The following is a 72,089-nucleotide window of genomic DNA, read 5'->3' on the forward strand; positions in this document are numbered from 1 at the left end:
GGCTGCGGGATCAGTGGCACGCGGGCCCGCGTGGACTTCCCCGCCCCTCACGTGATGTATCTCTGTCGGGGATGGAAGACGTTTGCCCATATCCACCGCTTGACGGAGGGGCTCACTCTCCATTTTAAGCTGATGGAGGGTGGCCTTCTCTCCGTCAAGGTCTTTGGGTACTTTGGGACCCGTGCAAGGTGCTGCGTGGAGAGCTCTTCTGATAGTGAAGACTCCTCCTCGGGCGAGAGTGACGAGGAGGACAACGGCAGCGACAACGAGGGTAGTAGGCGGCAGGATGACGGGTTCGATTTGGTGTCGGGTGCCGCTCCGTGCGGCACCGGCGACCCCATCATCCGCGTCGCCGGCTCCCTGAACTTCTCGGGGTCGTCTCCTTGGGCGGCTGGTGTTGGGAGACTGCGTAAGAGGATGAGGGCGGGCGGCAAGGCCGTCAAGTCGGAGTACGCGGGCACCGATGCCTTCGACGCATGCTGACGTCCTGCCGCCTCGTCTTTGAGCTCTGCTTTCGGCGCCGCCATCACCATCCAGCCTTTGGACGGCCACCAAGATGTTCTCTTGGTGTCTTCTGCCACCCGTAGCTCGCCTAGGCGCTGCTTTTGTCTCTTTCGCCTCCTTGACCTGCCTCCTGAGGAGAGGGACAAGAAAGGGATTAGAAGCACCTTATCTCTTTTTAGTTTGTAAGCCTTCGGGCCTTTGTTGAATTTAAAACTTGTAATCCCATCATTCATGTTTTTCATTCCCTATGGACTGTACCTGAGTGGAATGTTTTTAATGAAAAAGGGATGCTTGCCGGGTCAGTTGTTTGCGGGTGGAACCCACGACAAGGAGTAAATCCTTGATATCTTCAAGATAAACATTTCCTTACCCGGCAACAGGCCTTGCCGTCTCCCCACTTCGCTTGACCTTCCTCACGCCTTTGGCGGAGGCAGGGATGAGGCGGGTTCAGGCTCCTTGTTTCATCCTTTCGCTGCCGCGACTACGACCAAACTTGGCCCCAGGAACGAGCCCTAGGGCCTAGAGTTATGGGAGCACTGTAGCTTAGGGGAAAACGAGGTTTCACATACCTCAGTACATAATGGAATGCATGATAAGGGATGAAGAACTTATCTGAAGCTGCAGCCCCCGGCAACCATGGTTCGCCGTGGGTGAATCTTTGCTCTTGCAGCCCCCCGGCAATACTGGCTTGCCGGGGGCTAGATGCTGGTCTGTTCATCTTCTTTTCCTCCCCAAGTGGTTCGGCATGGATATCCGTGTGTCCTATGAACCAAAGAAGACAAAAGAAAGACAAGGAGACGCACACTCGACCTCTAAGCTAGGGGTTAGTCGCCGCTAAGCACTATCAACCCTAACCAAGGACGAGACTCGACCTAGCATGCATGCTATACCTCAGGGCGCCAGCGCTTCATTTACTTATACTCAGGGTCTGCGCCTGGCTTTGTACAAAGGGTTACATGCATCATCGGCAATGCTCGTACAAAAGGTGGCTTGCCGGGGGGCCCGGCAAGCCGCGCCTTACGGGTAAAACTTGCGAAGATGCTCAATGTTCCAGGAGTTACTCACCGGAATGGCATCTTCGGTCTCCAGGCGGACTGCGCCGGGCCTGGTGACTCGTATTACCCGATAAGGGCCTTCCCATTTCGGCGTCAACTTGTTGGAATTTTTGGCTGATTGAACATGTCGAATAACAAGGTCGCCTTCCTCAATGCTTCGGGCATGAACCTTGCGGCTATGGTAGCGGCGCAAGGCTTGCTGGTAGCGCGGTGCTCTCACAGCCACCCGAAGACGATCTTCCTCAAGGAGCGTTGCGTCATCTTGGCGCAGTTGCTCTTGCTCAAGCTCATCATAAGCGAGTACTCGAGGTGACCCGTATATGAGTTCAGTAGGGAGAACTGCTTCTGCCCCGTATACCAGGGCAAAGGGTGTCTGGCCGGTGGCTCGATTTGGTGTCGTTCTGATTGACCAAAGAACCGCCGACAATTCATCAATCCAGCGCCTTCCACTCTTGTGCAGCCTGTCAAAGGTCTTTGTCCTTAAGCCTCGCAGTACTTCAGCGTTTGCCCTCTCAGCTTGACCATTGCTTCGTGGGTGAGCAACGGAAGCGAAACAGACTTTGCTACCGAGGTCTTGGGTATATTGAATGAAGGTGCGGCTTGTGAACTGTGTACCATTGTCGGTGATGGACCTGTTGGGTACACCAAAATGGCACACTAGTCCCTTGAAGAATTTGACGGCTGACTGAGCTGTGACCTTCCTCACTGCTTCCACCTCTGGCCACTTTGTGAACTTGTCAATTGCGACGTACAAGTACTCAAAGCCCCGGACAGCGCGGGGGAAAGGGCCCAGTATGTCGAGCCCCAGACTGAGAAGGGCCAGGAGAGAGGAATGGTTTGAAGGGCTTGAGCTGGCTGATGAAGCTTCTTTGAATGGAACTGACACGCTTCACACCTGGTGACTAGTGTCGTCGCATCCTGGAGGGCGGTGGGCCAGAAGAAGCCTTGCCAAAACGCTTTGCCGGCAAGGGCCCTTGACCCGATGTGGGATCCACATATGCCTCCAGGTATCTCCGCCAACAGCCCCAGTCCTTCCTCTCGAGGGATACACTTCAATTTCACGCCGTTCGGCCTCTTTCTGTACAGGACGTCATCGATGAACTGGTACATAGTAGAGCAACGGGCTACTTTTTCCGCTTCTTCCTGCTCCTCGGGAAGTTCCCCTGTTTGGAGGAATCGGACGGTATGTTGTGCCCATGCTAGAGCCTGGGGCTCGACGGCGAGGACTAAAGGCGTTTCCTCCGCTACAGGAGCGGCTGTCTCGACGGCAAGAGCTTGATGCTCCGCCGGAGCTAGCCGTCCCGTGGCGGGCTCAGTATCTCCGGCAACATCCTTGCCGGCGGCTCCGGGGAGCCTGGCGAGAAAGTACTTGTCGGGCCCTGATTTCCTCCTCTTGTTTTGCTCTGTTGATGGATCAACGGATGGCTGAGTTAGCTGAAGCACAAAGGTACCTGGTTCCACAGGTAGCTTGAGGGCAGCGCGTTTTGACAGGTAATCAGCGATATCATACTCTGCTCGGGGAACGTATTCTGCCTGTATACCGTCAAAACGCTCTTCCAGCTTTCTCACTTCATCGACGTAGGCCTTCATCAACGGGCTCTGGTAATTCTTGTTGACTTGCTTGACGACAAGTTGCGAGTCGCCTCTGACGACGAGTTTCTTGATTCCGAGGTCCGCCGCGATCCTAAGACCGGCAAGCAGCCCTTCGTACTCAGCCATATTGTTTATTGACACCTCCCTGGGAAGTGCATCTGGATCACGTACTTGAGGTGCTCTCCGGTGGGCGCGACAAGCAGTACGCCAGCCCCGGCACCCTGTAAGGAGAAAGCTCCATCAAAGTACATGATCCAGTCATAACTTGCCTCCTTGCCGGGGAGAGCAGTCTCTTGGGCTTCTTCGTCAGGCGTCGCGGTCCATTCTCCAACGAACTCCGCCAGGACTCGGCTTTGAATCGTCGAGGTACTCTCAAACTTGAGGCCAAAGCTGGACAGTTCCAGTGCCCACTCTACGATCCTTCCCGTTGCGTCTAGATTGTGCAATATCCGTTGCAGAGGGAGGCGAGTGACGACAGTGATTTTGTGCGCCTGGAAGTAGTGACGCAGCTTCCTCGAGGCCATAAGAAGGCCGAAGAGCAGTTTCTGCACACCGGAGTACCTTGATCTAGCCCCCTGCAGAAGGGAGCTAACAAAGTAGACCGGGTGCTGCATCATCTTCTTCCTTGGCGGCACTCCAACCGGCTGCGTCATCTCGGCATCGGTGGCATCGGGCTCCGTTGCTGCTATTACCTCATCATCAATTTTTCTCTGTGCCACTAGTGCGGCGCTGACCACCTGGTTCGTTGCAGCCAGGTACAGCAGGAACGGTTCCTGTGGCCTAGGCGCAACTAGTATTGGCGCGGAGGAGAGGTACCTCTTCAAATCTTGCAATGCTGCTTCGGCTTCTGGTGTCCACTCCATCGGGCCCGCCTTTTTCAAAATCTTGAAAAAGGGAAGGGCGCGCTCGGCGGACTTGGAGATGACCCTGCTCATGGCGGCAACGCAACCGGCAAGCCGACGCACATCCTTGACTCGCTTGGGCGCTTCAATCCTCTCTATAGCTTTGATCTTGTCCAACCCCCTACCTGGCGCGCCAAAGATGTCGGTGGGAACGACACCTATGGGATCATAAGAATCCCTACTACGGTTAGCGGGGCGCGGGCTCGTGAGAAGAGCAGATCAAGTAGGTAGCACACGGTTCATTTATCGAGGTTCGGGACGCAAGGATGCGTAAAACCCTACTCCTTCTTTGGTGGATTGTATATTTGTGTTCTTGAGCTAGCTATGGGCGTGAGGAGCTCCAAAACGCCGAATCCTTCTCCTGGTCGCCTCGGGCCTCCTTTTATAGGAAAAGGGGTTGCCACAGTGGCACACAGGAGGTGGAAAGGGAACAGCGATGCGAGGTTATCCCTCGCATTACATGACAAGGCGCATTTAATGCGTCTTACTTAGGTGTCCTTGCTTTATCGCGGACGGGGGAGAGATCTGCCTCGTCTGTCGCTGCTCCTTCTTGTGTCGACACGCACCCTGGCCAGCGACGCCTGCGATGCCACGTAGGTAGGCAGGCAGCTGAGGTGGCGCAGTGGTGGGTCTTGACGAAGATTTGCATGCCGCCACGCAGGTGCCTGCCCAGCTGGTTGGGTCGGCAGCTGCATGCGAACGGCGGTGGAGGTTTAGTTGGCGTGGGCCTGATGGTGTCCCTGCGGGTGTCCTCGGCAAGGGTCTTGCCGAGGCGCCTGCTGTCATCCCCGGCAAGGCGCTTACCGGGGGCCTTGTGGTCTTCCTCGGCTAGGATCCCGCCAAGGGTTGTCGTTTCCTTAGTGTGTATCCGGTCTTGAATGTCTTCACAAAGATCTGCATGTCGCCACAGGCATGTCTCCCGAATCCTTGCCCTTTGGGGGCAGTGGACTCAAGGGTGATTTGCTCCGTAGGCGCGGGACGAGTCGCCGCGGCAAGGGTCTTGCCGGGGCTGCTAGAACTGTCCCCCGGCAAGGATCTTGCCGGGGGAGTCCGCTTCGTCCCCTTTGCTCTTCGTGGTCTTGGCCTTGGCGTCGTTCTAGTTCTCTTGAGCTTCGGTCTTACCCTGGCTCACCTCCCTTGCCTTGCTTGGTGTGGTGGTGCCCGCGGCTCAGACTGCCCGTGCACAGTTATAGGGGTACAAAAAGTGTACCCCTCTTTTTGTACACCGACACGGACTGCTACTTGGCATAATTTCAATGTAAATCTTCTTAATTGTGGTATGAATATTCAGATTCGAAAGATTCAAGAAAAAAGTTCATATTGATATAAAAATAATAATACTTCAAGCATACTAATAAAGCAATTATGTCTTCTCAAAATATAATGGCCAAAGAAAGCTATCCCTACAAAATCATATAGTCTGGCTATGCTCTATCTTCACCACACAAAGTATTTAAATCATGCACAACCCCGATGACAAGCCAAGCAATTGTTTCATACTTTTGGCATTTTCAAAACTTTTTCGATCTTCACGCAATACATGAGCGTGAGCCATGGATATAGCACTATAGGTGGAATAGAATGGTGGTTGTGGAGAAGACTAAAAGGGAGAAGATAGTCTCACATCAACTAGGCGTATCAACGGGCTATGGAGATGCCCATCAATAGATATCAATGTGAGTGAGTAGGGATTGCCATGCAACGGATGCACTATAGCTATAAGTATATGAAAGCTCAAAAGAAACTAAGTGGGTGTGCATCCAACTCGCTTGCTCACGAAGACCTAGGGCATTTTGACGAAGCCCATAATTGGAATATACAAGACAAGTTCTATAATGAAAAATTCCCACTAGTATATGAAAGTGACATAATGAGAGACTCTCTATCATGAAGATCATGGTGCTACTTTGAAGCACAAGTGTGGTAAAAGGATAGTAACATTGTCTCTTCTCTCTTTTTCTCTCATTTTTTTATTTGGGCCTTTCTCTTTTTTTTATGGCCTCTTTTTTTTATATTTTTTTCGTCCGGAGTCTCATCCCGACTTGTGGGGGAATCATAGTATCCATCATCCTTTCTCACTTGGGACAATGCTCTAAAAATGATGATCATCACACTTTTACTTTTCTTACAACTCAACAATTACAACTCGATACTTAGAACAAAATATGACTCTATATGAATGCATCCGGCGGTGTATCGGGATGTGCAATGAATCAAGAGTGACATGTATGAAAGAATTCTGAACGGTGGCTTTGCCACAAATACGATGTCAACTACATGATCATGCTAGCAATATGACAATGATGGAGCGTGTAATAATGAACGGAACGGTAGAAAGTTGCATGGCAATATATCTCGGAATGGCTATGGAAATGACATGATAGGTAGGTATGGTGGCTGTTTTGAGGAAGGTATTTAGTGGGTGTATGATACCGGCAAAAATTGCGCGGTATTAGAGAGGCTAGCAATGGTGGAAGGAAGGAAAGTGCGTATAATCCATGGACTCAACATTAGTCGTAAAGAACTCATATACTTATTGCAAAAATCTAGATGTTATCAAAGCAAAGTATTATGCGCATGCTCCTAGGGGGATAGATTGGTAGGAAAAGACCATCGCTCGTCCCCGACCGCCACTCATAAGGAAGACAATCAATAAATAAATCATGCTCCGACTTCATCACATAACGGTTCACCATACATGCATGCTATGGGAATCACAAACTTTAACACAAGCATTTCTCAAATTCACAACTACTCAACTAGCATGACTCTAATATCACCATCCTCATATCTCAAAACAATTATCAAGCATCAATTTCTTCTTAGTATTCAACACACTCATACGAAAGTTTTATTATTAATCTTGCATACCAAGCATATTAGGATTTTAAGAAAATTACCATGCTATTAAGACTCTCAAAATAATCTAAGTGAATCATGAGAGATCAATAGTTTCTATAAAATAAATCCACCACCGTGCTCTAAAAGATATAAGTGAAGCACTAGAGCAAAACTATAACGCTCAAAAGATATAAGTGAAGTACATAGAGTATTCTATCAAATTCCAAATATGTATGGCTCTCTCAAAAGGTGTGTACAGAAAGGATGATTGTGGTAAACTAATAAGAAAAGACTCAAATCATAAAATACACTCCAAGCAAAACACATATCATGTGGTGAATAAAAATATAGCTCCAAGTAAAGTTACCGATAGAAGTAGACGAAAGAGGGGATGCCTTCAGGGGCATCCCCAAGCTTTGGCTTTTAGGTGTCCTTAGATTATATTGGGGGTGCCATGGGCATCCCCAAGCTTAGGCTCTTGCCACTCTTTGTTCCATAATCCATCAAATCTTTACCCAAAACTTGAAAACTTCACAACACAAAACTTAAAGTAGAAAACTCGTAAGCTCCATTAGCGAAAGAAAACAAAAGACCACTTCAAGGTACTGTAATGAACTCATTCTTTATTTATATGGGTGTTAAAACTACTGTATTCCAACTTCTCTATGTATTATAAACTATTTTACTAGCCATAGATTCATCGAAATAAGCAAACAACACACAAAAAACAGAATCTATCAAAAACAGAACAGTCTGCAGTAATCTGTAAATAGAGCAAGATCTGGAACCCCAAAATTCTAAAATAAATTTCTGGACGTGAGGAAATATATATTAAACATATGCAAAAAGAATTAACTAAATAGAACGTTCCAAATAAAAATTACAGCAGTTCTCGTGAGCGCTAAAGTTTCTGTTTTTTACAGCAAGTTCAACAAGACTTTCCCCAAGTCTTCCCAACGGTTCTACTTGGCACAAACACTAATTAAACACAAAAAACACAACCAAAACAGAGGATAAATAATTTATTTATTAATAAACAGGAGCAAAACGCAAGGAATAAAAATAAAATTGGGTTGCCTCCCAACAAGCGCTATCGTTTAACGCCCCTAGCTAGGCATAACAAGCAAGAATAGATCTAGATATTGCCATCTTTGGTAGGCAATCCATAAGTGGCTCTCATGATAGATTCATATGGTAATTTTATTTTATTTCTATGGAAGTGTTCCATGCCCTTTTTAATGTAAATTGAAATCTAATATTCCCTTCCTTCATATCAATAATTGCACCAACCGTTCTAAGGAAAGGTCTACCGAGAATAATAGGGCAAGAAGGATTGCAATCTATATCAAGAACGATAAAATCTACGGGCACATAATTCATATTAGCAACAATAAGAACATCATTAATTCTTCCCATAGGTTTCTTAATAGTGGAATCCTCAAGATGCAAGTTTAGAGAGCAATCATCAAAATCACGGAAATCTAGTAAATCACACAAAGTTTTGGGAATAGTAGAGACACTAGCACCCAAATCACACAAAGCATAAAACTCATAATTTTTTATTTTAATTTTAATAGTTTGTTCCCACTCATCATAAAGTTTTCTAGGGATAAAAACTTCCAATTCATGTTTTTCTTCATAAGATTGCATCAAGGCATCAACGATATGTTTAGTAAACGCTTTATTTTGACTATAAGCGTGAGGAGATTTTAGCGCGGATTGCAACAAGGAAATACAATCAATCAAAGAGCAATTTTCATAGTTAAATTCCTTGAAATCCATAATAGTGGGTTTAGCCACATCTAGGGTTTTAATTTCTTCAATCCCACTTTTATCAAATTTAGCATCAAGATCAACAAATTCCGAATTCTTAGAACGCCTTCTAGGTAAAGGTGGATCATATTCAGTCCCATCATTATCAAGATTCATATTGCAAAACAAATATTTAATATGGGACACATCAATAACTTTTAGATCTTCATCATTATTTTCATAGGAACTAGAAGAACACGCTTTTATAAAGGCATCTTTCTTAGCACGCATCCTAGCAGTTCTTTCTTTGCACTCGTCAATGGAAATTCTCACGGCTTTGAGAGACTCATTGATATCATGCTTAGGTGGAATAGATCTAAGCTTCAAAGAATCAACATCAAGAGCAATTCTATCACCGTTCCTAGCCAAATCATCAATCTTAAGCAATTTTTCTTCAATCATAGCATTGAAATTCTTTTGCAGAGAAATAAATTCTTTAAAATTAGATTCAGAATCAGAGGGCATCTTATTATAATTTCCATAAGAATTGTTGTAGAAATTACCATAATTATTAAAGGGATTACTAGGATAAGACCTAGGATTGAAATTTCCTCTATACGCGTTGTTACCAAAATTGTTCCTACCAACAAAATTCACATCCATAGGTTCATTATTATTCTCAATCAAAGTAGACAAGGGCACATCATTAGGATTAGAAGAAACACTCTTATTAGCAAATAATTTCATAAGTTCATCCATCTTTCCACTCAAAACATTAATTTCTTCTATCACATGCACCTTTTTAGTAGATCTTTCAGTATAACATTGAGAATAATTAACCATAATATTATCTAGGAGTTTAGTAGCTTCTCCTAAAGTGATTTCCATAAAAGTGCCTCCCGCGGCCGAATCTAAAATATTTCTAGAAGAAAAATTCAATCCGGCATAAAAAATTTGTATAATCATCCACAAATTCAAACCATGAGTAGGTCAATTACGTATCATTAATTTCATTCTCTCCCAAGCTAGTGCAACATGTTCATGATCAAGTTGTTTAAAATTCATAATATCGTTTCTAAGAGAGATGATCTTAGCGGGAGGAAAATACTGAGAGATAAAAGAGTCTTTGCACTTGTTCCATGAATCGATACTATTTTAAGGCAAAGACGAAAACCAAGCTTTAGCACGATCTCTAAGTGAAAAAGGAAAGAGCTTCAGTTTAACAATATAATTGTCGACATCTTTTTTCTTTTGCATGTCACACAAATCAACGAAGCTATTAAGATGTGTGGCGGCATCTTGACTAGGAAGGCCGGAGAACGGATCTTTCATGACAAGATTCAACAAAGCAGTATTAATTTCACAAGATTCAGCATCGGTAAGAGGAGCAATTGGAGTGCTAAGGAAATCATTATTATTGGTATTGGTGAAGTCACACAATTTAGTATTATCTTGAGTCATCGCGACAAACAAGCAATCCAACACACGAGCAAACAAAAAGCAAACAGCAAAGGAGGCAAATAGAGAGGGAGGATAGAGAGAGAGGGCGAATAAAACGGCAAGGGTGAAGTGGGGGAGAGGAAAACGAGAGGCAAATGGCAAATAAAGTAATGCGGGAGATAGGGATTGTGATGGGTACTTGGTATGTTGACTTTTGCGTAGACTCCCCGGCAACGGCGCCAGAAATTCTTCTTGCTACCTCTTGAGCACTGCGTTGGATTTCCCCGAAGAGGAAGGGATGATGCAGCAAAGTAGCATAAGTATTTCCCTCAGTTTTTGAGAACCAAGGTATCAATCCAGTAGGAGGCTACGCTCGAGTCCCTCGTACTTACACAAAAACAATAGCTCAACGCAACCAGCGCGCTTAGGGGTTGTCAATCCCTTCACGGTCACTTACGAAAGTGAGATATAATAGAGATGATAAATATTATTTTTTGGTATTTTTGGTATAGAGATGCAAAGTAAATAAAGTAAAAGCAAAGCAATAATAAAGTGATGGAGATTGATATGATGAGAAAGAGACCCGGGGGCCATAGGTTTCACTAGTGGCTTCTCTCAAGAGCATAAGTATTCTACGGTGGGTGAACAAATTACTGTTGAGCAATTGAAAGAATTGAGCATAGTTATGAGAATATCTAGGTATGATCATGTATATAGGCATCACGTCCGAGACAAGTAGACCGAAACGATTCTGCATCTACTACTATTACTCCACTCATCGACCGCTATCCAGCATGCATCTAGAGTATTAAGTTAAAAAAAGAGTAACGCCTTAAGCAAGATGACATGATGTAGAGGGATAGTTTCATGCAATATGATAAAACCCCCATCTTTTTATCCTTGATGGCAACGATACAATACGTGCCTTGTTGCCCCTTCTGTCACTGGGAAAGGACACCGCAAGATTCAACCCAAAGCTAAGCACTTCTCCCATGGCAAGAACAACCAATCTAGTAGGCCAAACCAAACTGATAATTCGAAGAGACTTGCAAAGATAACCAATCATACATAAAAGAATTCAGAGAAGATTCAAATATTATTCATAGATAGACTTGATCACAAACCCACAATTCATCGGTCTCAACAAACACACCACAAAAAGAAGATTACATTGAATAGATCTCCACAAGAGAGGGGGAGAACATTGTATTGAGATCGAAAAAGAGAGAAGAAGCCATCTAGCTACTAGCTATGGACCCGTAGGTCTAAAATAAACTACTCACACTTCATCGGAGGGGCTTGGATGATGATGTAGAAGCCCTCCATGATCGATGCCTCCTCCGACGGAGCTCCGGAACAGGCCCCAAGATGGTATCTCGTGGATACAGAAAGTTGCGGCAGTGGAATTAGGTTTTTGGCTCTGTCCCTGATCATTTGGGGGTACGTGGATATATATAGGAGGAAGGAGTACGTCGGTGGAGCTTCGAGGGGCCCATGAGGCAGGGGGCGTGCCCTAGGGGGGCGCCCCCTACCCTCGTGACCACCTCCTGGCTTTCTTGACGGAGGGTCCAAGTCTCCTGGATCTTATCTGATGAGAAAATCATGTTTCCGAAGGTTTCATTCCGTTTGGAATCTGTTTGATATTCCTTTTCTTTGAAACCCTAAAACAGGCAAAAAACAACAATTCTGGGCTGGGCCTCCGGTTAATAGGTTAGTCCCAAAAAAAATATAAAAGTGGATAATAAAGCCCAATAATGTCTAAAACAGTATATAATATAGCATGGAGCAATCAAAAATTATAGATACGTTGGAGACGTATCAATCGGCCGCCCTCTGGTACTGTTCGCAGCTTCGATAGCCATCCGCGTGGCCCCGAAAAGCTAAGTCATGTAAATTTTTGGCTAATTTCATTTATATGAGTCTATCCTCCTCGAAAGATCTCTTTCGTTGTATGGGAAACCTGCATGCAATGGGACCCTTATGCTATTGGCAATGCCCTTGTCTCTGTCTCGAGTCCGCTCGACAGTATACGCGGCGGCGCTGAGAACGGTAAGGTGGCCAACCCGCTACTAGCCCCACCCTTGTCCTGTTTCGAGTCTGCTCGATAGTTCAAGCGAACGCACTGGGAGCAGCAAGGTGGTTTGCCTGGCAGGGTGCTAAGGAACCGTCCTCAAAGCACTACGGCATGGGTTTACGCGCTGGCAGCCTTATCTCACCAAGCGTAGGGTACAAACATATATACAAAGAAAGATCTAACGGGAAGATAGCATGCATGATATTGAAGTACTGCAGAGTTATATTACATCAAATAATCGTTGCGGTTCTAACTTAGCATAAAACTGTCTTGGTCTTGAACATGCAGCGGCAAAGAGAAATGGGGTGCCTAGTCCAGGCGCTGGCCCTTGATAACCCACAAGTATAGGGGATCAATTGTAGCCTCTTTCGATAAGTAAGAGTGTCGAACCCAACAAGGAGATAAAGGTAGAACAAATATTCCCTCAAGTTCTATCGACCACCGATACAACTCTACGCACGCTTAACGTTCGCTTTACCTAGAACAAGTATGAAACTAGAAGTACTTTATAGGTGTTGTTGGATAGGTTTGCAAGATAATAAAGATCGCGTAAATAAAAAGTAGGGGCTGCTTAGGTAAAGACACAACTAAGTTAGTTTTACTAGAGAGCTTGTTGTCACTAGAAAGTTATTTGTCCCTAGGCAATCGATAACTAGACCGCTAATCATTATTGCAATTTTATTTGACGGAGAGGCAAAAGCTAACATACTTTCTCTTCTTGGATCATATGCACTTATGATTGTAACTCTAGCAAGAGCCTGCAACTACTAAAGATCATTAAGGTAAAACCCAACCATAGCATTAAAGTATCAAGTCCTCTTTACTCCCAAATGCAAACAACCTACTTACTCGGGTATGTGCTTCTGTCACTCACACCACCCACCATAAGCAAATCATGAACATATTGCAAACCCTAGAGCGGGGATCCCTCACACTTGCGCGACACGGAGAGCACCATAGGACATCACCAATAATAAAACATGCAACTCAAACCAATCACGATTATCAATTAACCCATAGGACAAAACGGATCTACTCAAACATCATAGGATAACAACAATTTCAATTGTGATTCTGAAGATATTATGGTCCTACTTCTATATGAACTCTTCTCCCCATGGATCTAGCCAATGATCCACGACATGGAGGGGCTCCTACACTGGGATTTCAACCCTCGCCTTGCAGTGGTCGATCAGGTACGTTGTCGGTTTGGAGAGATGGTGCACTTATCTCCTTCGTGCAAGACCAAGGAATTTTTCTTGGTTGTCTCCTTTTCTTCAGCTTCCTTCCCCCTCAATGAGGAATCTATGGGTGTGGCCCTTCAGTGCTGCATCGGAGGTCATCATTTGGGTTTTAAAGTCTCTAAGATTTTTGAGAGGTCCTATCCCTTTTCGGTGGCCGGGAATAAGGTTGGACATTTTATTCATGGCCTCAAGGACCGTGTTTGGCCCGATTTTATCCGTCATTTTCATCTGTTCAATGGCCATTTCAATGGTTTCAAGCATTTAGATTCTCGTTGGCATGCTAATGAAAGACTAGAATCTATTGCTACTCGGAGTCCCATGGCTGTGCGCATTGCTCCTTCTGCTTTCACACAACCCTCAGGAATTGATCTTACAACCTCCAATGAGTTGTGCAAGTTTGGACTTGTGCCGTTAGCTTCAATGGATTTCACTGATAAGAATAGTCATGAAGCTTCATGTTCTAACGAGGCACCACAAGCTCACGAGCATGACGTTCGTTCCATGGTGCTTTCGGAATCTGCAGACACAAGCATTCAATGCCCAAAAGAATCTTCGGGGCCTTTACTCAAGATTGGCTCTTTCCATTTTCCTTGCAATATCATTTACCTGAAATTGCCGCAAAGTTTCCTTACTTCGGCATTTAAATATGCTCCTCCAAATACTTCTTGGCCACCTTTGCTCTCCAAGCACATATCGCGGATTTATCGCGAGTGGGATATAACTCCATGGACGTAAATGATTTAGTGCATGCTTGGGGCGTTCTCTGTGCAAAATGTTTACAATGGGGCCATGACAAATTTAACTGTCACGCCCGGATTATTTGCATGCACTGCTCCGCCCCAGGGCACAAAGGGATTAATTGTCCTTCTCGACCTCGGGCTTCTTTAAATGGCAGGGCTTTTATGGGTTTAGATACTGATATTTTCAGTCAAATCATCTCACTCTGGGCAGCAAATCAATTATCGAACTGAGGGGCAAACTTGCCCGTTTACGGTACCCAGGAGCCAACCGCCCTCCACCGTGCGATGCACTGCATGCAGACACTATGGACACCTGACGCAATCTTGCTGGCAGCGTCGATGGGCCCAGCACTGGCAATGGAGACCAAAAACCCCCTTGTCCACCCTTGACGCCCCGTATTCTCTCCCTTTGCCTGCCCCAATTCCCAATGCAACAGAGTGCTCAACAACAACTGTCGTTGTCGCCACCACCACCACCCCAGAGCTCTAGCACCACCACCACCCCAGCAAACCACCACCGCTGTCGTTGTCGCCACCTCCGCCCCCCCCACCCCCCTGGCCAACTACCCTGTCAACCCCCTTCCCTTCCTTCCGCCTGGCTGGTCCATTGAGCCAGGACCAGCAGATCGCAAGGTTAGGGCGGACATGGCTATCAATCCCATCCCGCCCCTCAACAACAACTTCCTCGCCATTGCCGAAGCCAGCCGATTTGTGCTCCTGCATCTTCGGGAAGATCTCCGCAACACGATTGAAGGCATGCTGCATGAGGCAGGACTGCACACCACCGAGACCTCTGACCATCCGCTGGGAGTGGGTATGTTTGCCTTTGCCAATTCTTTCATACGCGACACTGCCGTGAACACTACTTTCTAGCTTGATGATGAGGATCTAGTGATTTCTTTTGTGCGTCACAATGCTTCTCTCAATATGCGCAACACCACCTATGGCCCTGAACTTTGGCTCATGTACATCGGCTTTCCGGATGATTATCAGACAGAATCCTATCTTCAGCGTTCGGTTGATGATTATGGCAGGCTAGTAACTTGGAATAGCCCTAATACGGATCGCTCTGTTGTGCTTATTAAGGTCCGCGTCATTCATATGCGTCTCATACCTAAGATTATTGTTATCCGTCAGTTAGGTGGAGATAGAACTTGTTGGACCGCTGTTGTTTTCATTCTTCGTGGTACAGATTGGAACGCCCATGATCCCGAGGTTCCAACAACTGCTGAAGAACCGCCCCCGGCCAATGGTGTCCCGCATCCCATGTTTGGAGAGGCCCTCACGGTGGAGCAGCTCTATCAGCAACAGCTCCAGAACTGGCTGCTTCACAATGGGATCGGTAATGATCAGGCGCCTCACTTGGCTCCACAGCAAGATGGTCCACAAGAGGCCCAATGGGACCCATGGCCGCAACCTCCTGTTCCTCAAATGCCAGCAGCTCTGGTTAACTTCCAATCATGGCTTGCTGCTCAGGGTCTCCATGTGCAGGATGGAATTCTTCCTGAAGACAATGTAACTGACAGTCTGAATTCAGTCTGGTATGAAACTGCCTCTTCTGCAAGCGCTCAGGGCTCTTCTCTTGGTCCCAACAGTCAAGTCAACACTTTGTTTGTGGCCCCTCCTGTGATTCAAAATGTCATCAACATGGATGTTGCAATCTCTGCTGCAACTATGAATGTCAGTATCTCTGTTGAGGGAAATGAGCTGGCTACAGTGCTCACTTCAGACTTGATCCCGAGGAATGTCTTCACTGCCTATCTATCCAGGTCCATCTTGTCTATGGTTGCTGCTTTTGGACCCTGGAGCTCTGGCTATGGATTGCCTCCATTGGAATTTCATACAGCTCCTACTCGCTCTATCTTTCAGGTGGCAGATCAGTCGACCACTCACCTGTTGTGTTTCTCTCCGCGTATCCTGCGTTCCACGCCAACCTCAGTGCAAATCAGTGAATTGTCTCCAGAAGAAGAGCTTCCTACCGATCTGCCCTCTGAACATCATGGCGTTCTCCCAACTGTTCCTGTAGACAGAACTAACATGAGCCTGGTGTCCTCAAATGATACTGTCGCTCTTGCTGCAGATCACACTTCTCTGAACTTTCTGTCGTCCGATATTGCTCCTTCGGATGCTCTGCCCAGCTTCGCGACATCTGCTGTCTCCAGGGATGGGCCTCCTATGGTCTCCCATGACCCAGTGGAGAATGTTTCTGACTTGGGCCTTGCCCAAGTCCTGTCTGACGCACCGGGACCTTCTGCAGCCCGTCCTCGCCGCTCGAAGCTCAAGGCTCCTGTGGTCACTACTGAAGTTAGACGCATCACAAGATCGACGCGCTTTGATGGCTTCAGAGTGCTACAAATTTCTGATGTGCGCCCTACTGTCTCCAAAGTGAAGCCCAGGGTGATACCTTCTGCTGCTTCGAGCTCCAGCACGGTGCTCATGGATCAGGCTCCTCCACCAACACCTATCCGCACCATGCAGGACATTGGCATCATCCACTGCGCTGTCCCGCCCCAGGAGCTCACTGATGCTGCTCTGCTCGCCACTGAAGATCTGGCTACCATCCACAATAGCCCAACGGAAGACTCCTCTTTGTCTTCAGCTTAAATTTGCGGTTACTTATGCCACTTTTGCGTAGCTGGAACGTGCTATGTTGGAATGTGCGCGGGTTAAATTCGGAGAAAAAATTATTAGCGCTGTCAAACGCGATTTCTGTTAGTGGTTGTGCCATCGTCTGTTTGCAGGAGACTAAAAAACCTGTCATCGATCGAGTGTTTATTAAAACTTGTTGTCCTAAACGTCTCGATACATTTGCTTTTATTCCCTCTCACGGGACTTCGGGTGGTTTACTCACAATTTGGAACAGCTCCGTGTTCTCTGGTTCGGTAGTTGTTCAGGAAGATTTTGCTCTGGGTATTCAATTCACTAGCACCATATCTGCCCAAGCGTGGACACTTTTTAACATCTATGGTCCTTGTACTGGGCCTGCTCGGGACACTTTCACTCAATGGCTCTATGATAGGGATATTCAGGCAAATGAAGATTGCTTATTTCTTGGGGATTTTAATTATATCAGAGGACCAGAAAATCGTAATAAGCTAGGGGGTGATGTCAACAATATGTCCACTTTCAATGACATTATCCACAAACATAACCTAGTTGAATTACCGATTAAGGGTAGGCTATACACTTGGAGTAGCATGCAACACGATCCACTCCTCGAGCAACTCGACTGGTTTTTTACTTCTATGCACTGGACAAGTGTTGACCCCAATACCATGGTCAAACCTCTGTGTAATCCTACATCAGACCACACACCTTGTGTTGTAACCATTGAGACAAAAATCCCTCGTGCCAAGTTATTCATATTTGAATCGTATTGGCTTCGGCACCCGGGCTTCATGGACGTGGTTAAAAGAGTTTGGGATAAACCCATTGCGGTGATAAATGCAGCCACTGTTCTCTGTCGTCAATTCAAACATCTTCGACAGGAGCTCAAAGCTTGGAGCAAAGGCATCTCACAGCTATCGGTGGCTATTGAAAACACTAATAAAACCTTGGCAGAGCTAGATGAACTGGAAAATCAGCGGTCTCTCGCACTACCAGAAAGCAATTTCCGCAAGATTATCAAAAAGCATCTCCTTCGGCTATTGGACTATCAGAAACAGTATTGGAAGGAACGATGCACGGTCCGATGGGTTAAGTTTGGTGATGAAAATACAAAAAAATTCCAGGCAATGGCTACTGATAGATATCGCAAAAACAACATTGCCAATCTACAATCTCCAGATGGGTTAGTCGTGGAGGATCACAATGGAAAGGAGGCCCTACTTTTTCATGCATATTTGCACAGACTAGGCACCTCTAGTCCAACTCAGATGCATTTTGATCTTCCGTCTCTAATCCGACCCAATGCCAACTTGGATCACCTCACCCTTCCCTTCACGCATGAGGAAATTGACTTGGTAGTTAAAGAGATGCCAGGCGATAGGGCACCTAGTCCGGACGGTTTTAGTGGTCTCTTCCTTAAAGCATGTTGGCCAATCATTAAAAATGACTTCTACTCGCTGTGTGATCAATTCCATGCAGGAACACTTAACCTCCAAAGCATTAATGATGGATTGATTACTCTAATCCCGAAAAACGGGTCCCCATCCATAGTTAATGACTGCAGGCCAATCACATTACTCAATTGTTGCCTTAAACTTATTACTAAGCTCCTGGCTAACCGACTCCAGAAGGTCATTTTGAAAATTATTCATCGTAACCAATATGGATTCATACGTGGGAGATCTATACAAGATTGTCTTGCTTGGACATTTCAATACATTCACCAATGCCAAGCCTCCAAGAGACCGATTGTTCTTCTCAAGTTGGATTTCGCCAAAGCTTTTGACACCATCGAACATGATTCCATGATCAACATTATGAGACATATGGGCTTTAGTGATAGATTGTTGTCCTGGATAAAGGCTATTTCTTCCTCCGGCCGATCCTTAGTTCTCCTAAACGGTGTTCCGGGCAGACAGTTCCACTGCAAGCGGGGGGTCAGGCAGGGCGATCCACTATCTCCACTCATTTTTGTGCTGGCAGCCGACCTCCTTCAATCAGCCATTAATGAAGCCTACAGAGAGGGCAAAATACAGCTTCCGTTCCCAGCCACCGGACAAATGGACTACCCTATTGTCCAATACGCCGATGATACACTCCTGCTTATGCCTGCCTGCCCTCAACAAGCCCTGATCATTAAAGACATACTTACCAAATACGCACAGTCCATCGGCCTTAAAATCAACTTCCACAAGTCCACATTAATTCCCATAAACTTGGAAGCGGATCTGGCTGCACAAGTTGCTGCTATCTTTGAGTGTACAATTGGTACCATGTTGTTCACCTATCTAGGTCTGCCTCTGTGCACGTCCTGGCCTACCATTCATGACTTTCTGCCCCTAGTCAGCACGGTCGAAAGGAGTTTGTCGTCAACACTGTCCCTCATGTCCCATGCAGGCAAGTTGACTCTGCTCAACTCCGCAGTTACATCGCTACTCATCTATGCCATGTGCATGCTACACTTCCCACCCAAGCTCATCGAACTTCAGGACAAAATTAGGCGTCGATGCCTATGGATCTAAAAGACCGAACAAGGTGATAAATGTAACTCTCTGGCGGCCTGGGACATGGTATGTAAACCTAAGAATAAGGGAGGTCTTGGTGTGCTTAATCTCCGTATACAGAATGAAGCATTGCTCCTGAAATTTCTGCATAAATTCTACAATAAGTTGGATATACCTTGGGTGCAATTCACATGGGACTCCTATTATACCCAAAAAATTCCACATGCCTCTGAACCAGTTGGCTCTTTCTGGTGGAAGGACATACTCAAGCTCACTCCTCAGTTTCGAGGAGTTTCTCAAGTTAAAATTGTGTGTGGCACAACGGCTTTATTTTGGAAAGATATGTGGTCGGGGCAAATAATTCAAGACTCCCATCCTCGGGCTTTCTCTCACTCTCTGGATGAAGACATCTCGGTCAAAGACTTCCTAGGGATCACATTGCTGGGAGAAACGTTCTACCTGCCCTTGACCCCTCAAGCCCTTGCGGAGGTTAGAGAAATGCAAACAATTGCGGCTCAGCTACAGCCATCCACATCATCTATGGACATTTGGCACTATACGTGGGGCAAGACCATCTACAAATCAACGGATTACTATAAGTTTTTCTTCAAGGATGTCCAAGTGCAACAGATATTCTACTGGATTTGGAAATCAAAATGCACGATGAAGTTGAAGGTCTTTGCCTGGCTGCTCTTCCATGACAGGCTCAATACGAGGAATATGTTGAAAAGGAGGCACTATAACATAGGAGATGACCACAATTGCCTCTTATGTGGAATAAATATTGAGGAAACAGTGGATCACATGATCTTCACGTGCTCTTTCAGTAAGCTCTGCTGGACCAAACTTGGGATTAACTGGGAGCCTTTCCATGGCCGAATGCAAGTTGTTGAAACTCAAAGAAACATTCACCACACCCCACTATTCATAAAGAAATTCATTGTGGCAGCCTGGAGTATTTGGAAGGAGAGGAATAATAAACATTTTAGAGCAATAACACCTTCCTTCAATTCCTGGCTTGACAGATTCAAGAAAGATTTTGGGCTTCTTCAACATAGAGTCAAAGAGGAGCATAGGCTCTTCGTGCTGGACCTTGTTCACTCCCTTTAGTGGTTTCCCTCTGTTTTGTTTTTAGCTCACTTGTCACAAAGTTGGAAAGTTGTACCTCCATCTTCCCCCCTCCCATGTAAATACTCATTGTACAGTTTGACTTTTTTAATTATATATTAACACAGTAGGAGCCTTGCCTACTGTTCCTAGTCAAAAAAACATCATAGGATAGCCATACATCATTGGATAATAATATATAGCGTTGAGCACCTTGTTTAACTAGAGATTACAATGGGTAAAAGAGGGGTTACACCACTGCATAGAGGGTGTAAGAGTTGGTGATGATGGCGGTGAAGTTGTTGGTGTAGATTGCGGTGATGATGATGGCCCTGGCGGCGTTCCGGCACCACCGGAAGAGAGGGGGAGAGAGCCCCCCTCTTCTTCCTCCTTGACCTTCTCCCTAGATTGGAGAAGGGTTTCCCCTCTGGTCCTTGGTCTCCATGGCATGGGAGGGGCGAGACCTCCGAGATTGGATCCGTCTCTCTGTCTCTCTCTGTTTCTGCGTTCCCTGATTCTGCCCTTTCACCGTTTCTTAAATTCCTGGAGATCCGTAACTCCGATTGGGATGAAATTTGGACACAATTTTTATCCGGATATTAGCTTTCTTGCGGAGAAAGAAGGGCATCAACCACCTTACGGAGTGTCCACGTGGGTCAGGGGCGCACCCCCCTGCCTCGTGGGCCCCCCGAGCATCGTATCGCGTAGATTTCACTTCCCAAAATCCACATATATTCCAAAAAAATCTCCGTCAGTTTTTATCCCGTTTGGACTCCGTTTGATATGGATTTTCTGTGAAACAAAAAACATGCAACAAACAGGAACTGGCACTGGGCACTGGATCAATATGTTAGTCCCAAAAGTAGTTTAAAAAGTTTCCTAAAGTATATGAAAGTTGTATAATATTGTGATGGAACAATCAAAAATTATAGATACGACGGAGACGTATCAGCATCCCCAAGCTTAATTCCTACTCGTCCTCGAGTAGGTAAATGATAAAAAAGATAATTTTTGATGTGGAATGCTACCTAGCATAATCTTGATCATGTAATCTAATCATGGCATGAATATTAAGACACGAGTGATTCAAAGCAATAGTCTATCATTTGACATTAAGATAATAATAATTCAAGCATACTAATAAAGCAATCATGTCTTTTCAAATTAACATGGCCAAAGAAAGTTATCCCTACAAAATCATATAGTCTGGCTATGCTCCACCTTCACCACACAAAATATTCAAATCATGCACAACCCCGATGACAAGCCAAGCAATTGTTTCATACTTTTGATGTTCTCAAACCTTTTCAACTTTCATGCAATACAGGAGCGTGAGCCATGGATATAGAACTATAGGTGGAATAGAATATGATGGTGGAGGTTGTGTGGAGAAGACAAAAAGGGAGAAAGTCTCACATCAACGCGGCTAATCAATGGGCTATGGAGATGCCAGTCAATTGATGTCAATGTGAGGAGTAGGGATTGCCATGCAATGAATGCACTAAGAGCTATAAGTGTATAAAAGCTCAAACTGAAACTAGGTGGGTGTGCATCCAACTTGCTTGCTTATGAAGACCGAGGGCATTTGAGGAAGCCCATCGTTGGAATATACAAGCCAAGTTCTATAATGAAAAATTCCCACTAGTATATGAAAGTGATAACCCAAGAGACACTCTATATGAAGAACATGGTGCTACTCTGAAGCACAAGTGTGGTAAAAGGATAGTAACAATGCCCCTTCTCTCTTTTCTCTCATTTTTTGGTGGGCTTCTTTGACCTCTTTTTTTATTTGGGCTTCTTTTGCCTCTTTTATTTTTTTAAAGTCCGGAGTCTCATCCCGACTTGTGGGGGAATCATAGTCTCCATCATCCTTTCCTCACTGGGGCAATGCTCTAATAATGATGATCATCACACTTTTATTTACTTACAACTCGATATTACAACTCGATGCTAGAACAAAGATATGACTCTATATGAATGCCTCCGGTGGTGTACTAGGATGTGCAATGATCTAGTGTAGCAATGACATAAAAATGGACAAGCCATGAAAATATCATGCTAGCTATCTTATGATCATGCAAAGCAATATGACAATGAATGCTCAAGTCATTTATATGATGATGATGGAAGTTGCATGGCAATATATCTCGGAATGGCTATGGAAATGACATAATAGGTAGGTATGATGGCTGTTTTGAGGAAGCTATAAGAAGGCTTATGTGTGATAGAGTGTATCGTATCACGGGGTTTGGATGCACCGGCGAAGTTTGCACCAACTCTCGAGGTGAGAAAGGGCAATGCACGGTACCGAAGAGGCTAGCAATGATGGAAGGGTGAGAGTGCGTATAATCCATGGACTCAACATTAGTCATAAAGAACTCACATACTTATTGCAAAAATCTATTAGTCATCAAAACAAAGTACTACGCACATGCTCCTAGGGGGATAGATTGGTAGGAAAAGACCATCGCTCATCCCCGACCGCCACTCATAAGGAAGACAATCAATAAATAAATCATGCTCCGACTTCATCACATAACGGTTCACCATACGTGCATGCTACGGGAATCACAAACTTCAACACAAGTATTTCTACAATCCACAACTACCCACTAGCATGACTCTAATATCACCATCTTTATATCGCAAAACTATCGCAAGGAATCAAACATATCATATTCAGTGATCTACAAGTTTTATGTAGGATTTTATGACTAACCATGTGAATGACCAATTCATGTCATCTCTCTAAATAGATATAAGTGAAGCAAGAGAGTTTAATTCTTTCTACGAAAGATATGCCCACGCTCTAACAAATATAAGTGAAGCAAAAGAGCATTCTACAAATGGCGGTTTTCTATGTGAAGAGAAACAGGCAATCCAAACTTCAAACGATATAAGTGAAGCACATGAAGCATTCTATAAGGCCACACTCAAAAGATATAAGTGAAGTGCAATGAGCATTCTATAAATCAACCAAGGACTATCTCATACCAGCATGGTGCATCAATGAAAAGTGAAAACTAAATGCAAAAGATGCTCCAAGATTTACGCATATCATGTGACGAATAAAATATAGCTCCAAGTGAAATTACCCATGAACGTTAGAAGAAAGAGGGGATGCCTTCCGGGGCATCCCCAAGCTTGGTTGATTGGGAGTCCTTGAATATTACCTTGGGGTGCCTCGGGCATCCCCAAGCTTAGGCTCTTGCCACTCCTTATTCCTTCGTCCATCGTGATCTCTCCCAAAACTTGAAAACTTCAATCACACAAAACTTAACAGAAAGTTCGGTAAGATCCGTTAGTATAATAAAGAAAATCACTACTCTAATACTGTTGCAAACCAATTCATATTTCGTTTTTTCACTATAGCTACTGTAATATAACTTTTTCGTGGCTTAATCCACTGATAGAAATCGATAGTTTCATCAAAACAAGCAAACAATGCATCAAAAACAGAATCTGTCTTAAACAAGACAGTCTGTAGTAATCTGAACATTCACCATACCTATGTTACTCAAAAAATTCTGCCAGAATTAGGAAAAATAAGAAAATTATATAGAAAGACATTGCAAAAAGTTTCAGAACCATTTGACGTTCCAGTAAAAAATGTAAAACCGTGTACTATAGCCAAAGTTTTTGTTCTACACCGCACAAACCAACAAGCAATGTAAACATCCTAAAGGCAAATCTTGGCACATTATTTTTATAATACAATGGAATTGTACAAGGGGATAATTATTTTTGTTGAAAAGTTTCTGTAACCAAGATTCACAAAGTTTCCGTGAGCATGAACAAAGTCCAAGGAGCTCCCCCACTTCAACAATGCTTGTCTCTCTCACTTTCACTTTCCTTTTTAAAAAGTTTTGGGTTACCCTCTTTATTTTTTTGTTTTTAAACTTTATAAAAGCAGTCAACAGAAATAAATGACTCTCTAAAACTTCCGGGTTGTCTCCCTGGCAACGCTTTCTTTCAAGCCATTAAGCTAGCCATATAGTGCTCAAGTAATGAATCCACCCGGATCCCAAGGTATATCAAAGCCAATTTTAATTAACAATGATTTGTGATTTATTACTGAGCACAAAGCAAAATATATCATGTAATGACGAAGTATAACTGTCTTCCTATGCATCGACATGTCATAAAAGAACAATTCACACACACATAGCAAAGGCCAATGCATAGTATAAACAGTTTCTTGCAATTTTATCATATGGGAAACATAGAGAGGTGGAGATATAGTTCCTCTCTCATAATAATTGCAAGTAGGAGCAGAAAGCACATGCATATTATATCTATCAAAATCATCATGTGTAGTATTAAAACGCAACCCATCAATATAATCCTTAATAAGGGAAAACTTCTCCGATATAGTGTAGTCGGGAGAATTCAAATAGATAATAGGACTATCATGCGTGGGTGCAATAGCAACAATTTCATGTTTAACATAAGGAACTATAGCAAGTTCATCTCCATAAGCATAATTCATATTGGCATCTTGGCCACAATCATAGCAAGCATCATCAAAAAGGATATTTCAACAGAATCAACGGGGTCATAACAATCATCATAGCAATCATCCTTTGGTAAGCACGAAGGGAAATTAAAGAATGTATGAGTTGAAGAGTTACTCTCATTAGAAGGTGGGCACGAGTAGCTAATCCGCTCTTCCTCCTTTTGTTCTTCACTCTCCTCATCATCTTTTTCATCCAATGAGCTCAGAGTTTCAACAATTTCTTCTTCCATAGACTCTTGCAAAATATTGGTCTCTTCTTGGACAGCGGAGGAGTCCTTAATATATGGTTCAACATAGGCATTAGAAGCATAATTATCATAACAATGTTTAAGTATGGCAAAATTTTCAAATTTGTAAAGAGTAGCATCATACTTTTCAATCAAAGAAGCAATTTCATAAGCACCCTTAAAAGCAACAAATTCTTCAATTTGTTGAACATCATAGTAATTATAAACACCCTTAGCATATGAAGATACGATTCCATTATCACTAAACTCACATTGGTAGGGAAGGTGTTTCTTAGGGTTTTCGGAACAACAAGTAACATCATAAATTTCACATAAATTCCAAGCATAGCACTGCAAATGATGAATTTGATCCAGTAAAAGTTTCCCTTTTCAAATATGCGGTGTCACACATAACAAGCATGGTCATCTAAAGATTTGCCCTCAACTAAGCTAGTTGGGGTTTCGGCCCGAGCACATAGGGATCGAAGATGATCCAAGAAAAAAGTTTCAGGAGTGTGATAAATTTTGAGTGGTTCTTCAACCATTAGTGTAGTAGGTACAACTATTTTTTTGGTATTTTTCATTTCCTTCCCATAACTAAAGATAGAAAACAAGAGAAAAAAATTAAAACTACTTAGTGATAAAACAAACAAGCACACACGAGAATATTCACCCAACGCTATAACTCCCCGGCAACAGCGCTAGAAAAAAGGTCTTGATAACCCACAAGTATAGGGGATCAATTGTAGCCTCTTTCAATAAGTAAGAGTGTCGAACTCAGTGAGGAGCTAAAGGTAGAACAAATATTCCCTCAAGTTCTATCGACCACCGATACAACTCTACGCATGCTTAACATTCGCTTTACCTAGAACAAGTATGAAACTAGAAGTACTTTGTAGGTGTTGTTGGATAGGTTTGTAAGATAATAAAGAGCGCGTAAATAAAAAGTAGGGGCTGTTTAGATAAATACACAACTAAGTTAGTTTTAGTAGAGAGCTTGTTGTCACTAGAAAGTTAGTTGTCCCTAGGCAATCGATAACTAGACCGGTAATCATTATTGCAATTTTATTTGAGGGAGAGGCATAAGCTAACATACTTTCTCTTCTTGGATCATATGCACTTATGATTGGAACTCTAGAAGGTGTCCGCAACTACTAAAGATCATTAAGGTAAAACCCAACCATAGCTTTAAATATCAAGTCCTCTTTACTACCATATGCAAACAACCTACTTACTCGGGTATGTGCTTCTGTCACTCACGCCACCCACCATAAGCAAATCATGAACATATTGCAAACCCTATAGCGGGGATCCCTCATGCTTGCGCGACACGGAGAGCACCATAGGACAACACCAATAATAAAACATGCAAGTCAAACCAATCACGATCATCAATTAACCCATAGGACAAAACGGATCTACTCAAACATCATAGGATAGCCATACATCATTGGATAATAATATATAGCGTTGAGCACCTTGTTTAAGTAGAGATTACAGCAGGTAAAAGAGGGGTTACACCACTGCATAGAGGGGGGAGAGTTGGTGATGATGACGGTGAAGTTGTTGGTGTAGATTGCGGTGATGATGATAGCCCTGGCGGCATTCCGGCGCCACTGGAAGAGAGGGGGAGAGAGTCCCCCTTCTTCTTATTCTTCCTTGACCTTCTCCCTAGATGGGAGAAGGGTTTCCCCTCTGGTCCTTGGTCTCCATGGCATGGGAGGGGCGAGAGCCCCTCCATGATTGGATCTGTCTCTCTGTCTCTCTCTGTCTCTGCGTTCCCTGATTCTGCCCTTTCACCATTTCTTAAATTCCCGGAGATCCGTAACTCCGATCGGGCTGAAATTTGGACACAATTTTTATCCAGATATTAGCTTTCTTGTGGCGAATGAAAGGGCATCAACTGCCTTACGGGGTGTCCACGAGCGTTAGGGGCGCGCCCCCTGCCTCATAGGGCCCTCGAGCATCGTCTCGCGTTGATTTCACTTCTCAAAATTCACATATATTCCAAAAAATCTCTGTAAGTATTTATCCCGTTTGGACTCCATTTGATATGGAGTTTCTGCAAAACAAAAAACATGCAACAAACAGGAACTATCACTGGGCACTGGATCAATATGTTAGTCCCAAAAATAGTATAAAAATTGCCTAAAGTATATGAAATTTGTATAATATTGGCATGGAACAATCAAAAATTATAGATACGACGGAGACGTATCAGCCCTCCAACCTCTCAACTCCATCGACGCAGTTGATGATGGGCTTGATACACTCCTTGAGCACCGCGAGGTCCGCCTCCTCCAGCAAGCTCTCCAATGCGTCGGCAAAGTTGACGGTGGGGTTCCAGAACGCCACCTTGGTGAGTACCTTGGTCAGGGCACCCCGACAGAGCCTCCGGGACTTGTTCACCAGATAAGTTGCCCGGTTCGAGCGGAGCTTCTCCAGGGCTCCAAGAACGCCCTCGAAGAACAGGGTCAGTCTGGCGTTGGGACTCGCGTTCGGCTCCGGGAGGTACCTCACATTTGGCATCCCCATGGAAGCCAGCTTCGTGGTGATCCTGCCGGCGACGTCGGTGGGGCGTTTGACCCAACGGTTTAGGCTCTCCGTGTACTCCTTGTGTTCGGTGGCATCATTCCTCCGCAGCTGCCTCTCCTCCTCCAGGCCCTTGGTCAGGGTCTCTTCCCGGGCCCTGACCTCCGAAAGCGTCCCCTCAAGGCCCTCCAGCTTCAGCTTCAGGCCATTGATGGCGTCGTTGGCCTTGGAGAGCAGCTCGGCCTTGCCAAGGACTGTGGCATGCACCTTCGCTAGAGTGCCGTTGGCCGCATCCTTCTCCTCCGTCTGCTTCAGGACCTGTTCCTTCAGCCCATCCCACTCCACCTCCAGCTCCACCACCATGCCGGCATGGACCAGGGCTTGAGCATTGAGTGCCTCCTTGTGCCTCTGCTCCAGCTCCTAGGTCTGTTGCACGACGAGCTTCTCGACCACCTCATCCTTGCCGCAGAGTGTGGCGGCGAGCGCCCCCTCACGAGCGGCAAGGTCCTCCTCCTGGGAGTTCAGCTCGGCCTGGTGCTGGTGCCGAGCGGCCTCGTCCTTGGTGGCCTGTTCCTTCGCCGCCTACTGGGTTTTCTCGACGTCAGCCTGCTTCAGGATGAGCTCCTGTTTGCGCTCAGCCAACAGATCCTGGGCAACTTTCAGTTCATCGTGGGCCTGGCGGAACCAGGCCTGCGTCTCAGCGATGCGCTCCTCGAGGTCCATCTCCGCTTTGTCCACCGTCGCCATCTTGGATTTCGCCTTGTCCAGGCGGGCACGGTGAAGTGTCTGGAGCTTCTAGAAGTTGACGCTCATGGCCCGAAGGAGCTGCTCCTCTTGGGAACTACCACCGTCGGCGCTTGGTTTGTCAACAACCTCAAGCCCGGCGGCGGCGAGCGCCTCGTCATCGAACATCTCCCCCTCGGTTTGTGCCCTGGTGCTCGCCGTTCCTAGGAGGTGGACGAGCAGGTCGTCGCTCACCTTCAAATATTTTCCCAAGCCAGAGGCAGCCGAGGAGGAAGGTTGATCATCGACCAACCCCTCCCCGGCAGGCCCCTTGGCAGCCTCTTCAGCAGCGGTCTTGGCGGCCTCTTCGGTGGCAATCTTGTTGGCCTTGTCCTCGGCGTCCTTGGAGACCTCCTCAATGACGGTGTCGATATCCTCCCGGACCGCCGAGGAAGGGCCTGGATACCAAGAAGGGGAATGAGATAGAGCCAAGATCAAGATTCAAAAAGTAGAAGAAAGAACAGGGACGAGAAGCGAACAACCTACCCGCACCAGGCTGGGAAGAAGTGGCGCCTTCCCCGCCAACGTTCGTTGCCGGGCACACCCACCGGCACCCAAGTTCGCCCCCTCCTCCTCCATATGTGCAGGCTCGGTGGTCGATGCCCTTGCCCATGCTGGCAAAGGTTGGCTTGCCGAGTCAAAGCCCTTGGTCCGGCTAACGTGACGGAGCTGGTCGGCTAGTGACGCCGAAGTCTCCGGAGTAGGTTGATGAAGAGATGGCGAAGCCCCCGATCCAGCCAAGATGTCGAAGCCTCGATGTCAGCCGATGAGTCGAAGTAGGTCGGCGTGATGGACACTGGCTTGAAGGAGCAACAGTGCGGCCCTGCCGATGCAGGTCGTGTCGTGGTCAATGCCGGCTTGATGAAGTGACCGTGCGGCGATGCCGGTGTGCCCGCTCCGTGTAATCCGTGGGGCGGTGATGTTGGTGATGATTTATCCTTCATGATGCTGAACTCTTGTTCGGCTTGCCGAGAGGATGATCCGAAGAAGTTGAGCTCGGCTCAACAAAGTGACGACGTGTCTAGCGCAGGTCGGCAGCCATGGAGCAATATTGCCGGACTGGTTTGACACCAGCATGATGGTGAAGATCATGTTCAAAAGATTTTAAAGTTAGTGGGATGTGTTCGGGAACAAAACACAATACCCCATACAAAACTTCCTTCAAAAAGGATGTCCGAAATCCCGTTCATAAAAAAGACGAACTCGGGTCGGATTCATTTTCGCGCAGAAAACCGATCCGAAAAATGATGCACTAATCGGAAGGTTTCCGAAGTTTGGACGGTCAGATCAAGCTGAAATTTTGAGGAGTGGTAGATATAGGAATTCTGCAGCCGATCAACGGTTGGATCATCAAAAGGACGTCCGAGCTAGAAGTTGGACACCATGCCCTAAACTCGTCCAGATTCCCGTCCAGATTTGACAGGGCTCCGGTATATCGCGGATTGCTAGAGATTCCTCCATCGGAACTCGACGAATTTTTCCAGGGTTGTTGTAGACTCAATTCCGCACAATTCCACTGAAGCAATCGTTAAAACAACACTTGAGGAGGCGGTGGCGGCAGATACGAGTTTGATGTCCGGAAAAACAGCACGGTCGCCCGAGGGCAATGTTGACGTTGAGCCCCCGGGCTCCCTGGATGATTCCTCCATGATCTTGATAGAGATCGGAGTTGATGTTGATGAAGGCCCTCATCCGAACAGGGCGATCGGAGGTAAGGCACAGTCCTCGGTCCAGCCAAGGTGACCGGCTGAGCCGGTGACGAAGAAGCCGGCATCGCAGTTTACTTGCGGGCGAGCCATTGATCTTTTTGCCAATCACACAGCGAAACTCTAAATGAAAGCACCAATGTCGGTGTCAAAACTGGGGGATCTCGGGTAGGGGGTCCCGAACTATGCGTCTAGGATCGATGGTAATAGGAGGCGGGGGACACGATGTTTACCTAGATTCGGGCCCTCTCGATGGAGGTAATACCCTACTTCCTGCTTGATTGATCTTGATGATATGAGTATTACAAGAGTTGATCTACCACGAGATCGTAGAGGCTAAACCCTAGAAGCTAGCCTATGGTATGATTGTTGTATATGATCTATCGACTAGCCTGGCCTCGGTTTATATAATGCACCAGAGGCCTAGGATAACAAGAGTCCTAGCCGAATACACCGGTGGGAGGAGTCCTTGTCTTTATCATCAAGTCTTGTGGAATCTTCCATGTATGCAGCAGCTGTCCGAACTGGCCCATGAGTATACGTCCATGGGGGTCCTCGGCCCAATCTAACAGATCGGGAGATGACGTGGTGAGTACCCCCTAGTTCAGGACACCGTCACCATCCTTCTTATCCGCCAAGTATCTACGGCAGTTCCACTTCCAATGACCATTTCCTTTGCAGTAGAAGCACTCAGTTTCAGGCTTGGGTCTAGCTTTGGGCTTCTTCATGGCAGTGACAACTTTCTTGCCATTCATTTTGAAGTTTCCCTTTCTTTCCCTTGCCCCTTTTCTTGAAACTAGTGGTCTTGTTAACCATCAACACTTGATGCTATTTCTTGATTTTTACCTTCGCTGATTTCAGCATCGCGAAGAGCTTTGGAATCGTTTTCGTCATCCCTTGCAAATTATAGTTCATCATGAAGTTCTAGTAACTTGGTGATAGTGACTAGAGAACTCTGTCAATCACTATCTTATCTGGAAGATTAACTCCCATTAGATTCAAGCGATTGTGGTACCTAGACTTTGTGAGCACATGCTCACTAGCTGAGCTATTCTCCTCCATCTTGTAGGCAAAGTACTTGTCAGAGGTCTCATACCTCTTAGCAAGAGCATGAGTCTGAAATATCCTTTTCAGCTTCTTGGAACATCTCATATGCTCCATGGCATTCAAAACATATTTGAAGTCCTGGTTCTAAGCCGTAAAGCATGGTGCACTAAACTATAAAGTAGTCATCATACCGAGGTTGCAAAACGTTCATAACGTCTACATCTGCTCCTGCAACAGGTTCATCACCTAGTGGTGCATCAAGGACATAATTCTTCTGTGCAGCAATGAGGATAATCCTCAGATCACGGACCCAGTCCACATCATTGCAATGATCATCTTTGAACTTAGTTTTCTCTAGGAACATATCAAAAATAAAATAGGGAGCTATACGCGAGCTATTGATCTACAACATAGATATGCAAATACTATCATGACTAAGTTCATGATAAATTAAGTTCAATTAATCATATTACTTAAGAACTCCCACTTAGATAGACATCCCTCGAGTTATCTAAATGATCACTGATCCATATCAACTAAACCATGTCCGATCATCACGTAAGATGGAGTAGTCTTCAATGGTGACATCTCTATGTTGATCATATCTACTATATGATTCACGTTCGACCTTTCGGTCTCCAGTGTTCCGAGGCCATGTCTGTACATGCTAGGCTCATCAAATTTTAACCCGAGTATTCCGCATGTGCAAAATTGTCTTGCACCCATTGTATGCGAATGTAGAGCTTATCACACCTGATCATCACATCGTGTATTGGCACGACGAACTGTCGCAACGGTGCATACTCAGGGAGAACACTTATACCTTGAAATTTTAGTAAGGGATCATCTTATAATGCTTCCGCCGTACTAAGAAAAATAAGATGCATAAAAGATAAAACATCACATGCAATCAATATATGTGACATGATATGGCCATCATCATCTTGTGCCTTTGATCTCCATCTCCAAAGCACCGTCATGGTCTCCATCGTCACCGGCTTGACACCTTGATCTCCATCGTAGTGTCATGGTCGTCTCGCCAAGTATTGCTTCTACAACTATCGCTAACCCATAGTGATAAAGTAAAGCAATTACATGGTGTTTGCATTTCATGCAATAAAGCGACAACCATAAGGCTCCTACCAGTTGCCAATAACTTTTACAAAACATGATCATCTCATACAACAACGTATATCACATCATGTCTTGACCAAATCACATCACAACATGCCCTGCAAAAACAAGTTAGACGTCCTCTACTTTGTTGTTGCAAGTTTTACGTGGCTTTTACAGGCTTCTAGTAAGAACCGTTCTTACCTACGCATCAAAACCACAACGTTGATTTATCAAGTTTGCCGTTTTAACCTTCAATAAGGACCAGCCAAAGTCAAGTTCGATTCAACTAAAGTTGGAGAAACATACACCCGCCAGCCACCTTTATGCAAAACAAGTTGCATGTCTGTGGGTGGAACCGGTCTCATGAACGTGGTCATGTAAGGTTGGTCAGGGCCGCTTCATCCAACAATACCGCCGAATCAAAATAAGACATTGGTGGTAAGTCGTATGACGATCACCGCCCACAACTCTTTGTGTTCTACTCGTGCATATCATCTACGCATAGACCTGGCTGGGATGCCACTGTTGGGTAATGTGGCATGCAATTTCAAAAATTTCCTACGCTCACGCAAGATCTATCTAGGAGATTCATAACAACGATAGGGGGAGAGTGTGTCCACGTACCCTTGTAGACCAAAAGCGAAAACATTTGACAACGCGGTTGATGTAGTCAAACTTCTTCTCGTTCCGACCAATCAAGCACCGAACGTACGGCACCTCCGAGTTATGCACACGTTCAGCTCAATGACGTCCCTCGAACTCTTGATCCAGCAAAGAGTCGAGGGAGAGTTCCGCCAACACAACGGCGTGGTGCTGGTGATGGTGAAGTGATCCGCGCAGGGTTTCACCTAAGCACTACGTGAATATGACCAGAGGCGTAAACTGTGGAGGGCGGCGCCGCACACGACTAGGAACCAATGTTGTGTGTTCTAGCAGTGCCCCCCCCACATATATATAGGTGGGAGAGAGAGGGCAACAAGGGGCGCCCCAAGTAGGAGTATTCCTACTTGGGCCTCTCCCACAAGTCGGCCTCCCCCTTCCATAAGTGTTGGAGGGGGAAGGAAAGAGAGAGGGAGAGAAGGGAAGGGGGAGGCCGAATCCTCCCCTTTCCTTTATCCCTTCCCCTCTGTCTTTCTCCTCCTATTTGGTCTATCTGGGGGCGCACCAGCCCACTAGGGGCTGGTCTGTCCCTCCCTTGGCCCAATAAGGCCCATATCTTTGCCGGGGGGTGCCCGGAACCCCTTCCAATGACCCGATACGTACCTGGTACCCTCCCCGGAACACATTCCGGTGTCCGAATACTATCGTCCTATATATGAATCTTTACCTTTTGACCATTTTAGGACTCCTCGTTAGGTCTGTGATATCATTTGGGACTCCGAACAACATTCGGTCACCAAATTACATAACTCATACAATACAAAATCATCATAGAACGTTAAGCGTGCGGACCCTATGGGTTCGAGAACTATGTAGACATGACTGATACACCTCTGCAGTCAATAACCAACAGCGGAACCTGGATGCTCATATTGGTTCCTACATATTCTACGGAGATCTTTATCGGTCGAACCATAATGACAAAATACGTTATTCCCTTTGTCATCGGTATGTTACTTGCCCGAGATTCGATCGTCGGTATCTTCATACCATGTTCAATCTCGTTACCGGCAAGTCTCTTTACTCGTTCCGTAATGCATCATCCCGCAACTAAATCATTAGTCACATTTCTTGCAAGGCTTCTCATGATGCGCATTACCGAGAGGGCCCAGAGATACCTCTCTGATACTCAGAGTGACAAATCCTAATCTTGATCTATGCCAAACCAACAAACACCTTCGGAGATACCTGTAGAGCATCTTTATAATCACTCCGTTACGTTGTGACATTTGATGGCACACAAGGTATTCCTCCGGTTTCCGGGAGTTGCATAATCTCATAGTCAAAGGAATATGTATATGACATGAAGAAAGCAATAGCAATAAAACTGAATGATCATTATGCTATGCTAACGGATGGGTCTTGTCCATCACATCATTCTCCTAATGATGAGATCTCATTCATCAAATGACAACACATGTCTATGGTTAGGAAATTTAACCATCTTTGATTAACGAGCTAGTCTAGTAGAGGCTTACTAGGGACACAGTGTTTTGTCTATGTATCCACACATGTATCAAGTTTCCAGTTAATACAATTCTAGCATGAATAATAAACATTTATCATGATATAAGGAAATATAAAATAACAACTTTATTATTGCCTCTAGGGCATATTTCCTTCAGATTAGGGATAGGACGGTAATCTCGCATTTCCCCAATATTTGCCCAGAGAGATTTCAGGCGACGAGAGGGTGTTTTGGCGCCCACGGTGTATGAACAGGGCTGACAGGTAGGGCGGTTGTGTCACGTCTGAGTGAAGTTACAAACTTGCCCCTATTGAAAATGTTTGCCTACATTGATTTCGCCCGAGTCGACTTTGTTTTGCCGCCCACCGTGTATGAATGGGGAAATGGAGGGAGAGACAGAGATTTTTCTGACTAGCTTGAATCAAATGTGTTTTGCCGCCCACGTTTGGCACCCACCATGTCTAAATGGGCTCAGAGACGGTTGCATCACATCTAATTGAAGTTACTAACCTAGCCCTATTGAGAGTAGTGGAAATCGGGCCGATGGATTGTCCGTGCAAGGGGTAGACAGTAATTTCCATCTCGCAAACACTCGCTTCGGGCAGCCGGCGTGGGAGTGGATATTTTGCCGCTACTTTTGAATTTTGGGACAATAAGCATCCACGTTTACCCTGCCAACTAAATTCGAATCCATTTTTTATTCTTATATGGATCTTTATGAATCATTTTATGTGTTTTTATATATCTTCAAGAGCACAACAAAGATGTATTCCACTATCATATATGAATATGATTTACAAATACCGACACTTGAATTCAGAAGTTACAATCTAGTTTAAGGTGAATTCAAATATTTGAAACCACTTTATGTCCAACTCAAGTATCACACGCAGCATAATGTGTACTCCCGTTTAGATATGTACACCAGCGATTTCTCAAGATTCAAAATACCGAGTCAATCAACCAATAATGTACAAAACTAACAGACATATAAACACTTATAGAGTATATGGATCGATAATATCAACTAGCATACATAAGCCAGGCCGCTGTACTTTTTTTGCTAGAAGAGCATCATTTTTCAGCGAAGCTAGTACAGCATCTTGGCCCTTTCAGATGCATGCCACTTAAGGACCATATATACTACTATTATTGTTGAGTGCACATTCAGCCCGACTGGCATATTTGTAGGTCTGGCACAGCAATCAAAATGAAATTTCTCAGAGTCTTATCAATTAATATAGACTCATGCTAAAAAAATTACAAACCAAAAAACAAAAAACATTTATTACATGATCTCTAAAACAAATGGTTTGATCGATTACATGAACAAACAACACAAAGGTTATTCAATGATGGAAAACACACTTTCACCTATGATTAACCAAGTGGATATTTAATTTCCTTTTTTCCTTCAGGACCTTAACAATGTGGTCAGTCTGAGCTTGCTTCGTTTTGAAATCCACCAAATATTTAATGGTTGTCTTGATTATTGCCTGTGATTGTGCTGTTTGCTTCCTCAACATGTCAACTTAATCTCTAAGTGCAGAAGCAGAATCTCTTTCTACCAATAGTTTAGCCTCTAGAGCATCAGCAGTTGGCAATTCATGATGCACGATTGGGCTAGTGCCACTGTTGTGGGATGACACAATGTCCATGGGGACCTCGCTCTTTGATCTTGGGCTAACCTGTTTTGCAATTAAGTTTCGATTGGATTCCGAAAAGTTGAAGTTAGCAAAACATCTCAATTGGGAGTTAGAACAGCAAACCAGTTACAAACAATAAATTGAAGAGTTTTGATTGGATACTGAAAAGTAGTTATTAACATCATTGTAACAGTTTGCTGAAGCAAAGCAGTTAAACAAACAAGTTTTGCAAAAAGGTACCTGTTGTTGCATTGGAGTTTCTCTTGGATCCTGAAAATTTGAGTAGCCAGTAATGTGATCAGAGCAACCGGTTGTAGCAGCAAAGTAGTTAAACAAACAAGTTTTGCAAAAGGATCCTGTCGTGGCATTGGAGTTTCTCTTGGATCCTGAAAAGTTGAGTAGTGAGTAACTTGATTAGAGCAACAAGTTATAGCAGAAAACCTGTTACACAAATATATTTTTGAAAATGTACCTGATGTGCAATTGGACTTCCAATTGGATCCTGAAAACTTGAAGTTGGTAAGATGATTACAGCAACAAGTTATAGCAGCAAACCAAGTAAACAAGGAAGTTTCTGAAGACATACATGTTGTGCCAACGGAGTTTCAGCTGGATCCTACAAACTTGAATGTTAGCAATCGTAAATAAAGTGTTGCAAGAGCCATAAGAAAACTAACGTCAAACTAGTAAAACTAACCAGTGTTGGCAACGTATTTAATTACACATGAACTAGTAAAACTAACAAGTTCTTGGCAACGTATTAAAGGAACAAGTCGGTACCGTTTACCAGCAACACAGACATCTGTAAATTTCTTTGATGTAAGCAAAATGATTCCGACACACACACAGATATATATATATATAAGTTAAAAAATGGTGTCCCTGATATAAACCTAATAGTTGTCTATCTATGAACATGCAAACATTGCTAGTGCTACAAGTGATAACAGCAAACCATTTAAACAAACATGGTGTCAGAACACAAATTACACGTGAATTTTGCTGCACCCTAGAAGTACATATGACCAGCTATCTATATGCTTAAGTAGCTATTTAAGTTTAGGCAAACAGGTAATTCTTAACAGTAAGTGTCAAACACATAGATAGGTGCGGTCCATAATAGGATTAATAGGCTATGGCATTATGTAATCAGTAGCAAACTAAATTAAGCCAAGCAACATAATTGAACTTACGCTAGCTCTTTGTACAGGCACACTGGAACTTATTTTTCTCTTACAAGGTTCTACGAAGGAGTCCGTGGCATCAATTGCTTGGATACACAGTCCTAATACTTCTTTATTCCCACACTACATTGGTAAGTCTAATGGTTAATCTAATAAGATGGTGCATCCTTGATATGTTATATGAGGACGCATTTTTAAACTAGTTGTAGCAACACATATCACACTGGCTTTTACTGTATATTTCATGCGATTACATTTGGCATATTGATATCTGAGCACTCTACAATAGGAAGAAAAGACTGGCATCCTTCACATTATTGGCGAACTCAGTTCATAGAAACGAGCAATTCAACCATTATGTGGGTAAAGGGCCACTGGAATATTTTTCACTACCCCAATCATACACGCAAAAAGGGGTGACGCCACTATAGGGTCTGGTATGGGCGGCCGCCTTGGGTGATTGGAAAGTAGGCACCTAGTTTGAGTCGTCCAGGTTGGCCGAGGCTAGTTTTGTTCGTCACAATGCACGAGCAGGCAATGTAAAAAATGAAGAAAAATGTTTCAGTTTGGATGGGCCAATAACATAAGTGCAAGGCGGACCCTATAGCAGGCTCGCAGCCCGAACGAGCGCCTCCCATATAGGTCGACAGCAGGAAAAATCCCCAATTCATTCAATCCAGCCTCTAGTCTGGTTTGCTCCTAACCTAGCCGCCGCTAGACAGACCGACACAACACTTCCTCGCACCCTCATTGGACGCCGGTTGCCGGGCTTCAAGCGAATGGAAGGACAAGAAGAGGAAGATCCAACCCAGGGTGTAGCCTGCGTGGGAGGCAGTGGCGGCAGCACAGGCTTAGCATCGAGCTTGCATAAGCGGACAGCCAGAGCTTGCAAGAGCAACATGCACAACGAGCAGGTACATCACATCCCTGATTATATCTAATTCAACTGTTCAATTTCTGACAAATAGTTAAACTTGGTGGTGTTGTAAAACTGCTTGTATGTAGGGAATCTATAAGAAAATGAAACCAATTTCTACTTATTTTATAACTCCCCCAGTCAATACTAAACTGACTAAACCTGATGGGTCTAATCAAGTTTCCGGTGCAAACATACAAGATCATGTTGTTCTTGAGCCTGAAGTGTCTAATGAACAGACTGCTAATGAAGGATTTGATGCAAACATTTTACATGCTCCTGGGGATGAACATATAGTGGCTAAAGAGGGATCTAATGCAAGCATTTTACAAGCTCCCATTGAAGGATTTAGTGTCTAATGATGATTTGCTATGTTGAGAGAGAGATAGTGATTTGCAGGAATGGATGACAAGCAAATTATAGTAGATTTTCATGGCTTGAGGAAACGTCGAGGCCATCTGGCCATCTACCAGAAAGTCCGCGTATCATGACAATGTAGCCTAAATACTTTTCTAATCAGTTGTTTGATACTATTGGGCATACTTGTGCAGGATAGGTATATTGATATGTAGTTTGCTCACTAGTTAAAGGTGCAATTACACTTTAATATTTTCAGCAAGAGAATGAATAATTCAAGAAGGTACTGTCCATGTTAGTAGTCCTTACACACCATGTTATATTTTCTGTTTTTGGTGCTTATATCATTTAGTGTTTTATAATCTGGAACTACTTTGGATCATTATCTGGTTTTCAAAGTGCATGTAGCTTCACATTTCTCAAGCTATGTTGATTTCGGAGTGCAAGTGCCTTCGTATTTTTGAAGTTAAACTTTCGCCCCTAGTAACCTGAATTCGTGGATCCACCACTGCACGCAAATCATACACGCCAGCCAATACGGATTAAATGAAATGCAGGGACTTACACTAGCTCTTTGTGCAGGCTCACTACAGCTCTGCTTGCGCTTGGGATGTTCCATGTACAAGTCCATGTTACCACTCTCTTGGATGTGTAGGCCTTGTGCTCCTTGCATCCCCCTCTGCATTTTTGACATGGCGAATGGTTGATCAAAAAAGAGGAATCGACCTTGCTATTGTACTGGAGGACAGGTACTTACAAGGTTATACCGGTCTGCAGGATGTGTACCAGATCGCGTAGCGCCGTCATGCTTCGCTAAAAATGGTTTTGCTTGTTTCAGATGATATCTCCAGAAGAAATAAGAGCTAAAGTCAGAGTTGCATAGGCGTGTAAGATAAGAGAGCAGTAAAAGGATATCCAAACATCATCGGAATAGTGCACAAGGGAGTGATATGTGGATACCTAGTTCGGGCCGACGTTTGGGCATGCTCGCCTAGCTAGAGTGCGGGTCACTTTAGAGCTGTTGAGGGTGATGCGCTGGCATTGGTTGGCCGCGCACAGATGTAGATCTTGAGCGGTAGTGGAGCACTATGATGCGGTGGACGAGGCCATTGGTGAAGACCCAACGGCCTCGGGGGTGGAGGTGCGACAATGTGCTCGGTGAATTAGCCCCGGTGAGGTGGGAGACGGCGTCGGTGAAGCGCACCTGATGCGGTGGAAGTCGGTGTGTGTGAGGCACGTTCGATGCGGCGGCTGACGTTGTCGGTGGACCACCCGGTGCGATGGACGATGGCGTAGATGAGGTAGCTCCGGTGTGGTGGTGAAGAGCGATCTCGTCTTCGTCATCGTTGTCCGGCACAGAGGTGGGGAAAGAGATGGGATGAGGGGTGACTCAAACTTTGCTTGGGTTGGCAGTGAATTAGGGATTTGAGTGCTCTGGGCGTGGAAGGGGACAGTGGAGAAGGGAGATTTTGCAGGGCTGGAATTGGGGCCGCCCGATATTTCAATCCGAAATGTGGAAGCACGAACTTTTTTTGTTGTCGTTCTTTTTTTGGGTCGGGGGGGAGGAGGGGGTGGGGGTGGATGGCTGGGTGCTAGGGTCCATATGACACACGCGTCCACCACGACACGGCCCTGGTCTGCCTGGTGCGCCTACATTTGAGAATGCAAACGAATCTTCTTTCATTTGCAAATGAATTTGTATGTATTACCATGCCCATGTTTTCCTTGCAAATAATTAGTGATTCAAAATGAGATACTATAAATTAATTAATGAGGAGTTGTTTGAATTAGAGTGTGTGTCACATAGTGATCTCCAATTCTAATGTGGATTTCACATTTCACGATATCCACACTACTTTTTAATACAAATCATATGTATAAGATGAAGACCATGGTAGTGAGAAAACTTTGGGTGGATTCAAACATATGACCTACAAAATAGCACAACAATCGAGTCAATGTCAACTTTTCCAAACCTAGTATGGCATGAATTCGAAATAATTACGGAAGCCATATGCATGGTCCTCAATTCAAATCTGACAATGTACACTCAATTTAAACATCAATATTAAGTTTCATACTATCTACCTTCAAATGTTGTTTTTAGCCCCACCCCCCTGGGCACACACGCTACATACTTCCTGTATCGATCAATCTTCCTCTCCTAACCACCTTAGAAAGCTATCGGTTTCCGACACACGTTCATTCTTTCTCTCCATGTTTCGGTCTCTAACTCTCTGAACTACACAACCCCTTTTTCCCATCTGTTACCAAATGTATCTCTCTCACACACCCGCCATTGCACTCCATGTCGAGCTCTCTCTCTCTCCCTCTCTCTCCCTCCCTCCCACCCTCTCTCACTAGATACATGCATTGCCTATCTAGACCCCACCTCTCATGCGCATGCATGCACATTGTCTATCTAGGTCACTCTCTCAAAACTGTCTCACTCTTTCTTCCGCACAGCGGCCCACACTCGCTCAATATCGCTCTCTTTATCTAAGTCTCGATTAACCTCACTTTCTCTCAACACAAATGATATATCTCCCTTTTCGGGCCTTGATCGACACACTCTATACTCTCTCACACAGATTGTCTTTCTAGGTCAGTCCATCCAAGCCGCCCCCACTCTTTTGACCTCATGGCGGGCCATGCTCGCTCTCTCTCTCTCTATGTATGTCTCGATTGACCTTGCTCTTTCTCAGGCATAAATGATATAACTCCATGTTTGAGCCCAATTCGACATATTCATATTGTATACTCTCTCACACATATTGTCTATCTAGGTCACTCTCTCCAAACCGTTGCACTCTTTCGATCACATGACGACCCACACTCGCTCAATCTCTATCCCTTTATCTATGTATCGATTAGCCTCCTTTTAATAGAGTACCGGACCAAAGCATTAACACATAGTGAATACATGAACTCCTCAAACTACGGTCATCACCGGGAGTGGTCCTGATTATTGTCACTTCGGGGTTGCCGGATCATAACACATAGTAGGTGACTATAGACTTGCAAGATAGGATAAAGAACTCACATATATTCATGAAAACATAATAGGTTCAGATCTGAAATCATGGCACTCGGGCCCTAGTGACAAGCATTAAGCATAGCAAAGTCATAACAACATTAATCTCAGAACATAGAGGACACTAGGGATCAAACCCTAACAAAACTAACTCGATTACATGATAAATCTCATCCAACCCATCACCGTCCAGCAAGCCTACAATGGAATTACTCATGCACGGCGGTGAGCATCATGGAATTGGTGATGGAGGAAGGTTGATGATGACGATGGCAACGGATTCCCCTCTCCGGAGCCCCGAACGGGCTCCAGATCAGCCCTCCCGAGAGAGATTATGGCTTGGCGGCGGCTCTGTATCGTAAAACGCGATGAATCCTTCTCTCTTATTTTTTCTCCCCGAACACGAATATATAGAGTTGGAGTTGAGGTCGGTGGAGCACCAGGGGGCCCACGAGGTAGGGGGGCGCGCCCAGGGGGGTAGGCGCGCCACCCACCCTCGTGGACAGGGTGTGGGCCCCCTGTCCTTGATTCTTTCGCCAATATTTTTTATTAATTCCAAAAATAATCTCTGTTGATTTTAAGGTCATTCTGAAAACTTTTATTTTTGCACAAAAATAACAACATGGCAATTCTGCTGAAACAACGTTAGTCCAGGTTAGTTCCATTCAAATCATGCAAGTTAGAGTCCAAAACAAGGGCAAAAGTGTTTGAAAAAGTAGATATGATGGAGACGTATCACATATCTTCTACGCATTGAAGCTACCTCCCCATCACTCGCAGAGTCGGAGCTATTTACATTGCGAGGGGGACTCCAACCTTGGATTAATTTGTGAAGGCATTTATTCCGGTGGGTTTTGATTATATTTTCGTAGCATTCGGCCCACAACTACTCCAAACACCATTGCAACCTCCGCACCTCCAATTGATTTCCCTCTGGCTCAGTCACCGCTCTCTCGCACATCCTTTATCACCTTCCACATCGCACCATGGTATTTTTGCAAAAATACTCTATTCTTCTCTTTAATTATTACAAATAAGCTACAAACTACACATGGATAGTCCACCTGTAATGGAACAAATTTTGACCCACATATTGAAGTGCTACAAAATAGGCAACATAGTAGCAACGCTTGTTGTACCCCCCTTTGTTGATACAATGTTTATATATTACCACAACCTATTTAATGGATAATATGTTTTAATATTAATTTTACTACATTAGTGGGACCGTCTCGTTAGCACGTACTATTCGCCTTCACTTACTGGTGGGTTCCATGTCTGTTCTCTCTCTCTCTCTCTCTCTCTCCTCCCTTTCTACGCTTAGACGCACGGGCAAACACGAAGAACGCACGGGCGATGTTGCCATTCACCATATCTGGATGCGTTCACAAGTCACGGCACCAATTTCATGTACTAGTTGTATTATACATGTAACAAGTTTAGGAATAAAATGACCGTGATGGATAAGTTAGGCTAGTTCTAGTACTATTTATCTACTACTCCGTAATAATTAAATTCGTGGATAAATAGATGTATCGCCCAGTGCTCGAACAAGGGGACTGGTCGCGCCCTACAAGTATTTGGAATTGACTTCCCTAAAAAATATTTGGAATTGACATGGTATTTAATATGAAATGTTTGTGATGAGAAGGAATACGTGTGGCTTGATGACATTTTATATTTAATTTGTTACGACTCTAGCAGAACATTCAATCGATCAAACCATAGATTTCATTCAGTTTGACTCCAACTTCACATTCATACGACGATCGATCTAAAATAAACATAAATGATTAATGTTCGGATTTTAAGAATGGAAATTCGAACGGTTTTCATGGAAAATTTAGATTACGCGGTGGGGGCGGGGGTGTCTTGCGGTAGGAAGTGGCTCCTCTGTCGTGCTCTGTGTGTCATCGGGCCACTGACCGACGGCGACGGCGGCATCTTGCGTCGTTGTTGGCGTAATCCTAGACGTTGGCCCTAGCTTCAAGGAAGGCCAGAATGTTCTGGACTTCGGTCTCCCGGAGCGAGTCAACTGGCGGGAGGAGGCGACTGGTGTTGTTGCAAGGAAGCGGTCGACGGTGGCGATCCATGCCGCTGAGGGGGGCACTGGCACCCACGCGGGGATAGGCGCTAGCAAAGGCGCGGAGGAGACATTCATGTGCACGGGCACCAGCACGGGTGCACGTGTCAGTGACGCGCAGGCACATGCGCTGGCAGGTGCATGGGCACCGGCACGGGCGCGCACTTCAGTGCACACGCAGGCGCATATGCTCGCAGGTGCACGGGCACGTGAAAGTCGGCAGGGACCTCGTGGAACCCCGTGGCATCAAGCTCGACGACAATGTGCGGCTCCCAGCCCATGAATGCCATGGAGATGGGTGCTGGTGCAGTCGGGGATACGGGAGCCGGAACGGGAGTGGGGGCAGGCGCAGTGTCTTCCCTCAAGGCCAGTTCAAGCTTGTTCCAAAGTGCCTTATGTTCTTGAGACTCCGGCTAGGTGTCTTACTCAAGAAACTGGAAGACTAAGGACAGACCATCGTGATGCGGCATGGCATACAGTTAGGTCAGGCTGGTTGGAGATAGACGACAGGAGAATCGGAGAAGAAGAGAGAAGATTGTAGCGATACCGGGTAGTGCGGGGTGATTTTAAACTACGGCGCCGATGCCATTAAAAGTGGGGGTAGTTGGGACGAAGTTGGGCGGTGAAGCCTGGTCAAAGGGCTCACCTCCTGATGAGCCTGCGCAATGGCCTGCTCGCACGCCTCGTGGTCAGCCGGCGCAGCGGTCTGCTCGCACACCTCCTGTCGACTCACATGCTTGCTCGGACGGCACCTGCTGATGAGAAGCGGGACTCGTGGCGGCACGTAAACGCCCACGGTTTGAATAGTGAAAGCGTTCGCATTAACATGGCATGTCTTTGTTCCAAAATACCTTGGCTCTTTATTTGTGCAACTTTTCATAAGCAGCTTGTCTCAAATTAAACAAAAAAATTACGACCGCATATTTGTGCCATATCACGAGACCATGCTCAGTTTCATGAATTTTAGGTCACTTTTGGATTTTCTGAAATTTAAAATCGAGGATTCAAAATAATATCATAACCTCCATCATGCAATAAATTTTTAAGCGATACATCTTTACTGTTGTAGATGTTAATATTTCTTAAGAAAGGATTTGGTCAAACATTTTGCTTAGTTAGACTTCAGACAAGTTATATATGTAGAGTAAAAGGATAATCCCTTCGTACCAGTGTGTTGCCTGATATATTAACTCTAGTACTAGGCACGAACAAACGGGGCTCAGTTATGTGCTTATCCTGGTGTAGTACTCCTATTAGTACTAGGCAATGGAGTTGACGGGTGACCTTGGGTAGCGGCGACCGAGGCAATTGAACCATGCTCTCCCTCCATTGTTCATCGGTGGTCATTATGGACTGGGACATGAGGGGAATTTCCTAGGGCTGGAATTCTAGCCGCCGGATATTTTGACTCGAAACGCAAAGGCTCAAGTGGTTGGGTTTGGCTAATGTCGTACCATGCACGCCACCAGAAGGACACGAGCTCATTTTTTTAGGATCAACACGAGCCCTGGTCTGGCAGGTACACCATTGGGTGCTACCATTTGAGAATACGAAAGGAATCTTTTAAATTTCCGAGCGAATCTATATGTATTACAATGCCCGTATTTTCCTTACAAATTACTAGTCATTCCAAAAGGCACAGTAATTGATTTAAGACGAGTTCTTGAATTAGAGTGAGTTTGTGATATAGTGATCTCAACGTGGATTTCACATTTCTTGGTATCGCCAGTAAGTTTTTCATTGCAAATTCAAATTTAAAATATGAATGGAATGGTGGTGAGAAAACTTTGTATGTATATATCAAGCATATGACCACACACACACATACACGAATACAACAACAACCGAGTAAGTATAGTGCATCTATTTTTCAAACCATTCATGTATGAAACAAATTCAAAAATACTCCCTCTGTTCCTAAATATTTGTCTTTTAGAGATTTCAACAAGTGACTACATACGGAGTAAAATGAGTGAATCTACACTATAAAATATTTCTATATACATCTGTATGTGGCAGTCCATTTGAATTCTCTGAAAAGAAAAATATTTAGAAATGAAGGGAGTAAAATGTAAGCCATGCATGGTCCTCAATTCAATATTTAAAATGCACAGGAAACTGAAACATGAATATTAAGTCTAGTACTACATACATGCAAATGTTGTGTTTAGGTCTCTCCATCCCCCCCCCCCACACACACACACATACTTCATGTATCTATTTATGTTCATTTCTTTGTTAATAGAGTTATTGGTATCCAACACACGTGCACTCATTATTGCTCTTCATGCTTCGATCTCCATTTATGTCATTCCTGCCCTCACACTCTCAACAAATGTATTTCTCACACACAACATCATCGTTCCCTCCATGAAAAACGCTCCCTCTCTCTCTCAAGACACATGTGTTGCCTTTGTAAAACACCTTCACTGTGCACGCACACACAAAGTCTATCTAGGCCACTCTCTCGGTAACTATCTCCCTCCGGCCCTCACTATAGCTTCACCGCACGATATCTCGGTGTATCGTCTTTAACATTCAAGTGTACACTAGGCCACTGATACGTCTCCAACGTATTTATAATTTATGATTATTCCATGTTGTTATATTATCAAACTTGGATGTTTTATAATCATTTTATACTCATTTTATATCATATTTCATACTAACTTATTGACATAGTGCCAAGTGCCAGTTGCTGTTTTTTTGCATCTTTTTTACATCGAAGAAAATCAATACCAAATGGAGTCCAAATGCCACGAAACTTTGCGGAGATTTTTTATGGACCAGGAGACACCTAATGGGACCTGGCTACGCCTAGGGGTGCTCCAAGGAGAGCACAACCCACTAGGGCGCGTCAGGAGGCCCATGCGCACCCTGGTGGGTTGTGCCCACCACGGGTGCCCCCGGACCGCCTCTTTGCTCTATAAATACCCCAATATTCCCAAAACCCTAGGGGAGTCAACGAAATATTGATCCAGCCACCGTAGAGTCCAGAACCATCAGATCCAATCTAGACACCATCTCGGATGGGGTTCACCACCTCCATTGGTGCCTCTTCGGTGATGCGTGAGTAGTTCTTTGTAGACCTTCGGGTCCGTAGTTAGTAGCTAGATGGTTTCCTCTCTCTCTCTCACTGATTTTCAATGCAATGGTCTCTTGGAGATCCATATGATGTAACTCTTTTGTGGAGTGTTTGTTGGGATCGATGAACTTTGAGTTTATGATCAGATCTATCTTTTTATATCCATGAAAGTATTTGAGTTTCTTTGATCTCTTTTATGCATGATTGCGTATAGCCTCGTATTTCTTCTCCGATATTTGGATTTTGTTTGGCCAACTTGATCTATTTATCTTGCAATGGGAAGATGTGCTTTATAGTGGGTTCGATCTTACGGTGCTTGATCCCAGTGACAGAAGGGGAACCGACACGCATGTATCGTTGCTACAAAGGATAAAACGATGGGTTCTATCTCTAAATAGATAGATCTTGTCTACAGCATGTCATCGTTCTTATTGCATTACTCCGTTTCTCCATGAACTTAATACAATAGATGCATGCTGGATAGCGGTCGATGTGGGGAGTAATAGTAGTAGATGCAGGCAGGAGTCGGTCTACTAATCTTGGACATGATGCCTGTATAATGATCATTGCCTGGATATCGTTGCTGGGGAACACAGTAATTTTGAAAATTTTCCTACGCACACGCAAGATCCATCTAGGTGATTCATAGCAATGAGAGGGGAAGAGTGCTGTCCACGTACCCTCGTAGACCGTAAGCGGAAGCGTTATGACAATGCGGTTGATGTAGTCGTATGTCTTCACGATCCGAGCGATCTTAGCACCGAAGGTACGACACCTCCGCGATCTGCACACGTTCAGCTCGGTGACGTCCCGCGAACTCTAGATCCAGTTGAGTGTCGAGGGAGAGTTTCGTCAGCACGACGGTGTGATGACGGTGATGATGAAGCTACCGGCGCAGGGCTTCGGCTAAGCACTGCAACGATAAGACCGACGTGGAAATCTGTGGAGGGGGGCACCGCACACGGCTGAACAATCAACTTGTGTTTTTTAGGGTGCCCCCTGCCCCCATACATGAAGGAGCAAGGGGGGAGGCTGACCGGCCCTTGAGGCGCCCAAGGAGAGGAGGAATCCTCCTCCTAGTAGGAGTAGGATTCATCCTTTCCTAGTCCTACTAGGAGGGGGAAGGAAGGAGTGGGAGAGGGGAAGGAAAAGGGGGGCGCCGCCCCCCTTCCTAGTCCAATTCGGACTCAAGGGGGAGGGGCGCGCGGCCTGCCCTGGCAGCCCCTCTCTCTCCACTAAGGCCCATCTAGGCCGATTAGTTCCCCGGGGGGGTTCCGATAACCCTCCAGCACTCCGGTTTTACCCGAAACCACCCGGAACACTTTCGGTATCCGAATATAGCCGTCCAATATATCAATCTTTATGTCTCAACCATTTCGAGACTCCTCGTCATGTCCGTGATCACATCCGGGACTCCAAACTACCTTCGGTACATCAAAACACATAAACTCATAATACTGATTGTCACTGAACGTTAAGCGTGCGGACCCTACGGGTTCGAGAACTATGTAGAAATGACCGAGACTCATCTCCGGTCAATAACCAATAGCGGAACCTAGATGCTCATATTGGTTCCTACATATTCTATGAAGATCTTTATCGGTCAAACCGCATAACAACATATGTTGTTCCCTTTGTCATCAGTATGTTACTTGCCCGAGATTCGATCGTTGATATCATCATACCTAGTTCAATCTCGTTACCAGAAAGTCTCTTTACTCGTTTCGTAATGCTACATCTGGTAACTAACTCATTAGTCACATTGCTTGCGAGGCTTATAGTGATGTGCATTACCGAGAGGGCCCAGAGATACCTCTCTGATACACGGAGTGACAAATCCTAATCTCGATCTATGCCAACTCAACAAACACCATCGGAGACACTTGTAGTGCATCTTTATAGTCACCCAGTTACGTTGTGACGTTTGATAGCACACTAAGTGTTCCTCCGGTATTCGGGAGTTGCATAATCTCATAGTCATAGGAACATGTAAAAGTTATGGAGAAAGCAATAACAATAAACTAAATGATCATAGTGCTAAGCTAATGGATGGGTCAAGTAAATCACCTCATTCTCTAATGATGTGATCCCTTTCATCAAATGACAACTCTTGTCCATGTCTAGGAAACTTAACCATCTTAGATTAACGAGCTAGTCAAGTAGAGGCATACTAGTGACACTCAGTTTGTCTATGTATTCACACATGTACTAAGTTTTCGGTTAATACAATTCTAGCATGAATAATAAACATTTATCATGATACAAGGAAATAAATAATAACTTTATTATTGCCTCTAAGGCATATTTCCTTCAATCGTCATGAGTATTTGAATTTCTATCAATTGCCCAACAGTAATTTGTTCACCCACCTTTTGCTATTTTTCTCGAGAGAAGCCACTAGTGAAACCTACGGCCCCCGGGTCTCTTTCTCATATTATTTGCCTTTGTGATATACTTTTTCTTTGCATTTATTTTCAGATCTACTAATCCAAAAATACGAAAATACCTTGTTGCACTTTATTTTATTTGGCGTTCGATCTATCAAGCTACTGCGATTTTATTCACGTCCGTTTGCCCATCTTGGGGCGCCGCTACTAGAAAGGGATTGACAACCCCTTTCACACATCGAGTTGCGAGTATTTGTTATTTGTGTGCAGGTGTTGTTTACATTGTGTTGCTTGGTTCTCTTAGTGGTTTGATAACCTTGGTTTCATATTTGAAGGAAATAACTACCGCCGTTGTGCTGCATCATCCCTTCCTCTTTGGAGAAATACCGACGTAGCTTCAAGCGACATCAAAAGGAATTTCTAACGCTGTTGTCGGGGAGGATCTTCAACATATACCAGGTTCCTAATCACAAATCTCATCTCCTTGAAGTTTACATTATTTGCCATTTGCCTCTCGATTTCCTCTCCCCCACTTCACAAAAATTTGCCGTTTTATTCGCACCCTTTTCCTATTCACCGTTTTCTTGTCGGATCTATTTTTGTGTGCATTCTTGTTTGCTTAGTCGTGATGCCTCAAAGAAAATATTATGATGTTCGTTACCCCAATATTTTGCTTGAAATTGAGAAAAGTACTAAGGAGTATATGACTACACAATTTGAGCATAACAAGTATTTTACTGAAGAACTTAAGGAGCACTCTGTTGTGTTGGATGCTATTGACGGTGTCGTGGACTAGGGGGGACTCAACACGTCGTCTCCCGAACAGGTGTATCGGGCCGAGGACCCCATGGAGGTTCACTCATGGGCCACTTCGGGCAGCCCCTGTCGCATACAAGGAGGATACCACAAGACTTGGTACCCAAGACAAGGACTCCTCTAAACCCTAGGCCTCTGGTGTGTTATATAAACCGAGGCCAGGCTAGTCAATAGAACATCTTATATTCATTAGATCAATCTCGTGGTAGATACATGTACTCTGTACTACACCCCATATGAATACAATCAAAAGCAGGACGTAGGGTTTTACCTCCTTCAAGAGGGCCCAAACCTGGGTAAACCCGTGTTCATGTTACCATTGCTCCAGATGCCTAGCTTAGGACCCCTACTATGAGATATGCCGGATATAGAACCGACATTAATGCTTTCGTTGAGATCCTACTGGCAGTCACCATGGTGCGATGGGAATTCAGATCGTCTCCGGCGCGATCTACACGCCAGAACCGAGCCTTATTGTCGATGTCGGCATCTTCGTCGCCGGCTCGATTAGTCACCTTGGCTCGAACGAGGACTGTGCTTCGTCTCAGATCATTATGTTCAGACGAGGGCCTTCACTATCAACTCCGGTCTCTATCAAGATCATGGAGGAATCATCGATGGAGCTCCAGGGCTCAACGTCAACATTGCCCTCAGGCGACCGTGCTGTTTTTCTGGACAGCAAACCTATATCCACCACAACCGCCTCCTTGAGCGTCGCTTTGATGATTGCTTCAGTGGAATTGTGCGGAATTGAGTGTACAACAACCCTGCAAAATTTTGTCGCGTTCCGATGGAGGAATCTTCGGCGATCTATGATATACTGGAGGCCTGTCGAGTCTTGACGGGAATCTGGACGAGTTTAGGGGGTGGTCTCGAGATCCTAGCTCGGATGTCATTTGAAAGATCCAACTGTTCATCTTCTGCGGAATTTCCATATCTACCACCTCTCAAAATTTCAGCTCGATCCGACCGTTCAAACTCCGGGAACCTTCCGATTAGTGCATCACTTTTCGGATCTGTTTTCTGCGCGAATACGAATCCGACATGAGTTCATCTTTCTTCATGAACGGGATATTGGACAACCTTTTTGGAAGAATATCTTTCTAGGGTATTGTGCATTGTTCTTAAACACGTGCCCATAAAATTTTAACTCTGAGGTATTCTTCACCATCACGCTGGTGTCAAACCAGTCCGGCAACATTGCTCCATGGCCGCCGACCTGCGCTAGACATGTTGCCACTTTGTTGAGCCGAGCTCAACTTCTTCGGATCATCATCTCAGCGAGCCGAACAAGAGTACGGCATCGCAAAGGATAAATCATCACCAACATCGCCGCCCCACGGATTACACGGAGCGGGCACACTGGCATCGCCGCACGATCACTTCATCAAGCCGACATTGACCGCGTCTCAAGTCACGACCTACGTTGGCATGGCCGCAGTGTTGCTTCTTCAAGCCGATGTCCATCACGTTGAACTGTTTCAACACCTCGGCTGACATGGCAGCTGCAACGTCTCCTTACCGACCCGCTCCATCACGTCGGCTAGTCCAGGGGCTTTGCCATCTATTCATCAACCTACTCCGGAGACTTCGACGTCACCAGCTGACCAGCTTCGTCATGTTAGCTGGACCGGGGGCTTTGCCTCGGCGAGCCAACCTTTGCCAGCTTTGCCATGTCGTCGCTTCATCGCCCATCAGGCAATGGGTGTGCGGATCGAGTCCCAATTTTGGGAGTAACCTTTCTTCAGATTGCTACAACAGATAAACCAGGTGCTATTAATCCTAGTATTTTTTTTCTTGCTTGGGTTTACTTTTTCTGAGGAATTATTACTCTGGTCTGTTCCATCATCTATATACAGGTCTTTCAAGTGATGGCCGCATTAACGATGGTTGTGTGATGGTTCGGTCAGTTTCCCGTCTGCAGTTCGGTGAACGCATCATCGAGGACTCGGACCGCCCCTGTGAATACAGGCTTTGTCACGCCAGCGCCCTGCACCGACATTGGCTTCGAAGCCAGGCCACATCTCTTTAGAAAAAAATATTATTTTGTGTAAATTAATTATGCAAGGTTTTTCTTCTATATTTATATTATTATTTTTTTGACTGTGCTATTTTACATGTGTAGGTAATCGACTTCGACCACGTCACGCGGTCACTTCGGCAAGCCGACCCCATCGTCCCAATCGGCGTAAATCGGCTCGCGTGATCACCTTGTTGGTCGAATTGTCATACCGACATGTTCGGTTGCCTCGAGGACTTTGGCATCACTGAGAGAGCTCTACCTCATCGAGTGTTCGGCACACGGGCCATATTTCTTTTATTACTCACTTTGCATAAATTATTAATTATGCAATGAATTTTTATTTTCTTTTATTATTATTACTATTATCTCCGGCTTGCACTATTTTCTGTGCACAGGTAAATGATCCGGGTTGGGCAGCGTCTTCACCTTGGCGTACCGACATACCACGTCACCTCGGCTGGACTGGGGCTTCGTCATCATACTTCCGGCCTGCTGCGTCGCCTCAGTCGGACTGGAGGTCCACCCCGCCACATTAGCCGTGCTATGTTGCCACTTCGGAGTGCCAAGCTCTTCGCTCTGCCACCTCAGGACCGGCTTGGGGGCTGGGACCTCGTCCCGCCGTAAGCTCGGGCCGCGCATCGACACCGAGCACATTAACCAGCTAAGTCGCTTACATGCTTAGTTTTTTTATTCTTGTTCAGTTCAACCAAACATTATATTTATGCTAAAATATGTTTGTCAAAAACGAGGTTCGTTAAAAACATTTTTCTTTGCCTATGTTAACTTGGGATCTTAAATTTATATGAACCATTTTATAGTAAGTGTTCTTCTTCTAAGTCGTTGCAAAGTCTTTTTTACCACTCCTTTATCGACTCGAGTGTGTGGTCAATAGCCAGATAGCCTGTTTTCTCTCTAATGCCGCTCGAGTTTAGTTCGCTAAACTGGCTTAATGAGCAGTACTCCGCCTTCAGGATAGGAGGTTGCAGCCATTGGCTAACCCGCTTGAAGTCTTGAGATCTGATGTGTCATATTAATGCACGACAGAAGCACAAAAGTAAGATCAATTTTCGGATTGGCATCTAATGACTTGATTTAGTTTGGGCGTAAAGTATTTACTGAAGTTTTTTGGTTTTCCAAGCCTATGGCACTTTTAAACTATTTGTGTGCTTCCAGCGTAAGTCTCGCAGTGCAACGCCAGACACCTTTAGAGACTCAGCAAAAACATTCTCGGATATTGCTATATATGCATCGGTTTCGAATTGTGTCTTTGGTCAATAGTTGGGTTGCCCGGCTCTTGTGCTTGCCTCCTATGTCCCGCTTTGTTCGGCTAGGTGTGCAAAGGGATAACCACTGCGATTGTGCTTCCAGCTCGAATGCTTAAGCACCTCAGTGGAGAAAGCCGAAAACCGACTGTCACAATGGGCGAAAACTGGTCAGCGATCCGATGATGGTGTCAAACTATAGATCGATACCAATTACCCCGTGATAAACGATGGGCCTTTCATAACATTGGCCGAAGTGTTAATGGCTAGACTTCGGTCGGTGCCGAACACTAACCGGGGGCTCATAGCTAGCTTCCCCAGTTTAAAGCTCCTATGACTAAGTGAAAGATAAAGCCCGCATATCTGATTGCCTTGTTTTTGCTAACACAACTGCCTACGGGCACCGAGACGTCGGCTAAGGGTTGTCTTGTTACTATGGAAACACCCTGCGTAGCATCTACAAAGGGGTAGAAGCCGACGATGGGCCACTTTCAAATGATAAACGGTCGCAACGGAGTCAAAATAAATATCATCAACAAAATCAACATAGCCTCCACGATATTTATGTTCATGGTGATTTATATATTACTCATGCTTGCACTCAATGTTGGTTAATCTCAATGCATGTTTATGATTGTTGTCGCTCTCTAGCTAGTCGCTCCTCAATATTTTGCTAGCCTTCACTTGTACTAAGAGGGAATACTGCTTGTGCATCCACTTCCATAAACCGAAAGTTGTTCCATATGAGTCCACCATACCTACCTATATGCGGTATTTACCTGTCGTTCCAAGTAAATTTGCATGTGCCAAACTCTAAACCTTCAAATGATAAATTGTTTTGTATGCCCGAATCGCTCATTTAGCGACTAGGGGCTGTTAGTATCTTCCATGCTAGGTGGGTTATTCTCACGATGAGTGTTTATTCACTTGCAATTCACGAGAAAGTGGCTGGTAATCGGGATGCCCAGTTCCATGCTCAAATCAAATCAAAATATAATTTTAAACAAAACTCCCCCAGGACTGTTGTTGGTATGGGCGGTACCCGTTGTTTCGGACCAGCCATGGAGTGTGCTTGTTGGTGGAGGGGGAGTAAAAACTTTACTATTATGTTTGGGAACCGCCTATAATGTATCTACCATGGAAGATAGCGAGATCTCATAGTTGTTATGTTGATAATGAAAGCATACCACTCAAAATTATATTCATCTCTGTTTCAAAAAGCTCCAACTCTGGCACCTCTACAAATCCCTGGTTCCCTCTACGAAGGGACTATCTATTTACTTTTATTGTCGAGTCATCATCCTCTTATAGAAAGCACCAGTTAGAGAGCACCACTGTCATTTGTATGCATTGTTATTAATTGATATTGAGTATGATTGTGACTGGATATCTTTTACCATGAATTACAATGTCTAGTCAATACTTGATCTTTAGGCTTGCTCTTCATTTATGTTTTTGCGGTCTCAGGAAGGGCTAGCGAGATACCATTTTGTAATATCATATCATGATTGTTTTGAAAAAGTGTTGTCATCCAAGATTTATTTTTATTGTTCGGTAGTTGATTATGCCATTGATATGAGTAAATGTGAGACCTAAATGTTATTGTGAATATGGTTAGTTTATAATCTTTGTTGAAAACCTGAATGCTGGCTATACATGTTTGCAACAACAAGATCAAACAGAGTTTGTAAAAGTTTTTCTTTATCACGTTCAGTTTGTCAACTGAATTGCTTGAGGACAAGCAATGGGTTAAGCTTGGGGGAGTTGATACGTCTCCATGGTATCTAATTTTCCAAACTCTTTTGCCCTTCTTTTGGACTCTAATTTACATGATTTGAATGGAACTAACCCGGATTGACGCTATTTTTAGCTGAATTGCCTTCGTGTTATTTTCGTGTAGAAATAAAAGTTCTTGAAATGACCTGAAAATTTACGGAGAATATTTTTGGAATATATAAAAAATAATGGCGAAAGAATGAACCAGAGGGGGCCCACCAGCTGACCACAGGGGTGGAGGGCGTGCCGACCCCCCTGGGCACGCCCCCTGCCTTGTGGGTCCCCTGGACCTCCTCCGACCCTAACTCCAACTCTATATATTCACGTTCGGGGAGAAAAAATAAGGGAGAAGGATTCATTGGGTTTTACGATACAGAGCCATCGCCACCTCCTGTTCTTCATCGGGAGGGCAGATTTGGAGTCTGTTCGGGGCTCCGGAGAGCAGGATTCGTTGCCATCATCATCACCAACCTTCCTCCATCACCAATTTCATGATGCTCACCGCCGTGCGTGAGTAATTCCATCATAGGCTTGCTGGACGGTGATGGGATGAGATTTATCATGTAATCGAGTTAGTTGTATTAGGGTTTGATCCCTACTATCCACTATGTTCTGAGATTGATGTTGCTATGACTTTGCTATGCTTAATGCTTGTCACTAGGGCCTGAGTGCCATGATTTCAGATCTGAACCTATTGTGTTTTCATGAATATATTTGTGTTCTTGATCACATCTTGCAAGTTGTAGACACATATTACGAGTTATGATCCGCATACCCCAAGGTGATAATAATTGGGATTCTTTCCGATGATTACCGTAGTTTGATGAGTTCATGTATTCACTAAGTGCTAATGCTTTGGTCTGGTTCTCTATTAAAAGGAGGCCTTGATATCCCTTAGTTTCCATTAGGACCCTGCTGCGACGGGAGGGTAGGACAAAAGATGCCATGCAAGTTCTTTTCCATAAGCACATATGACAATATTTGGAATACATGCCTACATTATATTGATGAATTGGAGCTAGTTCTGTGTCACCCTAGGTTATAACTGTTGCATGATAAATGCCATCCGACATAATTATCCATTACTGATCCATTGCCTACGAGCTTTTCACATATTGATCTTTGCTACATTACTTTGTTGTTGCCACTGTTACAATTGCTACAAAACTGCTACTGTTACTTTTGCCACCGTTACCGTTACTTCCATACTACTTTGCTACTAAATACTTTGCTGCGGATATTAAGTCTTCTAGGTGTGGTTGAATTGACAACTCAGCTGCTAATACTTGAGAACATTATTTGGCTCCCCTTGTGTTGAATCAATAAATTTGGGTCGAATACTCTACCCTCGAAAACTGGTGCGATCCCCTATACTTGTGGGTTATCAAGAAGAGGCTATGTTGGTTTTGATTCAACTACATGCATGAACATGTGCCAAGTCAAGCCACTTGAAACATTCAGAGGAGGATACCATATCATCTTACTACATCACAATCATTTTAATGCATGTTGACATCCAAGATAAATCATTATCCACTCCTAGCTACTTAAGCATGGCATGAGCAACTATAATCTCCAACTGTCATTGCAAATATGTTTGATCATAATATGCTGAATCATGGATACTAGGTTATACCCGTTTCTCTCTGCCACAATCACTTCATCAAATATCATTATTATTGCCTTTCACTTGCACGACCGAATGATATGAAAATAATAATGGTGCGAGAGTGGCGTGGACTGAGCTGGAATCTGCAAACATTTTATTCAAAAGGAGAAGACAAGGTGATATGGGCTCTTTGTTAGATCAATAACAATGCATATAAGAGCCACTCAACATTTTCATCGTGGTCTTGTCCTTGGTACGACTCAACAAAAAGAAAAGAAATTCAGAGAAACACACTGAAATATTTTTGGAGTTTTTAGTTTTTCTTGAAGAAAGCAAGTTAAAGAAGGAAAAACAAAAACGAGAAAAACTATTTACACAGGAAAGCTCCCAACAAGCAAAAGAAGAATCGAGAAATCTTTTTGGGTTTTCTTTTAATACTACAACTAATTAAACTAGAAAGAACTAAAAAGAAGCAGGAAATATTTTTGGATTTTCTCAAAGTTTTCAAACACACAAGAAGAAAGTAAGAAAATAAATCTAGCATGGATAATACAATGAAAAAGTGTGAACACCGATAACTGGAATGAAATGTATGAACATGAATGTAATGTCGGTGGAAATACGTACTCTCCCAAGCTTAGGCTTTTGGCCTAGCTTGGTAATCACCATTCGTGGCTTGGATATTAATCTGAATGATAGCTCACAGAGGCTCTCGGTGCAGCCTCCTCAGCCCGCCAAGCAGCCTCGACCTCTACGTTGTACGCGCGGGCCTCGTTCTCAAGAACATAGTATCTTATTTTGATGTGATAATCAAAGAAAGCAGGCGCAGGCAAAACAACAGGCACAATGGGTTCTTTATTGAACCTCAAGTTATAAGTATAATTATCGACTGTGCCCGTAAGAAACTTATGACGGTTCATGGCATCAAAGTCTAAGTACTGGGTAGGTAGGATAGGGTCATCGGGTAGAGGTGTTACACCCACCTCTTTAGCTAAACAAGAAGCATAAATCCCACCATTTAAGTGACCACTCTCAGCATTACGTTGCAGCCTCTGTGCAACGATTTCTCCAAGATTATAACGTTTAATTCTAGTCAAAGCGGTGTGTATGAGGCTCAAGTTAGGAGCACATAGTGTGCTACAATCTTGCTTGCCTACTACGCCTTTGCCATTAAAGAGTGCAAAGTAGTGAATTGATGGGAAATGAATACTTTTTATTCTACCTTGTGTCACTCCTCTGTCCTCTCCATAGCAAAGATTTGTCAAAAATGACTCATACTCAAATTTTGGTGGTCCGTCCAATGAACCCCAATATGGTATTTTATAGGCTTCATAGAACACAACTAGAGGCATGGTAAAGGGATAATCATAAAGACTAAATGAAACTCTAGACTCACGAGGATGGTATTTAAATTTCTTAGTAAATGTTTCTATGAGGTTGAGATGTTGAATGCACTTATCTTCGAATTAGGGGCCGAGCTCTGCATTGTGCACTTATTTCTCAAACTCTTCCTTAATACCTGCACTCACCATGAAATTATTGCATGGCCATAAGCATGATTTGATAACGGCATCCCGCATTGAGCTTGCATCTGGCTCAACATAAGACTGATATATCGAGCCACTACTGGATGATGCCTCCATAGACCTCCTCCTCGAAGAACTCCTAAAGAATTGCATTTTTATTTGCATACAATTTCTGGAAAAAATAGGACACAATTTTTTGTCAACCAAACTTCATAAGATTGATAGAAACTACTCATATGGATGCCTAGAGGCCATATCAGGCATTCAAACTACTTAGAACTCTAATAATTCAACATGCAAGCCAATCTGCAGCAGCACCAAGAGTAGCTAATTATTCAAAATATAAACCACTAAAGCAAAAACTAATTGGAACAACGGAGGAGTCACATACCAAGTAGCAATCCCCCAAAACAGTTTTGGAAACGGAGCTTCAAGCAAAGAGATCAAAATCCACGGGATTGAGAGCAAGAACACGAGAGAGAGAGGTATGGTGATTTTTTTGGAGGTAGGAGATGACATGGGCTAAAGACATAAGTGAGGGAACCCACATGGGAACCACAACCCACCAGGGCGCGCCTGGGGTTGCTGGCGCCCCTGGTGTCTTGTGGTCACCAGGTGCATACCCCCTTTGATGTTATTTGCACCAGAAATTGAAAAATATTCAAAAAAATCGTATTAAATTTTCAAAGCATTCTGAGCACTTTTATTTTTGGATCACTTTTTTATTGCACGGAAAATCCAGAAAACAGGATAAACGTGGCATTTTATTTTATTTAACTAAGAAAAACACAAAACAAAAGGTGGGAGCAGAAGGTTGTGCCTACTAAATTCATCAACTTCATACCTCTCAAAAATGATCCATTAATAAGGTTGATCAAGTCTTATTAACAACCACTTTCGATTAGCACGAAACCGAAGAACTTTTGTAAAACACTAAGTTACCTCAACAGGGATATGCATATCCCCAACAATAAGTATTTCATATTTCTTTTTGGCAGTAGGTAGAGGTAGTTGAAAACTTCCAGTGTAATTATCGAAGACTTTTCAATAACATTAATACCATTGACTAGGAATTGTTTCTTTGGAAAATGCACCATATTCTCATTACCATTGATATGAAAAGTGACATTGCTTTTATTGCAATTAATAATAGCCCCTACAGTATTCAAAAAGGGTCTACCAAGGATAATCGACATGTTGTCGTCCTCGAGCATCTCAAGTATAACAAAGTCTCTTAAGATAGTAACATTTGCAATAACAACAGGCACATCCTCACAAATACTGATAGGTATGGCAGTTGACTTAACAGCCATTTGCAATGATATCTTAGTAGGTGTGAGTTTATTCAAATCAAGTCTTTTATATAAAGAGAAAGACATAACACTAACACTAGCTCCTAAATCACACAAAGCAGTTTTGACATAATTTATTTTGATGGATCACGGTATAGTTGGTATTCCTAGATCTCCAAGTTTTTTAGGTTCTCCATCCATAAAAGAATAATTAGCAAGCATGGTGTAGATTTCAGCTTTAGGTATCTTTCTCTTATTAGTGATGATGTCTTTCATGTATTTTGCATAAGGGGCCATCTTTAAAATATCAGTCAAACGGGTGTGCAAAAAGACTGGCCTAAGCATTTCAGAAAAGCGTTCAAATTCTTATTCATCCTTTTTATTAGTTCGTTTAGGTGGAAAAGGCATTGGTTTTTGAACCCATGGTTATCTTTCTTTACCATGTTTTCTAGCAACAGTCTCTTTTGTCATATCTTTTGTTTTTAGGTTGTGGGTTATCAAGACCAATAGCAGGTTCTATCAAAACATCATTATCTAGTTCTCTATCATTGTCTGGTTGGTGTCTTCATGAACATCATCATTATATTTTTCATTATCACTAGGTGAATGTTCATTACTAGATTGAGTTTCAGCATCTAAGATAGAGACATCATTATTATCTTCAGGAGGTTTTCTATTTTAGGTTCACTAGAGGTGTGCAAAGTCCTATAATTTTTCTTTTTCTTCTTATTTTTAGAAGGACTGGGTGCATCAGTATTAATCCTTTGAGAGTGTTGTTCAATTATTTTAGGGTGTCCCTCGGGATAAAGTGGTTCCTGAGTCATTCTACCTCCTCTAGTCATTACTCTAACAGCATGATCATTCATATTATTGTTCATTTCAATAAGCAACTCTCTTTGAGATTTAGCAACTTGTTCTAACTGGGTTTGAACCATAGAGGCATGTTTTCCTACACCTCTAACATCATTAGTCATTCTAAATAACAAGTCACTCAAGCGAGCAATCATATTAGAGTTGTATTTCAATTGTTTCATAACATTGGCATTGAAGTGATCTTGTTTTCTAATGTAATTATCAAATTCATATAACCATTGACTAGGATATTTATTGTAAGGGATGTCTCCTTCATCAAACTTTAATAAAGAATTTACCTCTACCACCGTTGGTGGTGGTGGTGTATCAAGTCCATGTATTTATTCAATAGATGGCAAATTCTTAACATCTTGAGCTTTAATACATTTTTCCTTTATACATTTCTTTGCCTCTTGCATATCTTCAGGACTGAGAAATAATATACCCCTCTTCTTCGGAGTGGGTTTAGGCGGTGGTTTAGGAAGAGTCGAATCATCATGATTCTTCAATATATTATTCAATAATTCTTCAGCTTGTTCAATAGTTCGTTCCCTAAAAACACAACCAACACTACTATCTAGGAAGTCCCTAGAAGCATCGGTTAGTCCATTATAGAAGATATCAAGTATTTCATTTTTCTTAAGAGGGTGATCAGGCAAAGCATTAAGCAATTGGAGAAGCCTCCCCCAAGCTTCTGGGAGACTCTCTTCTTCAATTTGCATGAAGTTAAATATTTCTTGTAAGGCGGCTTGTTTCTTATGAGTAGGAATATATTTTCCAGAGAAGTAGTAAATCATATCCTGGGGACTATGCACACAACCAGGAGAAAGAGTATTGTACCATGTCTTAGCATCACCCTTTAATGAGAACATAAATAATTTGAGAATATAATAGTAGCGAACTTTCTCATCATGAGCAAAAAGGGTGGCTATATTATCTAATTTAGTAAGATGTGCCACAACAGTTTCAGTTTCATAGCCATGGAAAGGATCAGATTCAAAGAGAATTCATAATCCTTATCAGTAACAAAGATAGGTGAAGTAGCAACTTAGGATCACATTTCATTCTAGCATTCAAAGATTTTTCTTTCAGTTTGCATAACAATTTCTTAAGATCATCTCTATCATTGCAAACAAGGAAGTCTCTAGCTATCTCCTCATTCATAACATAACCTTCAATTATCTTAGGCATTTCAAATCTAGGAGAGCTAGGTTTAATAGGTGTTTCAAGATTTTCGGTTTCAAGTACTTCATCAGTTTCAGCATTCTCAATATCTTTAGCTCTAGCAATTTGTTCATCAAGAAATTCACCAAGTGGCACATTATCATCAAGCAAGGTACTAGCATCATTATAAGCATCATGCATATCAGAAGTAGCATCATCAATAACTTGTGACACATCAGGATTAATAGCATGTGGTGTTGTTGCAAGTTTACTCAGAATAGAAGGTGAATCAAGTGTAGAGCTAGATGGTAGTTCCTTACCTCCCCTCGTCTTAGAGGGACAAATCTTGGTTTTGGTATCCTTCAGATTCTTCATAGTGATAAATAGATAGTAATCCCAAGCGACTCAACAAATATAGCTATGCTCCCCGGCAATGGCGCCAGAAAAAGGTATTGATAACCCACTAGTATAGGGGATCGCAACATTTTTCGAGGGTAGAGTATTCAACCCAAATTTATAGATTCGGCACAAGGGGAGCCAAAGAATATTTGTAAGTATTAGCAATTGAGATGTCAATTCAACCACACCTAGAGATCTGGAATCATGGCACTCGGTCCCTAGTGACAAGCATTAAGCATAGCAAAGTCATAACAACATCAATCTCAGAACATAGTGGATACTAGAGATCAAGCCCTAACAAAACTAACTGGATTACATGATGAATCTCATCTAACTCCTCACCGACCAGCAAGCCTATGAAGGAATAACTCACTCCTGGTGGGGAGCATCATGGAATTGGTGATGAAGGAGGGTTGGCGATGACGAAGAACGAAGAACGAAGATTCCCCTCTTCGGAGCCCCAAACGGGCTCCAGAACTAGCCTCCCGATGAAGAACAGGAGGTGGCGACGGCTCCGTATTGTGAAACGTGATGAAACTTCCTGCCCTATTTTTTCTCCGAAAGTAAGTATTTATGGAGTTGGAATTAGGGTCACCAGGTGAGCATAACCCATCAGGACGCGCCAGAGGGGGGCTGGTGTCTTGTGCCCAGCCAGGGCACCCCATCTGGTGGTTCTTGGCTCCAACATTTTTTATTTATTCTGAAATAATTCTCCAAAAAGTTTCGTTCCAATCCGAGAACTTTTATTTTTGCACAAAAAACAACATCATGGTAGTTCTGCTGAAAACAGCGTTAGTCCGGGTTAGTTTCATTCAACTCATGCAAATTAGGGTCCAAAACAAGAGAAAAAGCGTTAGGAAAAGTAGATACAACGGAGACGTATCAATCATGTTGCGTGACTGGAAACAACTGAATTCTACTCTTCAGCGGCTTTGAGTAGGGCTCTGATCTACAGGAGTCCTTCCCCTGCCTCTGATCGGGACGGCTGAATGGAATCTGCTATCCGAGTGGCAGCCACCAAATTCTGAATTGGGGTGTGGAATACCTGGTAATCACGCTGCGGATCACTCGAGAACAGATGTCGTTGCCATCGACTGGAACTGGGTTGCTGTTGTCTACGCGCTCGATCGTCGAGTGACTTCTAGAGATCCTCCACACGAGTGCACTCAGCCAGGTGGGCCAGGCGCACGGCTTCCAAGGGTTGAGCCTCAGGAGTCATCCCAATGATGGGTGTCCGAAGGGCCTGCTCATTCCCGCGTTGCAACTCCTCCATTTGCTACGGGTTGAGGGGTTGGGGGTAGTACTCGTCATCGTGACGGTTCCCGCTGCCGCCGATGTCGTCGTGCAACAAATCATCGACTCCCGCGCCGCCACAGGGATACCCGACCAGACTGTGCTGGGAACCAACCACAAGCACTTTCTGCAGCAGGGTCGCTGCTCTTGCACTCGGATGCGTCATCCGAGCAGTCATGCAGAGAACCGAATAAGTCGAGAATGGACTCATCGGGCTCGATTTCCGCGATCTGCGGGGCCACAACATGGAGGGCCACCGCGTGCTTGATCCACCACTGGAGCCGCGAGCGCTCGGAGCACTTGCGACGATGAACGACAGGGAGGAGGGATGCCGCTGGATCTACCGACTGGTACGGAGTCGGCGGTTGTCGAAGAAGAACGCCGAAGGTACTCGTACGGAAGTGTGCTGCACGGCGAATGGGCAAAGCTTCAACGTCAAGCATGGCTTCTTGGAGCCATGTTGAACCATCAGCGATGAAGCTGAGGGCGCCGAAACGGATCTCGTCGCCGAATGACAGTCTGCCGCCGGAAACCATGGTGAAGATGAGAAAATCACAACTATGCTGGAAGTCGCTTAGACGCCTGCTCCATGGTGGGTGACAACTGAAGAAATATGCCCTAGAGGCAATAATAAAGTTATTATTTATTTCCTCATATCATGATAAATGTTTATTATTCATGCTAGAATTGTATTAACCGGAAACATAATACATGTGTGAATACATAGACAAACATAGTGTCACTAGTATGCCTCTACTTGACTAGCTCGTTGATCAAAGATGGTTGAGTTTCCTAGCCATAGACATGAGTTGTCATTTGATCAACGGGATCACATAATTAGGAGAATGATGTGATTGACATGACCCATTCCGTTAGCTTAGCACTTGATCGATTAGTTTATTGCTATTGCTTTCTTCATGACTTATACATGTTCCTATGACTATGAGATTATGCAACTCCCGATTACCAGAAGAACACTTTGTATGCTACCAAACGTCACAACGTAACTGGGTGAATATAAAGGTGCTCTACAGGTGTCTCCGATGGTGTTCGTTGAGTTGGCATAGATCGAGAATATGATTTGTCACTCCGATTGTCGGAGAGGTATCTCTAAGCCCTCTCGGTAATGCACATCAATATAAGCCTTGCAAGAAATGTGACTAATAAGTTAGTTACGGGATGATGCATTACGGAACGAGTAAAGAGACTTTCCGGTAACGAGATTGAACTAGGTATTGAGATACCGATGATCAAATCTCGGGCAAGTAACACACCGATGACAAAGGGAACAACGTATGTTCTTATTCCGTTTGACCGATAAAGATCTTGAGCTGAACGTCACCGAGATGAACGTGTGCTGAATGCGGAGGTGCCGTACGTTCAGTACTGAGGATCGGTCGATCGTGAAGGCGTACGACTACATCAACCGCGTTGTCATAACGCTTCCGCTTATGGTCTACGAGGGTACGTAGATGACACTCTCCCCTCTCGTTGCTATGCATCACCATGATCTTGCGTGTGCGTAGGTTTTTTTTGAAATTACTATGTTCCCCAACAGTGGTATCAGAGCCAGGTTTATGCATAGATGTTATATGCACGAGTAGAACACAAGTGAGTTATGGGCGATACAAGTCATACTGCTTACCAGCATGTCATACTTTGGTTCGGCGGTATTGTTGGATGAAGCGGCCCGGACCGACATTACGTGTACGCTTACGCGAGACTTTAGTTGAACCGAGTGTGACTATGCCCGGTCCTTGTTGAAGGTTAAAATAGCACTAACTTGACGAACTATCGTTGTGGTTTTGATGCGTAGGTAAGAACGGTTCTTGCTCAGCCCGTAGCAGCCACGTAAAACTTGCAACAACAAAGTAGAGGACGTCTAACTTTTTTTGCAGGGCATGTTCTGATGTGATATGGTCAAGGCATGATGCTATATTTTATTGTATGAGATGATCATGTTTTGTAACATAGTTATCGGCAACTGGCAGGAGCCATATGGTTGTCGCTTTATTTTATGAAATTCAATCGCCATGTAATTGCTTTACTTTATCACTAAGCGGTAGCGATAGTCGTAGAAGTAATAGTTGGCGAGACGACAACGATGCTACGATGGAGATCAAGGTGTCGCGTCGGTGACGATGGTGATCATGACGGTGCTTTGGAGATGGAGATCAAAGGCACAAGATGATGATGGCCATATCATATCACTTATATTGATTGCATGTGATGTTTATCCTTTATGCATCTTATTCTGTTTTGATTGACAGTAGCATTATAAGATGATCTCTCACTAAAATTCCAAGGTACAAGTGTTCTCCCTAAGTATGCACTGTTGCAAAAGATCGTCATTCCGAGACACCACGTTATGATCGGGTGTGATAAGCTCAACGTTCTTATACAACGGGTGCAAGCCAGTTTTGCACACGCGGAATACTCAGGTTAAACTTGACGAGCCTAGCATATGCAGATATGGCCTCGGAACATTGAGACCGAAAGGTCGAGCGTGAATCATATAGTAGATATGATCAACATAGTGATGTTCACCATTGAAAACTACTCCGTTTCACGTGATGATCGGTTATGGTTTAGTTGATTTGCATCGCGTAATCACTTAGATGATTAGAGGGATATCTATCTAAGTGGGAGTTCTTAAGTAATATGATTAATTGAACTTAAATTTATCATGAACTTAGTACCTGATAGTATTTTTACTTGTCTATGTTGTTGTAGATAGATGGCCCGTGTTGTTGTTCCACTAAATTTTAATGCGTTCCTTGAGAAAGCAAAGTTGAAAGATGATGGTAGCAATTACACGGACTGGGTCCATAACTTGAGGATTATCCTCATTGCTGCATAGAAGAATTACGTCCTGGAAGCACCGCTGGGTGCCAGGCCTGCTGCAGATGCTGCTGATGACATTAAGAACGTCTGTCAGAGCAAAGCTGATGACTACTCGATAGTTCAGTGTGCCATGCTATACGGCTTAGAACCAGGACTTCAACAACGTTTTGAACGTCATGGAGCATATGAGATGTTCTAGGAGTTGAAGTTAATATTTCAAGCAAATGCCCAGATTGAGAGATATGAAGTCTCTAATAAGTTCTACAGCTGCAAGATGGAGGAGAATAGTTCTGTCAGTGAACATATACTCAGAATGTCTGGGTACCACAACCACTTGACCCAACTTGGAGTTAATCTTCCTGCCGATAGTGTCATTGACAGAGTTCTTCAATCACTGCCACCAAGCTACAAGAGCTTCGTGGTGAACTATATGAAGGAAATATGCCCTAGAGGCAATAATAAAGTTATTATTTATTTCCTTATATCATGATAAATGTTTATTATTCATGCTAGAATTGTATTAACCGGAAACATAATACATGTGTGAATACATAGACAAACAGAGTGTCACTAGTATGCCTTTACTAGACTAGCTCGTTGATCAAAGATGGTTATGTTTCCTAACCATAGACAAAGAGTTGTTATTTTATTAACGGGAGCACATCATTAGGTGAATGATCTGATTGACGACCCATTCCATTAGCTTAGCACCCGATCGTTTAGTATGTTGCTATTGCTTTCTTCATGACTTATACATGTTCCTATGACTATCAGATTATGCAACTCCCGTTTGCCGGAGGAACACTTTGTGTGCTACCAAATGTCACAACGTAAATGGGTGATCATAAAGGTGCTCTACAGGTGTCTCCAAAGGTACATGTTGGGTTGGCGTATTTCGAGATTAGGATTTGTCACTCCGATTGTCAGAGAGGTATCTCTGGGCCCTCTCGGTAATGCACATCACATAAGCCTTGCAAGCATTGCAACTAATGAGTTAGTTGTGAGATGATGTATTATGGAACGAGTAAAGAGACTTACCGGTAATGAGATTGAACTAGGTATTGAGATACCGACGATCGAATCTCGGGCAAGTAACATACCGATGACAAAGGGAACAACATATGTTGTTATGCGGTCTGACCGATAAAAGATCTTCGTAGAATATGTAGGAGCCAATATGAGCATCCAGGTTCCGCTATTGGTTATTGACCGGAGACGTGTCTCGGTCATGTCTACATTGTTCTTGAACCCGTAGGGTCCGCACGCTTAAGGTTTCGATGACAGTTATATTATGAGTTTATGAGTTTTGATGTACCGAAGTTTGTTCGGAGTCCCGGATATGATCACGGACATGACGAGGAGTCTCGAAATGGTCGAGACATAAAGATTGATATATTGGAAGCCTATATTTGGATATCGGAAGTGTTCCGGGTGAAATCGGGATTTTACCGGAGTACCGGGAGGTTACCGGAACCCCCCGGGAGGTATATGGGCCTTAGTGGGCTTTAGTGGAAGAGAGGAGAGGTGGCCAGGGCTGGGCCACGCGCCCCTCCCCCCTAGTCCGAATAGGACAAGGAGAGGGGGCCGGCGCCCCCCTTCCTTCTCTCTCTCCTCTTTCCCCCCTTCCCGAATCCTATTCCAACTATGAAAGGGGGGGAATCCTACTCCCGGAGGGAGTAGGACTCCTCCTGGTGCGCCCTCCCTGGCCGGCCGCACCCCCCTCTTAATCCTTTATATACGGAGGCAGGGGGCACCCCTAGATACACAAGTTGATCCACGTGATCATATTCTTAGCCGTGTGCGGTGCCCCCATCCACCATAGTCCTCGATAATATTTGTAGCGGTGCTTAGGCGAAGCCCTGCGGCGGTAGAACATCAAGATCGTCACCACGCCGTCGTGCTGACGGAACTCTTCCCCGACACTTTGCTGGATCAGAGTCCGGGGATCGTCATCGAGCTGAACGTGTGCTAAAACTCGAAGATGTCGTAGTTTTGGTGCTTGATCGGTCGGGCCGTGAAGATGTACGACTACATCAACCACGTTGTGCTAACGCTTCCGTTGTCGATCTACAAGGGTACGTAGATCACACTCTCCCCTTTCGTTGCTATGCATCACCATGATCTTGAGTGTGCGTAGGAAAATTTTGAAATTACTACGAAACCCAACAGTGGTATCAGAGCCTAGGTTTTATATGTTGATGTTATATGCACGAGTAGAACACAAGTGAGTTGTGGGCGATATAAGTCATACTGCTTACCAGCATGTCATACTTTGGTTCGGCGGTATTGTTGGATGAAGCGGCCCGGACCGACATTACGCGTACGCTTACGCGAGACCGGTTCTCCCGACGTGCTTTGCACAAAGGTGGCTAGCGGGTGACAGTTTCTCCAACTTTAGTTGAACCAAGTGTGGCTACGCCCGGTCCTTGCGAAGGTTAAAACAGCACCAACTTGACAAACTATCGTTGTGGTTTTGATGCGTAGGTAAGATTGGTTCTTGCTTAAGCCCGTAGCAGCCACGTAAAACTTGCAACAACAAAGTAGAGGACGTCTAACTTGTTTTTGCAGGGCATGTTGTGATGTGATATGGTCAAGACATGATGCTAAATTTTATTGTATGAGATGATCATGTTTTGTAACCGAGTTATCGGCAACTGGCAGGAGCCATATGGTTGTCGCTTTATTGTATGCAATGCAATCGCGCTGTAATGCTTTACTTTATCACTAAGCGGTAGCGATAGTCATGGAAGCATAAGATTGGCGAGACGACAACGATGCTATGATGGAGATCAAGGTGTCGCGCCGGTGACGATGGTGATCACGACGGTGCTTCGAAGATGGAGATCACAAGCACAAGATGATGATGGCCATATCATATCACTTATATTGATTGCATGTGATGTTTATCTTTTATGCATCTTATCTTGCTTTGATTGACGGTAGCATTATAAGATGATCTCTCACTAATTATCAAGAAGTGTTCTCCCTGAGTATGCACGGTTGCGAAAGTTCTTCGTGCTGAGACACCACGTGATGATCGGGTGTGATAGGCTCTACGTTCAAATACAACGGGTGCAAAACAGTTGCACACGCGGAATACTCAGGTTATACTTGACGAGCCAAACATATACAGATATGGCCTCGGAACACAGAGACCGAAAGGTTGAGTGTGAATCATATAGCAGATATGATCAACATAGCGATGTTCACCAATGAAACTACTCCATCTCACGTGATGATCGGACATGGTTTAGTTGATTTGGATCACGTAATCACTTAGAGGATTAGAGGGATGTCTATCTAAGTGGGAGTTCTTAAGTAATATGATTAATTGAACCTAAATTTATCATGAACTTAGTACCTGATAGTATCTTGCTTATTTATGTTTGATTGTAGATAGATGGCCCGTGCTGTTGTTCCGTTGAATTTTAATGCGTTCCTTGAGAAAGCAAAGTTGAAAGATGATGGTAGCAATTACACGGACTGGGTCCGTAACTTGAGGATTATCCTCATTGCTGCACAGAAGAATTACGTCCTGGAAGCACCGCTGGGTGCCAGGCCTGCTGCTGGAGCAACACTAGATGTTATGAACGTCTAGCAGAGCAAAGCTGATGACTACTCGATAGTTCAGTGTGCCATGCTTTACGGCTTAGAATCGGGACTTCAACGACGTTTTGAACGTCATGGAGCATATGAGATGTTCCAGGAGTTGAAGTTAATATTTCAAGCAAATGCCCGGATTGAGAGATATGAAGTCTCCAATAAGTTCTATAGCTGCAAGATGGAGGAGAACAGTTCTGTCAGTGAGCATATACTCAAAATGTCTGGGTATAATAATCACTTGATTCAATTGGGAGTTAATCTTCCAGATGATTGCGTCATTGACAGAATTCTCCAATCACTGCCACCAAGCTACAAGAGCTTCGTGATGAACTATAATATGCAAGGGATGAATAAGACTATTCCCGAGCTCTTCGCAATGCTGAAAGCTGCGGAGGTAGAAATCAAGAAGGAGCATCAAGTGTTGATGGTCAAAAAGACCACTAGTTTCAAGAAAAAGGCAAAGGGAAGAAGAAGGGGAACTTCAAAAAGAACAGCAAGCAAGTTGCTGCTCAAGAGAAGAAACCCAAACCTGGACCTAAGCCTGAAACTGAGTGCTTCTACTGCAAGCAGACTGGACACTGGAAGCGGAACTGCCTCAAGTATTTGGTGGATAAGAAGGATGGCAAGGTGAACAAAGGTATATGTGATATACATGTTATTGATGTCTACCTTACTAATGCTCGCAGTAGCACCTGGGTATTTGATACTGGTTCTGTTGCTAATATTTGCAACTCGAAACAGGGACTACGGATTAAGCGAAGATTGGCTAAGGACGAGGTGACGATGCGCGTGGGAAACGGTTCGAAAGTCGATGTGATCGCAGTCGGCATGCTACCTCTACATCTACCTTCGGGATTAATATTAGACCTAAATAATTGTTATTTGGTGCCAGCGTTAAGCATGAACATTATATCTGGATCTTGTTTGATGCGAGACGGTTATTCATTTAAATCAGAGAATAATGGTTGTTCTATTTACATGAGTAATATCTTTTATGGTCATGCACCCTTAAAGAGTGGTCTATTCTTATTAAATCTCGATAGTAGTGACACACATATTCATAGTGTTGAAACCAAAAGATGCAGAGTTGATAATGATAGTGCAACTTATTTGTGGCACTGCCGTTTAGGTCATATCGGTATAAAGCGCATGAAGAAACTCCATACTGATGGGCTTTTGGAACCACTTGATTATGAATCACTTGGTACTTGCGAACCGTGCCTTGGGTAAGATGAAAAAAACACCGTTCTCCGGTACTATGGAGAGAGCAACAGATTTGTTAGAAATCATACATACAGATGTATGTGGTCCGATGAATGTTGAGGCTCATGGCGGATATCGTTATTTTCTCACCTTCACAGATGACTTAAGCAGATATGGGTATATCTACTTAATGAAACACAAGTCTGAAACATTTGAAAAGTTCAAAGAATTTCAGAGTGAAGTTGAAAATCATCGTAACAAGAAAATAAAATTCCTACGATCTGATCGTGGAGGAGAATATTTGAGTTACAAGTTTGGTGTACATTTGAAACAATGTGGAATAGTTTCGCAACTCACGCCACCCGGAACACCACAGCGTAATGGTGTGTCCGAACGTCATAATCGTACTTTACTAGATATGGTACGATCTATGACGTCTCTTACTGATTTACCGCTATCGTTTTGCGGATACGCTCTAGAGACGGCTGCATTCACGTTAAATAGGGCACCATCAAAATCCGTTGAGACGACGCCTTATGAACTGTGGTTTGGCAAGAAACCAAAGTTGTCGTTTCTGAAAGTTTGGGGCTGTGATGCTTATGTGAAAAAGCTTCAACCTGATAAGCTCGAACCCAAATCGGAGAAATGTGTCTTCATAGGATATCCAAAGGAAACTATTGGATACACCTTCTATCACAGATCCTAAGGCAAGACTTTTGTTGCTAAATTCGGAAACTTTCTGGAGAAGGAGTTTCTCTCGAAAGAAGTGAGTGGGAGGAAAGTAGAACTTGACGAGGTAACTATACCTACTCCCTTATTGGAAAGTAGTACATCACAGAAACCTGTTTCTGTGACACCTACACCAATTAGTGAGGAAGCTAATTATAATGATCATGAAACTTCAGAATAAGATACTACTGAACCTCGTAGATCAACCAGAGTGAGATCCGTGCCAGAGTGGTATGGTAATCCTGTTTTGGAAGTCATGCTACTAGATCATGATGAACCTACGAACTATGAAGAAGCGATGGTGAGCCCAGATTCCGCAAAATGGCTTGAAGCCATGAAATCTGAGATGGGATCCATGTATGAGAACAAAGTATGGACTTTGGTTGACTTGCCCAATGATCGGCAAGCAATTGAGAATAAATGGATCTTCAAGAAGAAGACTGACGCTGACGGTAATATTACTGTCTACTAAGCTCGACTTGTCGCAAAAGGTTTTCGGCAAGTTCAAGGGGTTGACTACGATGAGACCTTCTCACCCGTAGCGATGCTTAAGTCTGTCCGAATCATGTTAGCAATTGCCGCATTTTA

This window comes from Triticum urartu, chromosome 7 (genome assembly GCF_003073215.2).
Source record: "Triticum urartu cultivar G1812 chromosome 7, Tu2.1, whole genome shotgun sequence".
Lineage (NCBI taxonomy): Eukaryota > Viridiplantae > Streptophyta > Magnoliopsida > Poales > Poaceae > Triticum > Triticum urartu.